This window comes from Canis lupus, chromosome 4 (genome assembly GCF_011100685.1).
Source record: "Canis lupus familiaris isolate Mischka breed German Shepherd chromosome 4, alternate assembly UU_Cfam_GSD_1.0, whole genome shotgun sequence".
In the NCBI taxonomy this organism is placed as follows: Eukaryota; Metazoa; Chordata; class Mammalia; order Carnivora; family Canidae; genus Canis; species Canis lupus.
The window spans coordinates 48,901,482-48,973,570 of NC_049225.1; the positions used below are offsets into that span (position 1 = coordinate 48,901,482).

The window sequence follows — 72,089 nt, forward strand, 5'->3', positions numbered from 1 at the left end:
ATAAACTATACTCATGCAGGCTGTCAGCCATGTAAAAATTATTTCAGGATATTTAGCTTAAAAATAATAGCAATTATTATCTGTATCAAAATTATATTTTGACTAATTCACATTTATTATCTAACTCTGCTAGATAATAATTTTAACTTTATGGATATTAACTTTGTTCTTTTTGAATGCCTTCCTCCACTTTCGAGAAACAAATCTTCACATAGCTCCTTACCTTTACATTCTTTAGCTTTTTCTTTTTTTTTCTTTTTTTAAAGATTTTATTTATTTATTCATGAGAGACACAGAGAGAGAGGCCAGAGACATAGGCAGAGGGAGGAGAAGCAGGCTCCCTGCAAGGAGACTGATGTGGGACTCTGTCCTGGACCCCGGGATCATGCCCTGAGCTGAAGGCAGATGCTCAACCGCTGGGCCACCCAGGCGTCCCTGCATTCTTCAGCTTTTTCACTAGTGAAGGTCTATTACTTTTTAACATTTCCCATTTGAAAAATCTTAGGGAAAATATTTAGTCATTCACATACTCACTCCTGTTTCCCCAAGGCTAAGAGAATGGGTACTATGGCTAGCAGATTTTATTAGAACATGTTTGGATAAAAGTACATACCCCAGCCCCTCCCAGGGGCCTATTATTCCCAGGAGATATGAAGGATGATGGAAAATTAAATTATAAATATTGACTAGAAGGAATGTATTCCAGGAAGGCATGTGAAATATGGCACAAATATTTAAAATATCACAAAAATTTGCAAGTTCAACTAGAGTGGTAGCATTCCCTCTGGGGTGTAAAAAGTACAGATTATAGAAATAGACAAGGGTCAGATTAGGAAGACTGTGTATGCTATGATAAGGGATTGGAATTTTATCCCGTATACCAGTGTATTGTGAATTCTGCATTGGCCTCATAGGATGAAGGGGGGATTTGTTAAAATGCAGGTTCACAAACTCAACATTAAATACAAAGAATCCAAATCACTGGAGGCCTCAGAGCCTGCATTTTAAAAAAGCACCTCAGGTGACGCTTATGTCCACTAAATACTGAAAATCTCTGCTAAGAAAAATAGAAAAATATGAAGAAATGAAATAGTACAAATGAAAACATCTGTTAATATGGCTCTGGGCCCCAGATTAAGTTGGTTTAGTTCCATCTGGCAATGTGTTAGCTTCAGGCATGTGAGGGCTGCACGTCCTGTGTATACGTTTCAGAGTGATTTTTTTCTAGCTAAGCATTTCAAGGAAAACTCCCTGATGGTGAAATAAATATCCCTACTTTAACTTATCCAAAGGAAGTTTTAAAACCCTAGAAAACTTGGGATCCCTATAAGCATGAAAAGTTCTCCTTCAAAGCAGAAGCAGAGATTCGTTTTTTTTTTTTTAAAGATTTTATTTATTTATTCATGAGAGATAGAGAGAGAGACAGAGAGAGAGAGAGAGAGAGAGAGAGGCAGAGACATAGGCAGAGGGAGAAGCAGGCTCCCTGTGGGGAACCTGATGTGTGACTTGATCCCAGGACCCCAGGACCATGACCTGAGCAGAAGGCAGACGCTCAACCACTGAGCTACCCAGTACCCCAGAAGCAGAGATTCTGAAAGACACATTAAGAAAAGAGACTGTAAGTAGAGATGACTAACTGGAGAGATGCTGATATTCAGTGTATGGTCCTTAATTAGGAAAATTCAAGTGCTAAATAAATGTCCAGTTTGCCTAGGTTTTTTCAGACTACCTTTACTAGTCAATTTTACTTATTAGCATCAGTGAGGAAAGGTTTCTGCTACAGTGGATTTTTCTTTGTTATACTGCCCTTTATATACAGCATTTGGGCTAAACAAGTGTCCTAAAGATTTTGGTTATGGGTTCCCAGTGTTTGACCCAGGATTTAGGCTGAGTAGGCTTAAGAGATTACATGAAAATCACTAGCTTTTTTCTTTTTTGAAAGCAAAAAAAGTCTGAAAATTGGGTTCATTTTTAGCTCAGAATAGTCAACCTTCCTGGCCTCAGCCCTAGTGTTGAAGAGTTGTGTGCTCTTGAGATACTATTTAATATTTTACAGTTTTGACTGTGAAACTGGGATAATAATGCCATCTTGTTCATCCCCACAAGACACTGAGAGTCAAATAAAATGATATAATGGAAAAACTCTATTGAAATATATACTCTTTTATAAAAGCAATGAATTATTATATAAAAGAAAGTACAGCCAGATATACAAAATTTATTGTAAAATATATCATTGCCTCTAGGAGTTCAAAATCTAAGACAACACATGGGCAGGAAGAAAAGAGCTCCCTGCAAATACTATTGTAACTGGGAAAAACTGTGAAATCTGGACATAAAATAAGTGTCAAGATTCTGGAAATCTGCCCGTTTATAGCAGAGTTGTTGACATCAAGTAGAATAATGATTCCATTTAAAATTCTGACAACTGCTATTACCTGTTTGTTTTGTTTTGTTTGGAGAATATTATTTCCTGGCCTTCTGCTCTTTCCTGCTAGGCAGATAGCAAGATTGAAAGAGGTGTGTACCTGTGTGAGTCCATAAATGAAATGAAGCCTTCAGAAAGAGATCTGTTCCTTCAAAGCCTTTCTTCGGGTTTTTCGATGTGACCTGATCTTAATGTTTAGAGTTCGGTCCCAACAAGCCACCTTTGGTTTACTGGCCTCTGTGGCACAGTCCTCACTCTGCTCTTTGGTCAGTTATCATGTTGCTCCACACTGCCATTACATCCATCTTGCTTGGCAGTTTCATTATTCTTACCCTTGAGGCTCACTGCTCCTTTGCATACAAGAAAATCTGGATAGAATTATCACTACTTTGGTACAGTGATTTGGTCTGCTTTTTCTCAAACCTAGTGAAAAATTAAACAAGAGTATCTGTGATGTAAGGATTTCTTTTCAGAAGATTACCAACAGCCTCTGTTTATAGCGTTGGCTAAGATGGACAGCTTGCAAGTATATTTATTGCTGTTTGTTATAATAGCATCTTATGCATTCATCTGTGACAGTCAAAGGGGCACTGTTTGTCTGGTGCCCAACATTTGAGCTCCTTTAAAATAGACTAAATATTTGTCAGGAAGGAAAAGCTGATTTTCTTAAGACCTAGACATATGGGACTGTTGTCAGCTTGATGGTGTCGTGTGTGTGTGTGTGTGTGTGTGTGTGTATCCATGCAAGAGACCCCTCAACAAAAAAATAAGAGACACCTGTGAATCTCTCCTCTCCAATATGTACACTTAGGTTCAGATCCTCCAATATAGCTGAGATTGACAGCAGACCTTTAGCAGGATTGGGCAATGCTTGGTAAAAACTCCAGATAATTTTTAAGTTTTTACTTCCTCTCCGAAGTATAGTTTTGGAATCAGACAAGTCTTAGGTTAAAAATGAGCACCATTTGCTACCGTGTTATCTCTCATATGTTACTTAAGCTTTCCGTAAAATGGGGACAGTCACTTTGCAGAAGTTTGTTGTAAGGTTTAAATGTACAGTATATAAAAGGCCCAAAATAACACCTGACATAGAGAAGGTACTCAGTAAATATTAGAGTTCTATCCTATTGTTAGTTATGTTTTTCCACCTTGTGTTCATGCATTGTGATGGCATGAGATGTATCTCTTTATATTTACCATTGGCGAATATTTTACTTTAGAGGATTTTGTAACCTCAATTCCTTGAAAGCCTGACATTTTTATGCATCTTAGGTATGCATCTTGGAGAGTCTCAAAACACCTCTGATTAGCAAACTTAATAAAAGCATAGCTAAATTAAGCCAACCAAACTCATTGTTCTGTTAATAAATCTCTTTCAATAAGACTCTTTGGATTATGGTAAGAGTTACCCGAGGATAAAATATTAATTTGTTTTTAATTCAGTGCACTGCAATGAAGTATGCTGATATTATTAAACTCAACTTTTCTCTGATTTGGAGGTGAAACTAAATCACCACCGAGTAGTAAGGCCACATACTATAGCAACACACCTGCTGAAGGGTTTTTACAAACACTGCAAATTTAGGATAAAGTTTAATCAGTTGGAGAAAAGCTATATATTGAATATAAATTAACACATCATAGATGAGTGATTTAAGTCGTTTACTTTGATTTGAATTATTTAAAGGCAGCACAATAGAGTAGTTTATCTTTTATGGCTTTCTACGGATGTGCTCTATGATTTAAAATTTTTTTTACAAAAGTAGAGAAAAAGGTGAATTTGATAGTAAGAAAGCTGAATTTCAGAGATCCACTTATATACTATTGAAAGTTGCATAGTCAACAGTGAGAGACTTTTAAACTATTAAAATGCTGTCTGGCATTAGTAGAATTTGTTTGGTCTCCATTATTTTTTTGTTCACAATATTGAACATATAACTATTGTGATCTTATATGTCTCCTGTGAAAACACTTTTGCTATTTTTCCATCACTGAGTGCAGGAGTAAAATACTCCTTTGCTTTCCAAGGTCTGGCAGGAAACAAAGTAAGTGTAATGGAGTGGGCCGGGTCTCATATGCCAAAGGCCACTGAACCTCATTCACCTTCATGATTATTGCTACACTTAAATTTTCAAGGAAAAACAAAAAATGGATTTTGATGTAAAAGTATCCCTTTGTGTAATCTATAGGAAATTAAACACATATCCTACTTTAGTGAGCAAATTTGAGCTGCATAGGTCCCTGGTTTGTCTGACCTTTACTCAGGCAAAGAATGCTATACCAATCTGGATTGATTGATTGGTTGATTGATTAAGAGTATTGAAAAGCTTATCTTAACTTTAAAAAAGCAGTAAAAGCATAAATAGTGGCTCCCTGAGTTCAGATTGTATAAGTAGGAAAACATGTTACATTAATATGAATTTTAACAAAAAGATCATACTTGTGAAAACTTATTATAATTCATTTGATATTTAGTATACATTTCTTAGCATATTCCCCTATGCCTTGCCCCAAAATGTCCTGCCCCCAGCTTTTCTTTAACTTTTTGACTTTCTTGTCTTATTGCTTTACTTCTACCTACCACTATCACCTCCTACCCCACATTTTATATATACAGAGCACTTGCCTCCTGTTATGTCAAATTGTTTATCTTTTCCAGAGTATATCAATTGTTTTTCTACCCCCCCTACTTTTGCATCAGCATGCATGCTCTCTTCCTAGTCCCCTTACCACACAAGGACTTAAGAAATCTCTGTATCCTTTCAAGTACCAGCATGAGACAAGTCTTCTAAGTTTTCTGTAAGCATCTGATTCCAGGACTGAGATGAATTCATTGTTCACTAATTGCACTTCCATACTTCATTGCATTATAATTACTTTCTTTGCATGTCTATTTTACTACTATCTTTCCATCTCTTTTTGTTCCAGTCTTGCAGGGAAGAAAAGCACTTTGGCCATAGACAAAGTATACATAGTCGGGTTTGGCAACCAGAGAGCCTTCCTGATTTGTTATCAGGTCACATTTACTACCATTCTTTCTTGAGATAAGGCCACCTCACGGAGATAGGAACTAGGCTTTCAGGCTGTCCACTCAGACTGCTTCACAGAGTGGATATTTAGAATTTCTCGATGGGGTAGATGGCCCATAGTTCTTTGTTTAATAAGGCTGATTTCATAATCTTAGTTCAGTCCAACCCTGGATAATCTTTTCTGCCTCATTCCAGTCTCCCAACCTTGGCATTCACATGGGGAAGCTTTATCAGAGAGGCAGGGAGGAGGAGACTCTTCATGATATAACTTTGATAAGTAACTTGAGCTATTGAGCATTTATTTTCCACGATCTCTACAAATAAATAATTCTCAGCCCCTATTGCTGCTTATCAGGGTTGCCCCAGAAGTCAGTTTTTAAAGCTTTTTTATTCTAACCAGACTGGGAGCTTTTCTTGGGGGCGGAAGCTGTATCTCATTAACCTTTGTATCCTCAATACCTAACAAACAAAAGGAGCTCAGACACTTGTGAAGTGAATGGTCTAGAGGGAAGAATGACTTAAAGGGATGTAAGATCTTATTTTTCATTTATGGCTAACATTTTGTGACCTGGGATGCCAGATGTACCATGGGCTTCTTGACCAATCTCACATTTACTAAACAAATAAAGTGAAGGCTAAGAGAACACCATGTTGGCACTTCCTTCACATTTTAGGCAGATGGAGCAAACATAATTTACTGTGGCTTTATTTTATTTTCTCTCAGCCTTTATTGAACTTGGAGTTTACCCAAGGTTTGTTCAGTCCAGTCAGAGACCTTGTCAAGATCAATGGCTGTTCTCACCACAGTTTCCTTGCCTCATACTTCCAAGTTACAGGCTTTAAAAGAAGATTTAATTTTAAGATTAATTTAAGATTAAAAATACTCATATTGAGTAAGTATGAAGCTATTCAAACATTGTGGTATGTCTTCTCCTTGTTTTGTCTAAAGACACAAAATAAGATAATATATCAAAATGATAATCAAGTTAGTAAAAATAGCAATCATTTATTGAACATTTAATATATGCCATGGTCTGTACCAAGCACTTCGGAAAAATGATATATTACTTTGCAACTTCCTTGTGAGTTATAGATGAGATCCTGCAACTCAAAAATGTTAAGTAAACCATCCAGGTGTGTAATTTAGTAAATGTTCATTTGGCTTTAAAGCCTGAACTCTTTCTTTGATACCAAAATCTGACAGTGCAGTTTACTTCCATTGTTTTCACCATTCAAAGTCCAAAGTAAACCATTTTAATAGTTCCACAGCTCTCTAAATTAGGAGCAGTTTGAGGATTACAACACCCTCAGAGATAAGAGGTTGCCTTAGACGTAAGGTAAGACGAAAGTCTTTTGGTAATTACATCTACTAATTCTGCTTCTCTTGGTGCTCATTAGAGTAAAATCAGCAATCAGGTGATCTCAGTTTACAATCAATACCTCACAAGCCCTGGAAACCTAGGATAAGAGTAGTGTTAGAAAGTTTGGGAGAGATTACCAATACAATGTTTACGTCAATACTGAATACAAGGGGAGAGAGGAGGTACTATCTGGCTTGCTTAAAAAGTTGGGATTTATTTATTTTTAATTTAAAAAAGAATTTTAAAGATTTTATTTACTCATGAAAGTCACAGAGAGAGGCAGAGACATAGGCAGAGGGAAAAGCAGACTCCCCACAGGGAGCCTGATGCGGGACTCAATCCTAGGATCCCTCCAGGATCACGACCTGAGCCAAAGGCAGATACTCAACCACCGAGCCACCCAGGCATCCCAAGAAGTTGGGATTTAATAACAAACAGAAATATAAAGCACCTTCCCAGGCATGAGAGCTCTAGTTATATGTGTGAAAACTAGGTGAATAAATATCAATTGTGCCTTGTGGATTGTATATTTTACATGGATTTTTCTTTTCTTTAAGTGTTTACATTTTTAATCTATACTTTTAATAGTATAAGATATTTACTTAAAGCTATTGTTTCAATTATGGCATCATAGCTTCCATTAGTTTCTAGGTAAGTATGAATACTTTTTTTACATATTTTGTGTATATTTAGCATGAATGGATGTTCAAATTTAATAGATTGCTTCGTTGCTTGAAGTCACTTGGATATCTTAGTACAGACTAATTTAAATTTGTTGAACATTAAAGCAAAAATTAAAATCTCCCTGAGATATTTCAAGTTTATTATACATTATTAATTGAATGTGTGGATTTATTTTGGACTTTAAGTTATTTGAAATGACTTAAAGAAAATAATCTACAAAAAAGACAGGATTTGAAATTTCTATCAGGATTATTTATAAGCTGAAATAGTGAAACATTTGACTAACAGTGACTTTAATAAATAGAGATTTATTTTCTTTTTTATGGTAAGAAATATGGAGGTAGATGGACTCCTGGAATTGGTTTAGTGATTTAGTAATCTTCTTGTTTTTTTCCCAATATGGTGATGGTGCCACAGCTCTGGTCATCAAATCCACATACAAAGTAGGAAGAAAGGAGAAGGAATCATTAATCAGGCCTCTATTTTAATCAGGAAAACAAAAGCTTTCCTAGAAATCCCTTAAGCCAACTTCTGCTTATATATCATTGGCCAGAACTTTGTTTCATGGCCATCTCTTACTACAAAGAACACTAGAAAAATGAATATTTTACTTTTTTAGTCACTACAGTGGAAGCTAGTATGGGAGAAGGGAGAGAGAAATGGCTCTTGGATCGGTTAGTTGAATTTTTTTTTTTATTGAATAAATTTTTTTTGAATTTTTAAATATTTTTTTGTTGAATCATACAGTTGTTGAAGCATGAAATAAAATAACTGGAAAGCACTTAGCAGAAAGTCTGACTTAGAGTAAGCAGACATAGTAGTTATTGTCATTACCAACAGCAAGGAAATAAGAAGTGCTTACATGGTAATCTCACCTCTCTTTGTTTATATCCTATAATCCTACAGCATGTTTTAAACCTACTGGAAATAAGGTATCCAACCTTTATTTTTAAACTTTAGAACTTACTGCTTTCTTACATTAAATTTCCATGCATATCTTTATTTGGGTTGATGACTTTAAAATAAAAACAAATCATTTCTGTTTTCTGATTCATAGTATTCTCTATTCTCACAGAAATATGGAGGAAAGAATAGTTATTTGAGGACAGGGTGTCATATTGCCCAAACCTTTCTCTAACAACATCATTTGATTTGTGGTAAAAGGAGAAACAAGATTCTGAGAAGTTGAGCAAATAGCAAGTAACTTCACCTCTCGAATGCCCTAGATTTCTTTTCTATATTAGAAAAATATATTGAAGATTTCCAATCTCTGAATGCAAAGACATGATAAGCATATTATACTAATGTTGATATTGTACTGTCCTTGGAAAAGGTATGGAAATGTTGTCAAGAAGTAGAGTGTCCCTTTAAAATGAGCTTTGACTTGTAGCAACAAGAAATAGATTGATTCTAGTTGTCATCAAACTGACTTTTATTGAAAACTCAAAAAAGATAAAATGTAGCACCAAGGAATTACATATACTCTAAGAAAACTCTTATTTGATATCCTAGAATAAATTTTATTTCTTTTTCATTGATTTGTTTGTTTCCCCAAAGCTTATGGGATATTTTATTTCTCAGATTAAGCCACATCTAATTTAGAAGTATCCCTTCAAGTCTTAAGACTACCTTTGGTAAAAGGTATATTGAATAACTACAAAGACTTGAATTGGAAGTTGACAGTAATTTTAGTTAACTGGTATGGCACACCTGAATGTAAGTAATAATAATAACAGATATTTAAATCAGTAATGAAACATTTAGTTTCAGTTTATTGGGGGGAAAAGAGACAAATGGAGACAATTGTGCTCAGCAAGTCAACATATTCAAGTAGAAAAAAAGTAGGTTAATAAGTTTTTAGTTTTTCAGAATATAAGGTGGCATGTCAGTGAGCTCTTAACATAATAATGCTGTGTAACAAATCACCCTAGAACAAACACACATTTATTATTTCTCAGGAGTCTATGGGCTGGCTGGGTGGTTATGTTGATATAGGCTGAATCGATATGAATTGGGCTAAATTGTGCATCTGTGGTCATCTGGCAGATTAGCAGAGAGCTGCTTTGACCAAGATGGCTTTAGCTTGGACAGTTTGGCTTTAGTCCATAAGTCTCTCACATTCCTTCATCATTAGCATATTCATTTGATGGTGGAAAGGGTCCAAGAATGAGTCAGCTCAGTCATGCAAGAGGGCAAGCAGAAACATACATGTTCTTTTCAAGCCTTTGCTTGTAGCACATTGGCTAGTGTCTCATTGCCTAAAATAAGTCAGATAGCAGAGTCCGTGTGGGAGAGAAGAACATGGTTAACGGCAAAGAACAGGGTGTAGGGAGATACAATTTGGGACCATTAATGTAACCAAGCTATACCATACCAGTCTTGTTTTTGTTTAGAGAGCATAGCAAGAACAAACCCTATTCTCTGAGTACTTTAGGTAACTTTGGTTGTATTGTTAGTTACTAATTGGCTGCAGAATTATCAAACTACTTTTCATGTAAACTAGTTTGCTTTTTTTTCAGATGGTAATTATGGTATTCTCAGACTTGATACCAATTTTCCTTTTATTTTTTTAAGAAGTTTTATGAATATTGCAGTTAATTGGCTATATCTCCACAATACAAGCCTTTATGTTTCTTCTCAAAAGATAGAGGCTTCTATTTCTCTCATATAGTCATTATTATCCTTGATTAAAAGGAAGCCCTATCCAAGAGAGAGAAAAAAAATTCAAATATTTCTAGAAATAAATTAGGCTAGATAAGAAGAGAAAAAGTATCTACTGTTTGGGATAAATTCTGTATTAGTGTAATGTGCTACATTTAACTATGACACTTGCTTAAAGATTCTTAGATGCAGGATGGTGTATGTGTTGCATAGAGACATTGAAAAACTTTGCCCTATAGCACCTCAGAGATGTGAGTTTATCATAATGACTTAAATTTTTGCAGTTATAAAATGTCACTGTCACTATTAGAAAAAATATGTTATTGCCTTCAAGTTTTTATAATTTTTTGAAAAATTGTCTTAAATAAGCAGATCATTCTCTGACAAAGAATCTCACATTTTGTAGTGGAAAAAATGCCTTGAGTTTCTGAGGCGTATGTTGAAACTTACATATGCCCCATATCCACACTAAATTGTTACTGATCTAAACTTGCTAGTATAAAGTGGAAAAGTCCAGACTAAAATTTTAACACAAAAATTTCAACTTAAATGCATAAGGGAATAAAAGTGAAGAACTACAGCAATTATTTTCCAAGATGGAAAGAAAATGCAAAAGAGCACTGTTTGTGAGCTTATGAAAGATATATGAAACAGGATAAAGCAGCCATCTGTTAAAATAATTCAAAAGCAAAAATTTGGTGAGTTATTGACTGGTCTTAATAAGCTCGAATATTGTTATTTCACCCTCAAAGAATTTCAATCTAAAATCAACTCTTCATTATTTTTGAATCAGCATTCCATGATCTGTGTCAGATCACTGTAGCTCAAGCACAGCAGCAGGTACACCAGATGCTGAACATTATATTAGCAAAATAACAAGGCAAAGTTCTCCTTACAAGCTCCGATTCCCTCCTTGCCTTCTTCCCACACACAGAAGTTGGAGACAAAAACACACACACACACACACACACACACACACACACACACACACAAACCCAAATCTAAAAAAACAAAAAAACACAGAGGACAGACTGCAATTATATGGCATTAGGTTCTTGTTTTTGCATTTAACCTTGTTTTGCTTATGTATTAGCTCCTGTTATAGCATGGAATGTGGTAAATAGCTGATAGTAGCTGTCTCTATTACTTCTCTAAAGGTTATTTATATTTTCTCAAGACTAGATTACTTTACAAATAAACTCAAATCATAACTTGGATCCTGGTGCTTCTATTTAAATGGGAATTTTCAGGTTCTCTTCTTTATTGCTTGCTTGCTTTTTCTTTCTTTCTTTTTCTTTTTCTTTTTTTTTTAGAGAGAGAAAGAGCATGTGCAACTGGTAGGGGGAGGGGCAAAGGGAGAGGGAGAGAGAATCTTAGACAGCCTCTACAATCAGCACAGAGCTTGAAGCAGGGATGCATCTCAGGACCCCGAGATCATAATCTGACCCGAAATCAAGAGTCAGAGCTCAACCAACTGAGCCACCCAGGCATCCCAAGCTTCTCTTTTTTTCTTTTCTGCCTTCTCCACAATATACATATATACATATATTTCTTTTCAAAATGGCCATTGGCCTAGCTACAGACATAATCAGGAAATAAAGTTGTTAATCTCCTTTGAATGGCAAATGGCTTATATGTACAGATATTGAGAAGTTGTGTTTTACTCCACTTTGGCCATTCTACCTCTAGAAGCTAATCAATCTGATCCTTATGTTAAATGGTTAAAGTTGAGCTGCATTCCCACTGTTAGTGAGTATGCCATGGAAAATAACAGAAAAGGGGCAGAAATATGCATGTTATGATTCTCAGATCAGCCATAGCTTGTCTGTGTGTATACCATGGAAATAACAAATAGCTTGTTCTAAAGAAAATAAGTTTTCTACATGTCCTATATCACTTAGCAGCAGAGGATTATTGAGTTATCTTAAATTTTATCTTGACTCTTAATAGACCTCACTAAAATTACAGGAATAAAAGCAAACTTTTCCCAAGAATGATAGTTGTGCATTTATACATTATATTACATTGCATTATTTATGATTTATGACAAATTATAAGAAAATAAAACATCATAGTTGTATTGTGATTACAATTAACATACATTTTATTGCTGCTTTTTAAGAAAAAGATTTTATTTATTTATTTATGAGAGACAGAGAGAGAGAGAGAGAGAGGCAGAGACACGGGTAGAGGGAGAAGCAGGCTCCCTGCTTGATGTGGGACTTGATCCTGGGACCCTAGGATCACGCCCGGGGCTGAAGGCGGCGCTAAACCACTGAGCCACCTGGGCTGCCCTTATTGCTGCTTTTTGAAACACAAAAACAAATATTTAAAACAGTAACAGTTGAATGTATGTTTTTATTATTACATTGTTAAATTATAGTATTGTTACTAAGAATGCATGACACTGTTTTGATTAAAATAAATTTGATTAGTATCATCAAAATGCAATAGACAGAGGCACTTTGGTGCTCAGTCGGTTAAATGTCTGACTCTTGATTTCTCCTCGAAACATGATCTCAGAGTCTGCTTGAGATTTTCTCTGCCTTCTCCCTCTGCCCCTTCCCCCACACTCTCTCTCTAAATTAAATAAGTAAATCTTAAAAAAAAATGCAATAGACATTGCTGCTATTAGTGGTCACAGAGGTCTGGGAAGGAAAACTGAGTTTATAGCACTCTTAAAAAATGCTATGGTTGTTTCTTATAATGCTGATGGTAAGATAGCAGGTGAAAATTTTAGAAAATGAAGATTTTCTGAAACAGAGAATATAAGACTACTTAAGAGGGGGAAATAAAATATTGACTCCCATGGAGAATTTTTTAAAAAGATTTTATTTATTTATTTGAGAGAGAGAGAGAGAGAGAGAGCAAGCAGTGTGGGGAGGGGTAGAGGGAAAGAATATCAAGCAGACTCCCTGCTAAACAAGGAGCCTGATGCAAATGTGGGGCTTGATCTCACCACCCTGAGTTCATGACCTGTGCTGAAACCAAGAGCCAGACACTCAACTGACTGAGTCACCCAGGCATCCATCTCATGGAGAATTTTTGAATAGCTAGCTGAAGACATGATCTGAAGACACTTGTATTTGGAGCATGTTTGTACCTACAATAAGTGTGCTAGGTTCTTGAGCACAGGGGTTCTGTGGGTTAGTATGAAGTCCCCTAACGCTGGAGCAAGAAAGAAAGCCTTAGCTGTTGGTTTGTACAGAAAGTGGGTGGATTTAGTTTCATGATTATAATGGAGAACTTTTTGCTATAGGAAAAAGAATATGACTGTAATTGGCAGGAGTGCTATTATAAGAACACTGCTTTTCCAAACAAAATTCTGAAAACCTTATTGAATGAATTTCTTGGAAGTTCGTGAGAGATTCGCAAAGACAGCTTTATGAGCTCCAAGTGTTCTGTGATGATGTTTTCATTCTCTAGAGTGGGGATCAGCAAACTGTAGCCCACAGGCAAAATCTGGCTTATTGCCTGTTTTTGTTTTGTTTTGCTTTGTTTTAAATTTTAAGTTTACAGAAAAATTGAACAGAGTTCCCATTATACTCTCATCCCTTCCCCAGTTTCCCTTGCTATTAACATCTTGCGTTGGTGTGGTACATTTGTTAAAATTGATGAGCCAGTGTTGATACATTAGTATTAACTAAAGTCTATCAGTTTAGATTAGTGTTCACTCTTCTTGTTGTAAATTCTATTGGTTTTGACAAATGCATAATGTCACGTATCCACCATTATATGTTATATGGAATAGAGTCACTGCCCTAAAAAATTCCCTTTGCTCCACACATTTGTCATCCCCCTCTCCATACTAGGTGACTACTGAGCTTTTTTTTTTTTTTCCATAGTTTTGTTTTTCCAGAATGTCATGTAGTTGGAATCATACGGTATGTATCCTGTTCAGAACTACTTCTTTCACTCAGCAATAGCATTTAAAGTTCTCCTCATTAGGAGAACTCATTAACCCATCTTTAATTTTTGCCCATTTTTAAAATTATTGAATAATACTTAAATTATAGATGTCCCACAGTTTGTCTAGTGATCCATCTAATGAAGGGCATCTTAGAGGCTTTGAGTTTTTGGCAGTTAGGAGTAAAGCTGCTATAAAAATCTATGTACAGGTTTTTGTGTAGACGTAAGTTTTCCACTTCTTTGAATAAATGCTGAGAAATGTAATTGCTAGAATGTATGGTAAGAGTACATTTACTTTTGTCAAGAAACTACCAAACTGCCAGCCAAAGTAGCTGCACTGCATTGTATTCCCACCAGCAAAGAATGGGAGCTCTTGTTGCTCCACATCTTTATCAGTCATTGGTGTTGCCTGCATTTTGGATTTTTTTTTCTTTTTTTTTTGCTTTTTTTTTTGGATTTTGACTATTCTAATATGGGTTATTAATTGTCTATTTTGGTAAATAAAATTGCATTGGGATATAGATATGCCCTTTCATTTACATATTGTCTGTGGTTGCTTTCATGCTACAATGGCAGAGTTGAGTAGCTGTGACAAACACCATATGGCTCACAGAACCTAAACCTAAACTATTTACTGTCTGGCTTTTTATGGATACTTTCTTTAGAATATTTTTTTCTAACACATTCCCTCATGACTTTTTAAGAATTAATACAAAATTCCTATGAAAAATTTGTTTTGTTCATTAGAATTATCATGAATCCATCTAGGCCTTTCACTGGAGAGTGGAGTAGCTCCATCACTAATGCAGTAATAGATCAGGTCCAGCCTGAAAAGAACTTGGCAAAATGAGACTTCTGTGTTCTTATCTTTGGAGGATATTAAAGAAATGGAGGTTGCTCAAAGCCAATAAAACATCATCACGAACTATATAACTACAAATAGAATAATCTTGAAATTGTACATGAACTTTATAGCATGCATATATGCATGTATATGTTATATGTACATGTGTGTGTAAATATTTACTAGTCAAAATTAATTTTTATGAAGGAAACATCCTACCCGTGATCAAGATTACTTTCTCCTCAATTTTTAAAAATTATATTCAGCAATAAAAAGGAACACATTACCAATACATATGATAACATGGATCATCTTAAAAGGTGCCAGACAAAAAAAAAGTATGTGGGTGGGGGAAAAATTTAAATAAAAAAAGGATATATGGTTTTCATAAATGCTTAGTATCAACATTAATAAAATTATCTTAAAAGAGAGAAATTAGTGCTTATGAAAGAATGTGGCTTGGAATATATTCAAGTATATAAGTCATTATAACATATAAAGATAATAACTAGGACAGCCCAGGTGGCCTCAGCGGTTTAGCGCTGCCTTCAGCCCAGGGCGTGATCCTGGAGACCCGGGATGGAGTCCCATGTCAGGCTCTGGATGGAGCTTGCTTCTCCCTCTGCCTCTCTCTCTCTCTCTCCCTCTCTCTGTGTCTCTCATGAATAGATAATAAAATCTTAAAAAAAAAAAAACAAAACTAATCTGTTCTCATGGATTCAATGTGAACTATCTATTGGTCACAGTTTCCCTTGGAACAGTGTTTTCTAAATCTAGTTGCCAAGATTTTTCAAGGCTAACTTCAGTATGCCTGATTTATAATCTGCATTATGGATCACCTAAGGTGATTCTGATAGAGTTGTTCCAAAGACCATCATTTTTGAACTGTACCACATATCTAAGAAATTCTTTGGAAATTGAGAACCAAAGTTCATTATGCCAGTGATGCTTGGGGAATTTAGTTTATGTTGATTTGTAATTTGTTCATTATCATTAAATGAAATTTCTCTAATGTCCAGTTTCTTTTGGAAATATTTTATTCTTTGAAATAGGAATGTAAAATTAGCAGATTATCCTAAACTTAATCTTGTTAATGAAGTAGCCAAAATATTGATTGACCTCTCATGCCATGCAGCCATATAGCCTTCTGTCTTAGCTTACTGATTTTGTGGCCATGGGCTAGACATGGAGACAATGCCTTCATAAACTGTCACAGCCACAAACAATGTCAACAGCTGTGTGAGATTGAACTGCTGAGTCACTAGAGCCATTTTTGTTTAGCAAAGCGCTGCATGCTTCATCTCATGCTGCTTTTATCTCTCAAATTGTGATACATAGTTCATCCTAAAACATTCTTTAATTCCTGACCAGAAACCTACATGTGCATGTACAGTTTATGTGCTGTGAAGAAAACAACAGATAGGTCCTCTGAGGCAGTAGAACTGTTTTCTGGCACTGACTGTTTCACTTCCTAGCATTAAATTTTAAAACAGGAAGCCACTGGGGCACCCTAATGGTTCAATTGGTTAAATGTCTGCCTTTGGCTCAGGTCATAATCCCAGGGTCCTGGGATCAAGTCCCACATCAGGCTTCCTGCTCAGTGAAAAGTTTGCTTCTCCCTCTGCCCCTGCTCGTGATCTCACTCTCTCTCTCTCTCTCTCTCTCTAAAAAAAAAAACAAAACAAAACAAAAAAAAACACTTAAAAAAAAAAAAGAGATAAAATAGGAGGCTATTACTGAAGTGGCTTTAATGCCACCATTGACTATGTAAGCAAGCCAAAATCTAAGCCTGTAAGTGCCTCAAGGTTCCAAAATCAAGATGCTAAGGACAACCAATCACAAATAGCCAACTAGTCTTTCCCTAAGTTATAGCCAATCAAATAATTTCCTTTCTTTGCTACCACACGTTATCTACATAAGCATTTCCTTTGGTTCTTGTCTGCTAAGCACTTCTAACTACTTATGATTTGGTGCTAATTACAATAGATTTTTCTCAAAAAACCTTAAAATTTTGAATATGCCTCAGTTTATCTTTTAACACTGGATATAGTAAAAAAAAAAAAAAGTCACAAATTTTCTCTCTTGGCTTCTTCCTTTTTAAAGCCTGAACAATGGAGCACCTAGGTAGCTCAGTTAGTTAAACATTGGACTCTTGATTTCAGCTCAGGTCATGATCTCAGAGTCCCAAGATGGAGCCTTTCCATGAGCCCCAGGTAGAGCCCTGTGCTGAACGTAGAACCTACTTAAGATTCTCACTCTCTGTCCTCCCTCTGCCACCATCCTCCACTTGTGTAGGCCATGTGTGCACTCTCTCTACTTAAAAACAAAACAACACCTGAATAATAATTCTTATTCTTGTGATGTCACATTACTGTGTATCAATCATGATCATGTCAGTAAAAGCACTGAATGGAGAGATACATCCATATTTTCTCAACCCACTGTTTTACCTCCCTGTTTGGCTTGGCTTCATTTGCCAAGGGTCCCATGAAAGCTTCCTTACTTCTCTCCCATTCTGCAGCCAAACCCTCTACAGTTCACTGTGGACTGCTGATTTGTGAATCTTCCTAAATCATGCACATAAAAGCATTTGTTCTCTACTTTTAAAACTTCCTAGTTTCTGACATGGTAATGCTTACTATCCTTTATTTAACATTTGAAACTCCTTACAACTAGGTCCAGTATGAACCTTCTTTAGTTGATCTGAATTTATGGCAGCTGCTCTGTGCACAGTAATTTTTGTTCTGTGTCTCTATATGTGCTATTTCATCTGCCTGGAATGCTTTTCTTACCCTCCATTTCCATTTGCCTGGGATGCATTTTTTACCCACCTTTTCCATTATAGGCTTTTTAGTTCTTTTTTTAAAGCCCAGCTGAAATGTTAACATTATCTATATTTTGCTAACCCTCTGACCCAGTATTAATACCTTTTTCCTTGTGCTCCTCTAATACCTAGCGATTTCAAAACCTATCTTTGATACTTATGCTTCCACTCAGTGTAGAGATTTATATACCTGATTTTATATATTAAGGTATTTGTTTCTTTCAAATTTTAATGTTTCTGAAATTGAGGTTTATCTTAAAAGTTCTCTCTATACTTAATGATTTTCCTTTTCCCATAAAATTATCATTCTAATTTAACTTAAATTGATGGTGTCTTATGTTGAATGAATGTAGTCTATGTCTCGTGTTTCTTTGCTGTAATGTAAGTTTCTTGGGTGGTGAGGATCATGTCTTACACAATTTTCTATTTTTCACAGCTCCTTGCACATAATAGGTAATCAATAAATGCTTTTAAAAGGAATGGAATATATAAAATGGTATAAAAATGAAAGATATGATATACTGCCCCTGAGCTGTGTGTGAAATGAGATCCTGCACTTTAAAAGTTCTCTGGGAGTTCAAATCATAAATCCTCCATTCTTTGTATCATTCATGCCTATTGTACACCTGTCATGATTTACTAGGCGAGATATGAGGTGTATTGTCTCTCATGATGTTTTGAGCATAATCTGTTTATTTTTTCTCTGATATCTGGCTACTGCATTAATTTTTATGCCAGACTGCTTAAGTAGGCAATAATACCTTTTGCCTTGCTTTATTTTATTTCAGCAATCTTGCTCAGCCAGCAGGGAGGCCTATTGGTAGCTTTCTTGGAATCTATTTACCACAAATCCTATTTACTGAGTATAACACTTTGCTGAAAGTCATCCAAACAATTTTGGATTCTTCTTCCTGGCCCTAAATTGGAAGAAACATCAATTCAAATAGTTTCAAATTGATTTCCAATTATTTCTGTGCTTAGAGCATTGAGAGATTTACCTGGAAGTTTAATATTCTTCTGTTTTGTACTTTAAGTTTTTTCCTCCTTTTTTTTTTTAAAGGACTTAAATGTTCCAGAAATTATCTTCACTTGATCTTTGAATCAAAGCATCTCTTTATTACTTCTCTTTCCCTCCTTGGATTATTCTGATTTTTGAAGGATAGAGACAAAATAAAAATATAAGCAGCACACCCTTGCAGTGACTTTCAGTTTTGATCATGCTTTCTAATTAATCTCTGACTAGTTAGCAAAAATAATTATGGCAGCTAATATTTTATGTTTAGCCTTTGTCATGTACTGTGGGAAACATATTATGTCAATTATCTTACTTAATCTTTACAGTAAACATATGAGCAAGAATTATTATTATTATTTCTGCCAGATGTAAGCCAGATAATATCACTTCTCAAGATCGTCTAATAACTTCTTCTTACTTTGAAGGTCCTTGCTATGAACTAAAGGGCTTTTATGGCCTGTTCCCCTACTGGGATCTCATTACTTCCCTGACTTCATCTTCTATCACTCTATTTTTCACCTCTCTGCTCTAGCTCCTCATTTCTTGTCAGGCATGGTCTTGCCTCAGGGCCTTTGCACTTGCCATCTGTGGAGCACTCCTTCCCTCCATGGATATCAACCTGACTTGTTTTCTTGCTTTCTTCAGGTTATTACCAAGGCCATCTTCTTGGTGGCATCTTATCTCGCTCTATCTAAAATATCTAATATGTACCTAATTCCTCTCTAATAGTTCATATCCCATTCTCTGCTTTATTTTATTTTTCTTTCTACATTTATCATGTTCTAATATGTTGTATATTTGTCCTTTTTATTGCTTCCTTTACTTGAAAGTATGAAGGCAGGGCCTGTAGCCTCTTCTGTTGGCTTCTATCTTGCATTCCCCAGCCCTAGAATGTTGCACACAATAAGTATCTGTTGAATGAATAAATGTATGAAGCAGAGATGTTAAGTAATTTAAGATCTTTCGCTAGTAGTTTGTGGAGCTAAGATTTAACACAGACCATTTTATTTTTTCACATTTAACTTTTGAATATATTTCAGGAATTTGTTATATAAAAAATGGAAGGTTGCCTGTAGCTTCTCTGTAAGTAATGCATCTACATTATATCGTTTGACAAAGTAGACCAAGACTTTTTGTTCACAGTTGATGTGGTAGATTCCTAAATGCTTTCTGGAAGCATTGTTAGATACATAATGCATATGAGTTGTCTTCTCCGAGATTATTTTTTAATTGAAATGTGTCCATAATCTTGTCATTTCTGAACTGCCAAATTATACTGCAGTCTGTTGATCAAGATTGATTCTGAGCATGTGGGACACATTTTAAACAAGAAAGAATCTTGTTTGTTGTTTGTAATGTGATGGCTAATGCACTGGAAACAGATTGCATGGGCATTAAACTTCTGTCCACACATCTATGTTCAACAAACCAAACAGTAAATATTTGCCTTGATGATTGCTTTTGCTGAAGGGGTGCAAACTGCCATGGCTCCAATTTTTTGGTATTCTTGTTCTTTTCTCTTTTTTTTTAGAACTTTGACTTGAATATAAACATTGGCAAAGAAATTATATTCTTTTACTACACATTTTGGGAGACTGGTATGGTGATATGCTTCTCAAACAGAAGCTAGAGTATAATCAGTCTGCTAATAGGAGCAGAAAGTAATTTCTTAAAATGATCCTACAGCCACCTTGCTAATGTTGAGGATGATTTGAGCTGACTGATTTGATTGCTGCTTCCTTCCTATAAGAGGTCTCAAAGAATGAAATAGCCTATATATGTAATTTAGGTTTCCATGATTTCCAGCAACCTAATGATGCACAGAAAGCTGAAATAAAATTCCCACTTTTTCCCAGATAGAATATACACATCTAAACACCTGTCTTATAGAGAAGAAGGATATTATAGTTGATGGGAAGATGATAGCTTAATGCCTGTTTGGTGGTTTGATTTTCTAATAGATTATTTGAAAATTGTCCAGCTTGTGCTGTAGGGACCTATTAATATCTTTGTAAATAGCTTCAGGATAGGAGCGGCATCTTAGCCTAGTTTTCCAGATAGTACTTCCTATACTATACTGATACTATACTATAATTTTATAGTTCCAGACAAATATTTGAGTGATTTATATTTGAAGCAAGTCTGTAATTCAATAACACTATAAAATATCCTTTCTTTTCTCAATTTTTCATATACCATAGTAGTCTCTGATTCTCTTTGATTCTCTCCCTTTACTTTTTGTCCTATGAAGCCCCAGACTGTGTTTTCTGAAGCTTCCCCTTTCGTCCAGTCAGAATTACTATACTTCCTCTCCAAACTTAGACTGATTAAAAGGTCTTGGGGACTAGGCTTACCAAGAAAACTCCCTTTGAAAGGGATCAGAGAAGAAGGAAGGGAAAAAGGATGAGCAAAAAAGACAAAATCTGTTTTAACTGGAGATTGTGTAAGAAGTCTAGGGTTAGTCAAATGTTAAATTTCTTATATCTCCATCAGAATAATTTTAACCTAGGGTCAGGCCTATTAATATTAGTGGCTCCATAATGGCCCAGCCAGATAGTGTGTGTTCATGAGTGATTCAGAGAGTGTGTGTTAATGAGTGATTCAGAGATACGAAAATAGACATTGGGAAGGTATAATTTTGACTTTCATACATGAAAGCCAATATATTACAACAGTCATTAATTTTCAGTCATTCTGAAGGTAAAATTTAAAGATTACCATTTGTGCGGACTCTATACTGAAATCATAATTGGGATGATGGGAGTTTCCCTTTCTTTCTTTTGGAGCATCTTCATCCTCCTTTCTATTGTTATCTCCGAGCTCCTGAAAGACTGTATACATGGAGTTTTTGAACAGGTGGGCTTCTTTACGAACTTGGTGCGTAGAGCTAGATGGCTTAGAAGAAACGCTGAAGTTTCTTTTTACTTTTCTTCCTAGAATCTTAAGCTAGTTATAGAAGGTTAACTTCTTTCTTAGCTTCTAAAACCTGCCTGATCCATCTTGGTTCTCACTATATATTTATAGATACATACTGAGCTTCTATTATGTTCCAACCACTGCACTAGGTTAAGGTTTTATCCATGATGTGTTTATACCAGAATTTCCCTTTTAGGGGATCCCTGGGTGGCTCAGTGGTTTGGGCCCTGGGGTCCCGGAATTGGGTCCCGTGTCGGGCTCGCTGCGTGGAGCCCGTTTCTCCCTCTGCCTGTAACTCTGCCTCTCTCTCTCTCTCTCTCTCTCTGTCATGAATGAATAAATAAAATCTTTAAAAAAAAAAGAATTTTGCTTTTAGACTCAGAACCAGTGTTCAGCAGAATGTACCCTTAACTCACAACTTTGATAAAATATGCTTGTCCAAGTCTTTATCTTTAAAATCCTCCTAAAAGTAGATAAATGGTAACTAAAGGGCTAATCTCTCCTCCCTGTCTCTCCAGCTTATAATATCTTCATTTGTGAAAAAGTGCCTGTAATGTTCTTTGTTTCTAGGGTATGTGTTAAATTTCCATATTTATTTTTGTTTTGTGAATGTGTATTGCTTTTATCATTCCAAATTTTTGCCCTCTTTTGGGGCAAAGAGCAGGAATGTGTATATAAGGAGTGGTGGTGGTGGTAAAGGACAAAATTATAACATGAAGATTTACTTGCACCATGAAATCAGTCTGTTTCTTGTAGTCTTAATTTGGGTACCCCCAGAAGCAGATCCTGAGACATGGATTCACATACAAATAAATACAAGTAGGGAAGTAGGGAAGAGACATGGGGAAGTGAGGTAGCCGATGTAGGAAGCACTATCAAGGCAACTACTGCTACTGGTGACCAGATATTAACACCTCTGGGAAATTCTGAAAAATTGTGTAAAGCACATACTTTGCCTGTGGGGTGAGCAAGCTGTGCATTTATATAGCAATTCCATTCAGTTGGTTTAGACTCCTCCCTGGGGTAGAGGCATTAGTTCCTTGGCACCTTGGGCCTGCTGGATATAGGCATGGCAGCCTTCCAAGGCTTCAGAGACTTGGCCAAGGGATATAGATACTGACAGTTGGTATTTGTGCAGGACCAACCTGAAGTAACAAGACCCAAGGGATATGGGCTGGGAACCAACAGCATCTGCTAAAGACTGATAGTCTACAATTTTCATGATTCCCAGTTCTTTGGCACATGGAAAGCATATTTCTTGGCCTATTTTCGGTACTCTAAAGTTTACTTCTTATTCTTTTCAGTAAATATAATTTCTGCATTGCAAAACAACTTTTGACATCTTCAAAAACAACTTTTTGAGATTCTTCCTTTCTGAAAGCATAATTTGTCATCAATGAAAAGATTATTTGAAAACTAGTCTTATCAAGGAGTGCTTCAGGGTGTCGTGTATTTGATCAAAACTATTTTAATAAAGTCTATTATAACCTTGGCTATTTGTGATTTTTTTACGTTTTTAATGCTTAGATAGACATATTTTAAGCAGCCTACAGGATTATAAAATAAACATACAGATTATGTAATCAGGCCCTTTGTCACCCAGTAGCTACTCAGCAGATGAGGAAACTAAGTTTTAGTGAGAACCACTTGCTTAAAGTTGTGAAAATAGTCTTTTCTTTTTATAACCCTAGAGAGAAACTCTGGGTCCATTGTAAAATGTCTTATTATTCTAGAACTGAGGATTATATTATAAGCTTCTGGAACTAATGTGAAGTTCTCTGCACCTAGAGTTATTGGCCATTATCTTGAAGTTAAACCACTTATTCCTAGCATTCCTTTTCTCCTTGAGGCAGAGGTACCATAATGATAGGGTTTCCTTATCCCGATGTTTCATACATATTGTTGAAATGATGCACATATTTTTTTCAACATAGGCTTTACTTTATCACCTGTATCCTCCTTGGAACCAGTCTGTTGGTCCCATTTTACATTGAACACCCTGCTTTGATGCTTGGGTTTTTATTAATTTTGCTTCCAGAAAAGTCTCTGTATTGACTTCAATTATAGAGATTTATTATTAAAACTGAAAGGAATAAAGTATAAAAGCAATTGGAAATACTTTAAATTCTTCCCCACTGATTCCTATTAAATATTTAAAAAGCATAGGAAAGCAACATAAATTGAATACCTAGACATTCAAATATGGATTTTTTTCTTTTAAGATTTTATTTAAATTCAAGTTAGTTATCATATAGCATAGTAGTTTCAGGGGTGGAATTTAGGGATTCCTCACTTGCATATAACACCCAGTGCTCATTACAATGCCCTCTTTAATGCCCACCACCCATTGACCCCATCCCTCACCCATCTCACCTCTAGCAACCCTTAGTTTGTTCCCTAGAGTTAGGAGTCTTTTATGGTTTGCCTCCCTTTCTGTTTTTATCTTATTTTCTTTTTCCTTCCCTTTCCCTATGTTCATATGTTTTGTTTCTTAAATTCCACATATGAGTGAAATCATATGGCATTTACCTTTCTCTGACTGACTTATTTTGCTTAGCATACTATACTCTAGTTCCATCCATGTCATTTTAAATAGGAAAATTTCATTCTTTTTTGATGGCTGAGTAATATTCCATTATATGTATATCAATCACATCTTCTTTATCCATTCATCAGTCAATTGACATTTGGGCTCTTTCTGTATTTTGGCTATTGTGGATAATGCTGCTATAAACACTGGGGTGCATGTGCCCCTTCAAACTGAAATACAAATAAAAATCACAGTGATGTACAACATCACACCAGTCAGAATGGCTAAAATTAACAGCTCAGGAAACAACAGATGTTGTCAGGGATGTGGGGAAAGGGGACCCCTCTTACATGGTTGGTGGAAATGTAAATTGGTGCAGCCACTTGGGAAAGCACTGGAAGTTCCTCAAAAAAAAAAAGTTAAAAATCTGACTTTTGATTTGCTGTTCCTTGCTTCTCAGCATTGAGGCTACAGAGCCTATGAAAATTTTCTTGGAAATTCTTAAAAGTCTGCCAGAATTATTATTATTATTATTATTATTTTAATTTTTTTTTAAATTTTTATTTATTTATGATAGTCACACACACACACAGAGAGAAGCAGAGACACAGGCAGAGGGAGAAGCAGGCTCCATGCACCAGGAGCCCAACGTGGGATTCGATCCTGGATCTCCAGGATCACGCCCTGGGCCAAAAGCAGGCGCTAAACTGCTGTGCCACCCAGGGATCCCTCTGCCAGAATTATTAATTAAAAATGTTTCCTTAGATGATTATGAATATTTTACTGTTAAGGCAAAATCTTTTTTTTTTGGAGGTGACTTTTTAAATTTGTAGTTACTAATAACTACAGTAATTTAAAATTGAAAGATGACCAAAAAGAATCTTGACAACATAGAAAGTAAGAAATGCATTCTCAGATTATTCTTGAAAGAGAAGGTAACAAACATTGCAAATTTTTTTATAAAGCAATGAAATGAAGTACATCATACCCAAACCTGCAGGTTATAGTAAGACTTATTGTCCTTATGCCTATAAAAGGATGCAAAAGTGAAACAAAAAGCCAAAATAACCAAAAAAAATAGGAAAAGGAAACTAGAGATATAAGATGTTATTTATAAATAAGAAAATAAAAATTAAAAAAATACTACAGAAGATAAATAAATGCTAATCTGTTTCTTTGGGGTTGTGGGTTCCCATTAAAACTGGTAAATCCTTTAAAGTCTATTAAGGAAAATGGTAGAGTAAAAATATGAAAATGACCAAGAGTAACACATACATGTTTGTTGAATCATGAATTGATAGAGTGCGAACTGTGTGCTGGGCATTGTACTAAGCACCTTATTTTATTTAATCTTCACAAAAGCCTTTTGAGATGGGCATTACTTTTATCCTCATTTTATATGTGAAGAATCTGAGGCTTAGAGAGATTAGAAGGAGTAACATGTGCAAGACTGCACAGCTAGAATCAAACCCAGGCATTTTGACTCTAGTGTCTTCATTCCTAACCAGTGATTGGAGATGGTTCATATTGTCTTTGTTGTAGATCTAATAGGAAACCCCAGTGTGGGTTCTATAAATCTCCCTTCTAAAAATTCTACTGTGGAATTTAAAGTACTTTTAAAGAAAATTTTCCGGGAAAATTTCTACTGGATGGCATCAAACTTTTAAAAAGTTTGTTGTAGATGTGTGGAAGTATTTCTTGGATAATCATCTGGAAATGTAGGGTATCTACTATTTGATGGGGATGGTGAACTTGAACACTTTCAGTCTCAATGTTTTGTGGTTCCTCTAGTTAACAGGAGGAATTTTGTAGAAAAGATTCTAAATTAAAAGGTATTCTCAAATGACTACAGTGATCCAAAAATCAGAAGATGACTAAAGAATTTTGACTACATGCAAAATCTGGCCATGATTCTGGAGGGATCTTAACCACTGGTGGGAATTTTAGGAACATGAATTCTTTAACATGGGATTTCTTCCTCTACTGAGCAGTCTTTTTAGGACTACAGAATAGACTAAGATTTAGTGAGAGAGAGAAAAAAAAAAAAAAATCCCACGGCCCTGGATGAGTTTCAGCTAGGAAGATTTTTTTCTAATATCACGTTATTTTTCTCTTCATACTTAATTTGCTCATTGCCTTGAACATGTACTGTTTCCAAGCCTATTCAACTGTTTGCTTTTTTTCTTGTTAATGCAGACCATGAATATGATATCTAAATCTAACTTAACAATTTGAACTTCTATTAACATCACAAATAAAGCTGGTAAACTCTCTCAGCACAACATATAAATCCTTTCAGGGGAAGGTAACGTGCTTTAAATTTAAATAGACATAAATTCCTAATATTTAAATAAGAATATTCTCCTTGGCTCCAGAACTTCAGAATATTTTTTGGTAAAATAAAGACTGTAATAATGTAGAAGCAAAGTAAAATAATTTTGAAAGGTACAAAGGATCAATTCCTTGGTCGGGTGTCTAGTGCCCAACTGGCCTCAATGAAGGGAAGTATCCAAAGGAACACTGTGGAGAGTGGTAAAACATTAAGACAAAGTAGTAAAATGAATTAATCAGTTACTAATAGGTAGGAAATATCATGGATATTAAGTCAGATATCTGAGTAAGTAATTGTTGAGTTAAAAAGAAATATTTAAGAAATTATTTTAGAGAGAGATCTTCACTGTAACATAAGCTACTTAGGTCAAATCCCTGTCTTGATTTTCCTTATGCACTTGAAGTGCTTAGGAAGAACTGGCACATAGTAGGTTCTCAAATATTTGCCTAAAGGAAGAAAAAAATACTTCTACTAGTGAGATATGTTAATGCAGAACAAACATGTCAGAGCTGAGGCAGAAAGGATTTTCTCTATTTGTTAGTATCTGCTGAGAACTAAAGTATATAATAAAATTAGTTGTTTTTTTCCTCAGGATTCTGAGTGGCTCTATGGAAAGACATAGATGTAATCGTGGGTTAGAAATTCTTTGCAACAGTAATGAAGCCAATGAAATTGGAAGATTAAAAGAGATTCACTCCTAAAGTAATATAGTCGACTTTGTTAATTAAATTATATAAATCTAATCTATTTTAAGTTTAGTGGCAAAAGCTTCTTTTTATGACATTGTCTTAGAAATCATTTAGACCACCATGACATATTAGGTTATGGAAGTGTTTTTTCAGGCCTGAGGAAATTTTAAATTTATGTTCTTTTTAGTGGAATATAGATTTTTTTTTAAGGGCAAGTAAATGTTCCTCTTAATATTCTTGCATTATGCAAAAATCAAGTCAACTGGGCATTAATCATTAGAGATTCACTTCAGTTATAACCCTAAAGTTGTGCCATGGAGAATGAATGGACGGGGCAGGGATTGGGGTAGGGGGCTAGGGTTTTAGAATCCTAAATGTCACATTGCAGATGATTATTAATTCAGAATATTTATAGCTGAGTTCTCCATAATCAGAGCTCATCAGACTATTGACTATTCAAGAGCTAAGTAATTAAAAGGAAGAAGTCAACATCACAAGTTAAATTTACCTAAAATCCATAATTATTTTGGCTCAAGTTATTAGCTTTTGTGACTTCCTGGGATATAATTTATGGATCCCACAATCATATATTTATTGACTTGCTAGACTTTTTCAAGTAAATGTATTTTCTAACAAATTTCAGATGTAGATAGGGTCAGTTTCAGATGATACTACTGGAATAATTTGTCCTTGGAAGGAAATCTTAGCCAAAAAATTAATAATTCAACATTTATCCATAAAAATGATATTTCAGTGAATGACTTTAAGGTGTTTTGTTTTGTTTTGTTTTTGACTTTAAGGTTTTTAGGAAAACATTGTTATACACATTTACAATTTACAATTTAAAGCACAATGGAAAGAATTGGGATAAAGTACCAGTAAACAAAATCCACATTTAATAAATTGCTTAAAGTTGTACTGTAGATGTTGGCATCTGCATAGTTTGATTTCAGTGACTATAATATTTTCAGAGAGTCCAATGGATAGATTTTAGCTTTAACTTTAATAAAGATGGTTTGCAGAAATTAATCCATAGGAATTGTGGTTTTTAGGTTTTTAGCCTCTTCATGAAAAATCCCAGAATCTTTGCTCTGAATCATCTACCTATTTAAAAGAGTTTGCTTAATGAAGGGCTATGCCAGCACCATGACTAGCTAGATCTGAAGGCCAGTTAAGGCTTGGTGAAAGGAAAATCTTTTTACCAAAATTGATATTCAGTTAGCTTGGAGTCTGTTTGATTTAGGTCAGGTAAGAAACAAGTTTCGTTGATAATTTTTTCTTTAGTTTATTATTTGAATGTCTTTTTTGAAATTAATTTAGTTATGTATGCTTACTGTGTCAATTAAAAAATGAAGTAGAGATGGATGAAAGGAGAGGTTATTTTTCCACTCTCCTCTTTTCCCACCTTAATCAATCTTTTTTTTAAATAAATTTATTTCTTATTGGTGTTCAATTTACCAACATACAGAATAACACCCAGTGCTCATCCCGTCAAGTGACCCCCTCAGTGCCCGTCACCCATTCACCCCCACCCCCTGCTCTCCTCCCCTTCCACCACCCCTAGTTCATTTCCCAGAGTTAGGAGTCTTCATGTTCTATATCCCTTTCTGATATTTCCCACACATTTCTTCTCCCTTCCCTTATATTCCCTTTCACTATTATTTATATTCCCCAAATGAATGAGAACATATAATGTTTGTCCTTCTCCGATTGACTTACTTCACTCAGCATAATACCCTCCAGTTCCCACCTTAATCAATCTTAATGGCAGCAGGTGTATCATTCTACAACTTCTGCCTTCTTATAAAAAAGTATGAGTACATGTCAAAAATGTGTACTTTATCAATGTTCCTTTCTATAAAAATGCATCACATTAAATATATTACCCTGAAATTTAAAATATTCATTTAACAACATGAATAGATTTCTCATGACAATCGATACAGATCTAACCATGTATCAGAACTGCCTGGATGACTTGGTAAGACATATTACTCCAAGGAGATTCCCATATGGTAGATCTGGGGGGGGGGGGGGCGGTTGCAAAGAATATGCTTTTCTAGCAAGTTCCTGGGTGATGATGAGGCTGCTGGTCAAAGGCCAGGCTTTGAGAGTCTTTGGTCTATTCTTTATAGAAGAATAGGTGTCCATAGGTATGGATTCTTGCAAAGAGTAGAAGTGTTGTATTTTATCTAACCATTTCCCCTGTTGATGACCCTTTATTTTTCCTTATTTTGCCACAATAAAATACTGTTCCAATAGACATCTTTGTTCATATAACACAAGGATTTTTATTTCTATAGGATAGATTCCAAAATTGAGATTAATGGGTTAAGGGTGGTAGGCATTTACAATTTTAATAGTTATTTTCCAAAATGGGTCATTACAATTCATTAATTATGACATATCAGAGATTATATCTCCATATCCTCATAAGCGATTCTTACTGTGTTATTCTATATGAGATGAGTGAAAAATGGCATCTCATTGTTTTTTCAGATTTTAATTTAAATTCTAGTTAGTTAACATATAGTGTAATATGGGTTTCAAGAATAGAATTTAGTGATTCATCACTTATGTATAACACCCAGTGCTCATAATAACAAGTGCTGTTGTTTTAATTTGCATTTTCCTAAGTTGTAAGGGATTAAGAGAATTCTTGTATATTTATTAACTACTAGAATTTCCACTTTGCCCATATTTCCTTTAGTTACTTTTCTTTTTCCTAATTATTTCTAGAGATCTTTTTATATAAGAAATATTAGCCCTTTTATGACATAAACATTGAAAATATTTCCCTCAGACTCCCATTTCACTTTGAACAGTTTATGACATATTCGGCATGAAAAATCCTTAATTTTTATGTAATGAAATATTACATAGGTCTTTAGGTCTTCTATCTTGCTTAAAAGAATCTTGTATAATGCAATGTTATACAAATATTCTTCTAATATTTCTTATAATGTTTTAACTATTTTGTATTTTGCATCTAAATCATTATTGCACCTGGAATTAACTTTAAAATATCATATGAAATTGGGGTACTGTGCCAGGCTTCTCCCCACTTCAGGGACTAGGGGCATTTTTCTCTTCTGTATAATTCTTTGTGGGCTTTCTGGGTCAGTAGGGCCACATGCAGCAAGTAAACAGGTGCAGTCTTTATGGAAGAGGAACCCAGGCACCTGCTCGCTGATTTCCCTCACAACCAAAAAACCTGGATCATCATCAGAGACTCCAAACATAGGTATGCCCTATCCTCTGGATGGAACCACTTAGCTTAGGACAGACACCAAAGAAAATAGTTTCTAATTGATACTTGGTCCCAAAAGACACCTTAGAAGTGTCCTATGTTCTGTTCACCATGCCTCCCATCCAAGTATGGTATTACTTAGAAAGGGTATTTGGAGTAAATCAGGAGTCTGTGTTCAAGCTGCCCTAACTCAGAATACAAACAATACACAATTAATACAAGTTTATACTCACTGAGGATGAAAAAGTAAATAGAAATTAGCAAAGAGAAGGTAGGAAAAATCACTTGTTTCAGTCCCCCAGAGACAAACACTTCTAGCCTCTTACTGAATATCTTTTCAGAGTATATAAATAAATATATAAAGAGAAGTAAATACATGAATTTAAAAATATTACTTTCTGTGCTGTTTTTAATCTTCTCCCCTACTTTTTGGACATTTGGGTTGCTTCCAATTCTTTGATGTCCTATATGCATTGAGATAAACATCACTTTCATCACATTTTTGTGAAGATTTACTATTATTTCTTTATTGTAAATTCCTAGAATGGTAGTGGCCTGATCAAGGTGTATATTCATATTTAAAATGTTTCCAAATTGCCTTCTAGGAAAATTCTGAAGTTTATACTTCTTCCAGCCACACATGAGAATGCCTGTCAGTTCATAACCCTCCAGGAAAAAAAAAAAAAAAGGTTGTATGACTAAGCACCAACTCAGTTTCTCTTTAAAGACCACTTATTCCTTCTATGGAAGATATTTTATTTTTATTATTTGGATGCTCAGGATTGATTTTTCTTTTTATGAGTAAAAAGGATTTTAGTTCTCCACTCCTTAGGAGTACGTTTCACATTGGAGCAAACTACTTCCATCTGCTCCAGGACTGGACTCTTGTGAACACATCAATACATATTATATTCTCATCCTCTAATGACTGAGCAAGCCAGGTTTGTATCAATTTTGGGAAGTTACTACAGTGAGAGAAAAGTTCTCTCTCTCAGTCTTCACTGGCTCTTCAATTGTCTGTCTTTCCCTAGGATTTTGAAAACAACAAAGAAAATGATGTCAGAGAAAAGGAGGGACAGATGAGAAAGACAAGGACAGGAGGGGCAGGATACATCTAGCTGAGCCTGAAGCAAGAACTATTGCTAGAATTTTTACTAACATGAGCCAATCACTTTTTTTGGTGAGTGTAACTAACTTTAACTCCTCTTAAAAGACACTGATCCAGCTATTTATTTTCTATTTTATAATCATTACTCAATTATTTAGAATATATTTTTAAGCTTTAAAATTAAAAATAATTCTGTTAGTTATTACAAATAATTTGAAAGCAAATAAACGTGTTTGTAATTTTCTTAGCATTTACTATTACAAAACATTTGCTATTACAAACAGGTTATTGCAGGTAAGTCATTCATCTCCTTGACAAAGTAGAGAAGAGAGGTAAGAGAAGACTGTTGTTTCCATTCCTTTTGAGAATGAGCTGTGGCTATTGTACTAGCAATCTAATGTTGACAAATGATTTGGGTTTCCTGGTCACCTCATTATCACATTAATGATGTCAGACACTGAAAAGAAAGTAGAGAAATCACTTGTCTTATCATCTAATGTCTTTTCATTAGGCATCCAGTCAAGGGATTTTAAAGACATTGGCATTGACAGCTAACAGGCAGTTGATATTAATTCTGCTGAAAGCAATTATGAAGCAGCCAGTTTCCAAACAACCTGGCAATAACCTGGTGGAACCTCAAATGGGAGGGTGCTGAATCTTTTAAAATTAAACTTACTTTTTGCTTGGTTGGAATTGCTTTAATTCAGGGGTAGTGAGAGCGGGCAGAGGTTGGGGAGGAGACAGATTGGGTTTCAATCATTTATCAATGTTTTAATTATTTTTCAGGGAAGTTCCTTAGCAGGTTGGAGGATAATATTATTGTTTGAAAAGGTAACCATTAACTCCGGGATGATATCTATTTACACAACCCATTCCTAGGCTTGGGACTCCCAAATTTATTATTGGAGCTAATATAAAAACGGGATCACAGCTATTGTAGGAATGACCAAGGGTTACATCCTGGGATAAGATTAATAGCTTAATGTTAAAGAGAAGTTGACAACCCTACTGCAACACAGAATATTTTCTCTGATGAATTCCAACAAGAAATTTGAACTTTGGGTCAGTGCAGCATGAGGCTGATAAGGTAAGACCTGGTTTAATTTGATTAGAGATGGATGAGTACAGAAATGCTAAAACATACCTCAGTGTAGCATTAAATGAAGTACTGAGAGCTAATTTTCAACAAAGGTATATAGCTCCCACTGAAACATGTAAAGTTTGTATTACATGTATCTTTGATTTTATTGACTTATGTGACTAGGAAGCAATAACAAATGAAAGACACTGGAGTTATTTTCTAATTATAGTTGACCCTTAAACAACAGGGGTTTGAATTACGCAGGTCCACTTACATGTGGATTTTTTTGATATGTATAGTACTATAAATGGATTTCCTTTTCCTTATGATTTTCTTAGTATTTTCTTTTTTTAGCTTACTTTTTTTTTATAAGATTATAGTATATAATACATATAACATACAAAATATTTGCTAATATGTTATTGGTAAAGCTTCCAGTCAACAATAGGCTATTAGTTAAGTTTTGGGGGAGTCAAAGCTGATATGTAGATTTTCAACTATGTGGGGTGGGGAGCACTGGCAGCCACAATCCCAGCATTGTTCAAGAGTCACCTGTATAGTGATCAGCATTTTGGTTAAATTGTTTTGTATCTTATTCTACGAGAAAGTGTTTATGATATGTCAAGTATTGTATTGGGCACATATCATTACTGAAGAAACAAAATCTTTAATTTTTCTTCCTTGGAAAACCATTGTAGTCTTAATTCATTCATTCCTTAACAAATATTCTAGACATGCTTATAGAAAATAAGAATCTAACAATAAACATGATATATAGAATCCTGTCCCCATAGAATGTACATTCTTGTAGGGATAAAAAGACAATAAGCAAATAAACTAGATTTTTAGATAGGAATAAGAAATGTGAAAAACAAAAAGAGTTACCAAGGGTATGAGGTTAGATTGTTCAGTTAAGAACATTTCTCTGAAAAGTTTAATATTTGGGCTGAAATAAGAAAGTAACTGTAAGAAGAAGTAACTCTGTTAAGAAGGAGTAACTGTGAAGACTGGGTGAAGGAAGAGTATTTCATGTAGAGGAAAGTGAGTGCAAGGTCAGAAGTGATTGAAATTTTGAGGCATGGTTGTAGGATAGGAGCCTTAAGAGAGAGATAGGTTAAGTCCAGTTTATGCAGTCTATGGCTAGGAGATTGCACTTGATACTTAGCATAATTTATCTACTTCGTGGTAGTCCTTTCCTTTCTTTAAAATAGAGATAACATTATGATAAAGAATTTAATATTGTTCTTATAAGGGTTGTGTCAGATTATATTTTCAACTGAGAAGTATAGGAATACCTACATGGGGATCCCTGGGTGGCGCAGCAGTTTGGTGCCTGCCTTTGGCCCAGGGCGCGATCCTGGAGACTCGGGATCGAATCCCACGTTGGGCTCCCGGTGAATGGGGCCTGCTTCTCCCTCTGCCTATGTCTCTGCCTCTCTCTCTCTCGTGACTATCATAAATAAATTAAAAAAAAATAAAAAAAGGAATACCTACATGTTTGACGTCACTGTCCTAGCTAATGTGAATAAATCTAGTTATATCTCATAGCATATTACAGAGATAATATGTCACGATAATATTGGTAGCACAACTTAATCACCAATGAACACTGACTTTTTTTTTTCTTTCAGACTTTTAACCATCTATCCAAAGTCACACAAGACTGCAATATGGAGGCCAACTCAAGGGATTTTGGGAGATCTTTCTGCTCCATTAAAATTTTGAGAAACATATTTTGGCTTCTGGAAATTTCTGAAAAATTCCTCAAAATTATGGTTTCCGTACTTTACCTCAGGGTTCTTTCCTAACTTTTTAAGATGGATTGAGAAATTAGAGGGGGAATCCTGAGATCATTTCCCAAGAATCTTCAAAAAAGTCACCTCAGGCACTTTTTTTTTGAATGCCGTATTTTCCAGCATCTAGTCTCAGCACAAATCTCTTGCATGTACAATAAGCGTAAATAACAAGTTCTAAAATCTTGTACTTCCCTTTAAAAGGATGGAATGCCCCTGGCGCACACAACCAATAAATACCCTTTGTAGCGATTCCTTAGGTGCTGAATTTTGGGAAGCCAAATCCTGATCATTGTCAACATGTTCTTTTGAAGTAATGATTTATATGGTATATTGTCAGGGTTTTAATGATCAAAGGTAACAATGTTTTATTTCTTTCGTACTCTTTGTTTGAAGAAATGTAAAAACCAGCTGGTGTTAGCTGCACAGCTTGAACCGCCCACCCCCTAGGAAGAATTTACACGTTTAAAGTATTGGATTGGTTGGTAGTACTTTTATTTATTTATTTATTTATTTATTTATTTATTTATTTTTTTATTTTTTTATTTATTTATTTTTTGGTTGGTAGTACTTTTAAAATATATGCAGTTGGCTCTGTCACTGCCACTATCTCAGAGAATAGCAGCTGCCTTTGAATGAAAAGTCTACTTCTTTTTTGGCTAATACTGTAACACCCCATGGAAATCCTTATTAGCCCCTTTGAGAGAGCCTTACATGACATTCAGTGTGCTCTGTTGTCCTATTTCCTAGGATAGAAAGGTGACCCCTCCTGCATCTGGGAGCCTGAGGCTGCCACACAAGTTTCCAAGTGCTCTTCAAGTGCTACGCAGATAACAGGAGGACAAAGGTGGAGCTAGAATTTAGAGAGTAGTAGGTGCTGACAATAGACAATGTACTTAAATATCCATTACTCCCCACGGACCATGACTAAATAGTGCCGGCAAGAGAAGAACCTAAAGGGATGAATGCAGGGAATTGCACCTTGATAATTCCCTTTTTAGGGAAACCTAATGTATGGGATTCCTTGCCACAGCCTTCGTCCAAGAAATGATGCCAGGCTGAGAGGAAAGCTAACTGGTAGAGGTATATAGTTTCCCTGTAGCCTAACCTAGAGGCTTGGGAAAACGAGGTTTAAGCCATTGACATTCCTAAACTCTTTAAGTAATATCTACATAATTTTACTTATGGTTAGAGGTGGAGAGACAGAAAAAGGGTAACATCTCCCCTTTCCCAGCCTCCATTTTGAACAATTGCCTCTAGGTCTGTGGCTAGTGATGTAAGGAATAATTCCTCAATTGGGATATCTGAGTTCTTGTTTAGGGAAAATCAAGAAGTAGAGTTATGTCTAGATAAATAATGGAAATATGTGCTTTCTTAATTTTCTTTTGTGTATCTTCGTTTTGCAATTTTTCTGAGTGTGGATCACATTTCAAATGAAAAAAAAAATGGTGTATTTAAAATTAAGTTCTGCATTTTCTAGCAACAATTTTCAGCTCCTGTCTTTTACTGTACTTCTTTCCCAAAGGCTTGCAAATGCAAGGATTTCAATACCTTGTCTACTTGTTTAAAAACATTCTTGAGATCCATCACAAGTAGCAGCTGTTGTAAGAACTTTCTACTCCCTTAAACACCTAATCCCCTATGACACATTCCATTTATCCTCCTTTTGTGGAGACTATAGCTTTAGCTGCCCCATGTGGTGAGACTTGCTGATTTTATTTCATTGCTCTGGATTGCTGCTCTCAGATTGCTGAAAAATGAACTTACTCCATATAGCACTAAGTTTGTTGCGTTGCTCCTTTCTGATGCTACTGTTCTGTAGTATTCCCAGTGTCTAAGGTAATGCTTTGTCTACTCAGGATAGTTCTGTTTTACTTTGTACCTGCCAACCATTTTATATTGGTAATTTGTGCAGGTCTATGCTAAAAACTCCTTTGAAGAGCAAGTAAATTACGACTGCTTTGAACTCCTCTAATCACAACTTGCTGTTTGAAATTCTGCCTGTGATTTCACTTCTGATTAAGTGTGTATCTTTGGCATAGTTATCTTTATTCTTTCTAGCTAATGAACATTTGGGTTAAAGAAGTGATCTTTTTATTTTCCATTAAAAAAATTCATTTGTTTGTGGTGCCAGGGTGGCTCAGTAGGTTAAATGTTTGTGTGCCTTAGGCTCAGGTCATGATCGCTGAGTCCTGGGATGGAGCCCTGCATCAGGCTCCCTGCTCAGTGGGGGTCTGGTTGTCCCTGTGTGTTGCCCCCTCCACTCACTCATGCTCTCTCTCTCTCTCAAATCAATAAATAACATCTTTTAATAAATTGCATTTGTTTAACTGGCCAAATTATTACCGAGTTGTAGAATATCAGATTTGGAAGGGACCTCAGAGACCATTTGTTCAAACCCTTTCATTTGTCAGATAGAGAAAAACAAGCCTCAAACCTCAGACATTTGGGGGGACCAAACTAAAACTAGAATCCAGATTGCTGGTCTTCATCTTACCATATCTGGTCTACTTTACTCTCAGTGGAAATTGTAATTCCATTTCCTAATATTTAAAGAAATGTAAGGAATACAACCCTTCATTCATCAGAGGGACTTTGGTTGCAAACAACAGGAAACTGATTCTGGCCAACTTGGGGAAAATGGAATTTGCTGAAAGGTCATGAGAGGCTCAGTTAATTCCTTAGCACGGGTTTCCAAAAGGAGGTATGATTTGGAGAGCTCAGAAGGAGAAAGAGCATGCTCATTCATCAAGATGCCTTTAGTGTTCCGCCCAGCTTGATGAAATATCAGACAGGTTTCTTCCTAACTATGGGCCCTTAAATCCCTTTTCTTCTAGTATTTGTTTTAGAAAAGTTGCAACTAGAAATTCTGTCTCCCAGGCTCCTCCAGTTTTGCAACCCTAAGGTGTCTTTCTTAAAAACCTAGGAGCCATCCTTTTGAAATGAAACCATAAAAAAAAAAAAAAAAAAAAAATAGAGCCTTTGTGTCCTGGTTTCTGTGAGAGGGTAGGAGCCTAGCTTCCATAAGAGTCAATAAATAGACCCAGATGGTCATCAAGATTTGTTCAGTGTCTGAGTAATGTCAAGAAGCCAGGCACTTTCTGTCTTTTGGTCTTTGCTTCTTGATCTGTTTGCTTGTCATCCAAAACTTACTAACAACCACACAAGGGCTGCCAAATGTCCATGTATCAATCACATTCTGTTCAAAAGCAGGAAGCAGGGCAGTGGCTACAGCAGCCAGTAGAACTACTACTTTCCTTTCATCTATGAAAGATAGATTGCTATTCTGGAGGCCCCTAGCATATTTTCTATAATGTTTTATTCACTAGACATGGTTCACATGGCCCTAATTAGTGGCAAAGACCATGGAATTAGAAAAAAATAATGATTTAATCTCTTAGCAATGGATTAGAAAAATATTCATCCCCCTCCTCCAGCTTTAGAAGAGGATGGGGTAACTGGGTGATGGGCATTAAGGTGATGACATAAGGAGCACTGAGTGTTACATAACAATGACGAGGGCAGCCCCGGTGGCTTAGCAGTTTAGCACGTCTTCAGCCCAGGGCGTGATCCTGGAGACCCAGTATCGAGTCCCACATCAGGCTCTCTGCATGGAACCTGCTTCTCCCTCTGCCTGTGTCTCCGCCGCCCCACCCCCCATGTCTCTAATAAATAAATAAAATCTTAAAAAAAATTAAAAAAACAGTGATGAATCACTGACCTCTACCTCTGAAACCAATAATACAGTATATGTATTATTACACATATTACATAATTATATGTTAATTAATTGAATTTAAATTAAAAAAAAAAAAAAAAGAGAAGCTGACTTTCCTCAAGTGCATTGTTGGCAATCTGATACCTAAACAGAAGTGTGTCACTGTTAGCCAGGGAGAATGCTGAGAAAGGCAATTATGTAGAGAATCAACATACATGCTACAACACACCTTTGTGTAGACTTACATGGTTTAGATCTGGATGAAGAAAAAGAACTCTGGGACAAGGACACTTCCCTAGAGATAGAAACTGCAGTGGACACAAAAAAATCTTATAAAATTAGTGATAAAGAGGGATGGAGAGTTCTCAAAAAAGCCTTAGGAAGCTCAAAAATATTTCTCTGGGCACTTATTGAAAGGGCAATTGGAGTAAGTTTTTGGAGAGAGCTATGGAAATCTATGTTAAATGCATTAAATTTTTATATATGTTTTGATTAGTTCAGAAATTTTACTTTTAAGAGAATTTTTTATTTTTTACACTAGGGAAACAAGCAACTATTCATGCAAAGATTTACATACTAGCATGTTTATCACAGCATAAATTATAATTATGTAAGCCTGGAAAGAGGTAAAATGTGCAGTGACAGGGAGTTGTATGAATAAATGAAAAGTTTCTGTTTTTGATTTGTTTTTGATATTTAATGATTTGAAGGATGTTAAATGCTTCTGTGGGAGAAAGGAGGTTTCCAAAATGATATTTGAAGGGTAAAAACATGCCACATATGAGGGATTGTCTTTTTTAAAAATTTTTAAAAAATTTTTATTTATTTATGATAGTCACACACAGAGAGAGAGAGAGAGAGGCAGAGACACAGGCAGAGGGAGAAGCAGGCTCCGTGCAGGGAGCCCGACGTGGGATTCGATCCCGGGTCTCCAGGATCACACCCTGGGCCAAAGCAGGCACTAAACTGGGGCACCACCCAGGAATCCTGGGATTGTCATTTTTGCATGTTACAAGTGCTATAGATTTCTCGTATTTTTAATACTTTGATGCTTTTTCTAAAATGTATACAATATTTATGAAATAAATTCTATGAAAGATATCCCTTAAGTTTTGCCTAGGGTAGAACCAGAACCCAATGACAATTTCCGATGTGGACTCTGTGGTCAGTCCCATGCTTGTTTAACTTTCAATGTAGAATTTATTATTTATTTATTTATTTATTTATTTTTATTTAAAATATATTTGTGTACTTGACAGAGAAAGAGAGAATAAGCTGGGGGAGCTACAGAGGGAGAGGGAGAGGCAGGCTCCCCACTGTGCAGGGAGCCCCATACCATATTCCATCCTAGGACCAGGAGATCATGACCTGACTGGAATGCAGACGCTTAACCACCTAAGCAACTCAGGTGCCCCTCAACGTAGAATTTAAATTATGTGTCGTAGGAGCTCACTTACAGGTCTGGACATGAAAACTGTGGCTAGCGAGGTCAAGTCACTTTTCAGTTTACACTTGGAAGACAGCAGAAGCTCAGCCCCCCTGTTCAGACTGCCCCACCCACTGTTAGTTTCTCATCCAGCAGTTCCACTGAACTCTTGAAAATCTAAGTCCACTGATGACACACACACACTTACCCAAGCCCGTTAGAAGCTTCTCAGCTCGCTCAGTGACACCCATGCCCCTCATCATACACCTTTCTTGCTCTCCTGCCCACCTCATCACATGGCTAATTCAGGCCTAGTCACCGTGGCTTTCTCCTGCTCCTTAAACCTGCCATGCTTATCCCTCTTTAGGACATTTGTGTTTGCTGTGTTGTCTTCCTGGGAATACTGTTCTGTTAGATTCAGGTAGCTTCCTTCCTTATTTTCATTCAGTTCTGTTCAAAGGCTTTCTCCCTGAAGATGCCTTTCCTGACTGCTTTGTAACTAGTCCCATCTCCCTCTTTCTCACCCCTCACTTGTTTATTATGGATCCACATCATTTTTCTTTTAGAGCAGTGAATGATGTATTCCGTATTCATTTGTTTCCTTGTTTTCCTTACTGGAATGTAAGCTCTGTAAGGGTAAATAAAGACTTTGCCTTGCTTTCTGCTGTATGTCTGGTGCCTAGAAGAATGACTGGCACATACAATCTGCTCACTAAAATCTGTCAAGGAAATATATCAGTGGCAGAACCCGCATCTTCTCGCCCTGACTCACATGCTTCTCCCCTACACCTTAATCAGAAGATTTGTATGGTTATAGATTATTTTAGACGTGTCAATTATTAATTAAAACATGTTTTTCATAATTATTCATTAGTGAGAACACCAAACTTAGTATTTTAAAAAACAGCTGTACATCTGGAAAGAAGAAAGTAAAGATTCATATACATATATCTTCTGATAAGTCTATTTTCTGAACTTACTTTAAGAGGAGGGAATGTTTCTAAACTTCTGATGAAACTCAGATTAACTTGTCTATGAAGATTTATCACAATTTATTTTTGCCTACTGCTTAAGCCCTGCTATGAATTAAAATAGGTAATTAGGTAATAAACTATTTATAATGTATTATAGCTATTAGTAAGCTATAAGTATTCAAAGCATCATTAGTATCAAAGTGCTTAGAGATGGAAAAGTTTAGGGTGGCACTTATAGTAAATTATGCAACCCTTTAAAGCAAAACAAATATTTCAGTAATATGTTAATGATTCCTCGGTATAATGTCAAGTGACTGAAGTGATGGTAGGTGGGCAATGAGAAATGAGTTTGAAGCTGATGAGTTCTTAATGATATTATCTCTTTATCTTTTGCCCTTCTCTTGCTCTTCATATTCAAAATTCAATTTGAGTTGCCTCCTTTGATAACTGATAAACTTCATCTCCTTTCTCAGTGATACATATTCTGTTTTCATAATTTTAAGCTTTAGTTCCTAGACTTAATAATAACAAAACAATGGTACCTACTATTTAAACAGCTTTTATAATGTGACAGATATTATGCTAAATTCTTTGTACCATTAACACATATAAAATTCTCTCAGCAAGCTTTTTTTTCCCTTCTGTTTTTTCTTTAGACTTTTAATTTTGAAATAGTTTAAGGCTCATTGGAAGTTGTAAAATAGTATAGAGCTTTTGTGTACACATCACTCACTTTCCCCAGTAAGATATTTTATATAACCACATACATTGTCAAAACCAGGAAACTGACATTAGCAAGACATTAATTTGAAGTCAGGCCATATTCAGATTATGTCAGTTTTACATGCATTTCTTTTTTATGTGTGTAATCTATGAAATTTTTCCATATGCATCTATTCATGTAACCATCATCACATTTAAGGTACAGAGCTGTTCTATCATCACAAAGAAATCTTTTCATGTTATCCCCTACTAGGCACACATCCCAGCCTTACAACCTAATGACCACAGAGCTCTTTGCAAATGCTGTAATTTTATTAGTTTGGGCATGTTATATAAATGGAATCATGAGCAACCTGTTAAAGCAGATACTATTATTTTCTCCATTTTAACCTAGGACACTGAGACAGCAAGATCCTGGGAGGATGTCTTTCTGAAGGTCAGCCGGCTAGTAAGAGAGGGGCTGGGATTGGAACATAGGGTTTTTTTTACTCCAACGCTCACACTCCTATCTATGCTGCTAATTTTTCTTTTCCTATTTTATAAGCAATAAAGGCCTAGGTCCTAATGGTATTAAAATGATTATTTCCAGGACCTATGCAAGTTTCCCTTTGAAATATTCTGGTATTTCTGATATTGAAATGGTCTTTAATGAGTTATTTTGGAAATTTCTATTTGAGTAGAATAGGACATGATAGAATGCATGACAGTAAATGGATCTCTTCAGTGGAATAAGGCTCATCTTGGAGGACATCATCTACATTAGTCCCATTATCTGGACCTTTCTTCTTTATGCAAAGAAAATTTTGACTATTCTGATGTTATTTATGCCTTCCAGTTAAAAGACTGGCCAAATTGGAGGATTCACAGAGGACCAAAAGGAAAAGTAAATCAAAGACAGTAACAAATGCAAAATATTAGGACGAGACGCTAGTGCATAATTTTGAAAGACAGAATAGAAAAATAGCCACATTAGGCAGTTTAAATCAAATTGCAAACTAGTGAATTATGTAATGAATCTGACCTACAGGTATTTTTATTTGGTCTGTGCAGTGTTTGAAAAACATGGTTTTGAAATAATTACAAATATCTAAAAATGGAGAGCTTTAATACAAACTCAAGGTTTCTGGGTTCTTTTGAAAAATAAAGTAATCTGGAATATTGATTCTCTATTACGGCTGAAGCTAAATCATTACTTTGTCCTCTATGTTGGATATGTGCTTTCCTGTGTGCCATAGTCTCCACCTAGCCCAACAAAACCATTTCTGTTATCAGGCAGATATATTCATTTGAGTTTGTGACATCTAGTCAAGAGGCTGAGTGACATGATCTTCTGAGATTACTTCTGGTTCTACAATTTAAAAATTATGGTATTAGTATTTAATCACTCTCTCTAGGAAATAATTTTCTATATACTTCGTTCTGTAGAACAATGCTTCTACAAAATTATAACAGATAATAAGGACTTCCAGCATCAAATAAAATTGGAAATGCCAAGTACTTTCATCCCACTTTGGAAAATCATATCCACATATTAGAAAAGGCTCTGAGAAGATCAACAATTATTAGGCCTATTTAACCTTGCTTAACTCAGTACTTCCTATATATATATTTGACTATATATGTATACATATAGGTATATATTTATATATGTATATAGGTATGTGTGTATGTCTTTTTGTTTAACACTCTTCTTGGAACAACTCCTTAGAAAAGTTTTTTGGTAAATGCTGATTGAGAAAGATTAGAAAATGAGCCTTCAGTTTCTCATCACATTCAAAATAATTGACTTTCTGGATATAAAAGTCTGAAATTTTCATTTCACTCCTCTGAAATCAACATGGCATACCCATTGATGCTGACCAAAACAAACACTCATTTTAAACTGGGAACAAGGTTAAAAATAAAAGCCAAGATCTAAGAAGGATTGTGAAATTTAAGACATCAGTGGAACATTCTATGGTTAGCATATTTCAAAGGAGAAAGAAAAGTCATCTTTTTCTGCAAAAACTGCCAGATTGTGGTTTTGGTTTTTGCTTTTTAAGTCATGGTGGGTTCTGAATTCAGTAGATTATCAGTATTGGTTGCAACCTAACCCCTGTACACCCAGGGCAAGGAGAGACCAGAGAAAGAAGCAGACCCCTTCAGATTGGCAAGTGACAGTTTTAATAAGCAAGGGAATTTACATATGAGGCTTGTCTTGCCAAGCTGCAAAATAAGAAGATCTCTGCATCTGCCTGCCAGAATTTAAAAAATTATACAGACTTACTGGGGTTCAGTTGTTTGTACCACCCAGATGATCTCAAAAACATATTGCTCACTCAACATTGTGTCCTTGAAAATGACTTTGGCTGTGGGGTTTGTGGGCAGGAGTTACATTCCAAGGGTAGGGCAGGGGATGAGGAGCCTCTGATTGCCTGGGTTTAGCTCAAGGGTCAATCAGAGGTCATGTCCTTTCCAACAATCAGCCAGGCTGACATTTGAAGATGCATGCCATGGGGATGCCTGGGTGGCTCAGCAATTAAGCATCTGCCTTCCGGCTCAGGGTGTGATCCTGGAGTCCTGGGATCAAGTCCCACATCGGGCTCCCTGCGTGGAGCCTGCCTCTCCCCCTGCCTATGTCTCTGCTTCTCTCTCTGTGTCTCTCATGAATAAATAAATAAAATCTAAAAAAAAAGAGAGAGAGAGAAACAACTTAAAAAAAAAATGAAGATGTATGCCATGATTCTCCAAGGAGCAGCATTTATCATTTCACTGCATCGTACATTCATTCAGCAAATACATGCTTAGTACTTACAATGTGCTAAAGGCTGGGTATAAGTTAGTGAATAAAACAAAGTCCAGTCCTCACAAAACTCACAATCTTGTAGGGAAAGCAAGGCCTAGGAAGTAAACAAGCAAACATCTAATTACCTGTTGCTGTGCTATGAAGAAAGTAACTACCAGGCTGAAGAGTGGAGAATAAGAGTGAGGGGAGGGGATGTTTCTCTTCAAATTGGGTAACTCTGAAAGGACTCTTCAATAAGATGACATTTATGGTAAGTTCAGAAATATTTAAAGGAACAATCAAAGACAACCAGAAAGAAGAAAATTCAGACAAAATGGATAGCATGTGCAGAAATCCCAAAGTGGGAAAGACCTCCGTGCATCTGCTCAGCTTCTGACTTGGCTCTGTGGCTGGGTGGCAGTGACTACAGTGGTGAGTGGGGGTAGGGGAAAGGTGGGTGAGGTAGGCAAAGCTCAGTCTTGTAGGATTTCACCTTCGACCATGAAAAGTGGTTTATTTTGTTGTTGTTTTTTTTCCCCACAGTTCATCTGGATGCTAATGAAGGCTTTTTAAAGCAGGGAGAGGATATGATCAGGTTTATGTTTTTCTAATATCACTACAGCAACTATTAATTTGTTTAGGGAGTGAGTTTAGAAGCAGTGAGATTAGGCAGGGGGCTAATACAGTTATACAGAAGAGGATTGATTATGGTTTTGGCAGCGCTGTGTTACCAGAGGTGGAGACTAGCATATGGATCCCATTCATATTTTGGATGTGATAACAATAAGATTTGCTGATAAATTTAATGTGGAATGTGAAGGAGTAGGATGACTCTCATGTTTATGACTTAAGCCACTGGGTGGCTTGAACACAGTGTCATGTCATAGGGAAAGCTAAGGGTTGGACAGATTTGGAGGGAGAAAGTAGCAATACATTATGAAGTTTTAGAGATTTCTGTGACATAACTAGTAGAGAAATCAATATGGAGTCGGTATGGGTCTACAAGTTAGAGGACAGCTAGAGGCCACAGCTTCATCTGAGGACACCTCTACATTTGCTTAATGTTGTGAAAATGTAATAAACAGAATATAATCACAGATGGGAACTATTTTCTACTAAGTTTGGTTTCCTAAAGGCAAGACCATTTGTATATCTTTATTTACTTTTTTGTTAGATTTTTAAAGAGCATTTTCCTCATTTATGTCCAATAGTATTTCCAAAATCTAAAATTATGTGAGTCTGATTCTCACTCTCATTTCATATCTATAGTCCCAGAAGCAGGGTGAAGAGCCGGTTACATAGTATTCACAGCTGGGTGATTTGCCACCTAGTCTTGGTTGAAGTCAAATCAGTTCTGAGTAACTAAAAGCTGAAATGATTGACCTTTGGTTACAACTCTATAAGACCACTCTTTTTAGTTTCCTTTTTCAGTTCATTGATCAGAGGTGGTGATGACTCGGTAAAATTCAAATATGAGCTTCATATTTCCTTTCTGTTGCATGTTCAGAACACTGACCTTGGAGTTAATCTACATGATAGAGCAGGGACTCATTTTAATAGAGGAACTCACAAAGCAGTAAAAATGAAAAAGCATGGTTTAGTGAAGACAGTCCTTAATCCAAATTCAAGATCTGCAGTTTATTAGCTCTTCATGATTTGGTGGATATTACCTACCCTCATTTAGATTTACTCTCTCCCCTGTAGTGTGAGGGCTTAAGTAAGGCAAATCTAAACTCAAGTGAGTTTTAAAATAAGTAGAATTTCCTAAAGTTCCTTTTTTTTTTGGCTTTATTTCCAATGCTTTAAATGTCATTTAACTATTGGTTTTCTGTTTTTGGCATATAGTTACAGAATCCCGGAGATCAAGTTCTTTTCTGAATATGTACAGTATTGCTAGATAGAAGATAGAAACTATTCATTTAATGCGTATATTCTTTTCTGTTATGAAAAAAATCACCTTTAGAGAGAGGTTGTTTTTTTTTTTTTTTTTTTTTTTTTTTTTTTCCTGTATCGACGTATGAGCAAGCAGTTGTTTTGTTTCTGGGATTTTATTGACAACTCTGTGCCTTCTTTCCATTTAATTTTATTTGCCATTATGGCCCACTAAGTAATTAACTCTGCATTTTGAAAATTTAGAGGCAAGAGAGAGCTATTTGAGAACACTGTTGAATAGTTTTCTTATTTATAATATTTCAAGCTGTGTTAAACTTTATCACAGACTTTTAAAATGTGAGACCCACTTGTGTATTTGTGTCTGGATGGAAATTATGTCTGAGAGAAAAACAAAATTATCTGTAAGAGATTGAGAAATCAAGACAATGTAAAAAAACAAAACAACCAAGCAAAGAAGCAATGCCAAAAGAGACTGTCTTTCCATTTTATTTCTATCAAAAAAACATGAATATTTACATAAATTTTCAAAAGAGAAATTGATTTGCAGTTATATGTTAGGTTTAATTTGTGGAAAATCAAGTTCCTCAAGAGACTTTTCTCAAACTGAATTCTCTTTCTTGGCAACCTCTGAGGCCAGAGTCTCAGTTGTCAAATATATGTCACTTTCCCAGAGTTCTCTCTCCAGACCAGACCAGAAAGATACTGACTGTCTATTAGAACTACTTTCTCAGTATCTCCACTTTGTGCCTTCAGAGGTATCAAAGGCACATATAAGGTGAAATAACCCTCCCTTACCTAAATTTCTCCTTCCCTGATATTTATCCAAAATTTGTTCCAAATATAACTATAGAACTATAACTATATATAACATGGAAATTATCTATGTCTATATCTATATATAACATGTTCAGTGTCCAGGCACACTATATTAGTCATTGAAGTATAGCAATAAACAAGACAATGTGCCTCCCTTTATGGGGCCCCAATGAGCAAAAGCCAGAAGTGGAAGTAGAAGTATCTTCATAGATATTCCTTCTATCTTATTCATCAGCAAGTCCTACCAATCTTATATCAGTTCATCTACTTTTTAATTCTATGACTGTCCAGTCCAAGGTATCCTTTTTGCTCTACTGTGTTACTTGTGCCTCAAGGGTTCTTCTCACACCTACTCTTCACTTTTCTGAACCAATCTCTGCGAGATAGGTGTAGTAGTCTTTTCAAAATACTATTATTTTTGTTTTTGTTTTGTTTTGTTTTTTTTCCACACACATATCCCCTTCTTAAAATCTTTTAATGGAATTTCATTGCTCTTATTTTAAGGACTAAAGGTTTTAACATGGCCCTTAAGGTCTTGAATGATCTGGCCCCCACTGACCTTTTTTGCCTTTCCTCTCGATATTCTTTTTTTAAAAAATCTGGGCACTCCACCCGTATTTCCCTTTTATAATTTATTTATTTCTTAGTTCACTCTTACTTTTGTTCCTTATCTCAAACCTCATTTTTTCTTTTTTTCTTTTTGTTAAGATTGTATTTATTTATTCATGAGAGACACACACACAGAGAGAGGCAAGACACAGGCATAGGGAAACTGAGGTGGGACTTGATCCGGGGTCTCCAGGATTATGCCCTGGGCCGAAGGTGGCACTAAACTGCTGAGTCACCTGGGCTGCCCAAACCTCATTTTTTCTATGAAGCTTTCTTTAATCTCTTACATAAGACCAAATCATCATTATAAAATTACTACTTCCTGAACTTCATAAAACATGCTCCATATATTTGTGCATTTTAGTTAATATCTTTTCCACTGGTTTACAAGTTTCATAATGACAGAGATTTTAACTTGTTATTTTTAACTTTGTGTCTTTTACAACTAGAACAATGCCTAACACAGAGCAGATGCATTGTAGATAAATATTGACACTTGGGCAGTGTGTCATGCATACGTATCAGAATCTGTAGTAGATTTTGTAGGTCATATCCCCTCAACCTACTCTAAGACAGCTACACACCTTTTCATCTTATGCCTGCAGCTTTCTTTGTCCAAGGACATTCTCTGGGTACAGGAGTATGGCAACCAAGGGGAAGGTCAGAAATGCTATTTGAGTTATTGTTCCTGGGTTGACTTTTGATCAGTGAGGGATGGGAATCTTTGTGTATGTTCCACAAAGACTCTCAGAGGGATCTCAATATCCAATTGTCTATAGCAGTAACTTGCCCATTTATGTACCCTATAGTAGCTTTTCCTCTCTCACTCTTCTACTCCTTTATAGTACTAACTGGTATCACCTCCGAAATAAGCTACTTACACTCATACTACTATATATGGAGAAACTCAAACTAAGACAGGGCCAGGGCACTGCAAAACTCTTGGGGCACTATTACAATGGCACTGCTCCTATTGACTACTGTTCTTCAACAGGTGCCATTTACATGAGAATATATAAATGGCAACTATGGAACAAATATTTAAAGAAAAGACTGATAATATTAGGGGCCTCCTGCATGCTATATGCAAATATTATTTGTGAATGAAGCAGCAAAGAATGATACATATTGTGTGTGTGTTTTCTGTGGACATGTGTACTCTAAGGTCTCATTAGACTTCATTTACAAGACACAAATTCAGAGAGAAAATTATTAGCATTTTGAAACAGGGATTGCAGAGCATTAAACCAAGTGTGATGCCCTTCCAAATGCAAGACCCTGTACCTCTGCACAGCTCACACAACCCTGAAGATGGCACTGCAAAAGGGGACATGAATACTCTATCTTCATCTCAGCCACTTGATCACCACTGGAGTTGTTAGTCATAATCAGAACATACTGACTCAGACTGCAAAAGAGGGTGATTCTTTAAGAGAAGGGGAGAATGGACTTTGGGAAGACAAATACGACAGCTGTTTACTACAGGAATAGAAGACCAGAGGGAATTGGCTATACTGTCTCCTTCATCCACAAAATCCAAAAGGATTGTCCAGCCCAAGGATAAGTGGGAAGTTTTTTCTGCAAAATACCATTTTGTTCCTTGTTTTGCTTTATCCAAAATTCATTTCTACTAGGAAAGAAAGAATATAATCTATTTACATCTTTTTCAGAACCTATGCTATCCAGTATTTGTGAATAATGTTAAATAGGTTATCTGATGATTATCTGTAAATGGAGATTGCTGTGAATGTAATGTGAGACTGAAAAGGAAATTGTTTTCAGAACATGTTCCTGATGGTGCTGGGTAGTATGGAATGTTGATTTCATGAGCATTAGTTGTTTTACCACAGGATTATGTGAATGTGTTCCTGCTATCTCTCCAAGACAAGGATGCTAGAAAATGCAGTCTGCTTACTTGTATTCCTCACAATAATACAAAGAATAATAGATGAGGGACGACTGGGTGGCTCAGTGGTTGAGTGTCTGCCTTCAGCTCAGGTGTGATCCCGGGGCCTGGGATCGAGTCCCACATCGGGCTCCCCACAGGGAGACTGCTTCTCCTTCTGTCTATGTCTCTGTGTCTCTGTGTCTCTCACGACTAAATAAATAAAATCTTTTTAAAAACCCACAAAGAATAATAGATGAGACATATTGCATGCTAACTAAATATTTGCTGACTAATGAATAAGTGCATTATTGCATGATTTCTATTCCATAGGTGTTATATTTTCCAGATTTCAGAGGCTGTGATGTGACATTCATTCGGACATGTTTCTTTTTCCATTGCTTTCTGTTGTTTTGAGTATTACCAAGTCTTCACTGGCCAGAGCTCAATTTGCTACAGTGTATCTGAAGATATAACTGACTTTTGGAAGGAGGTCATTTTGAGAAGATCAAAATATCCCATGACTCACTGTATTTGATGAAAAAGAGTTTAGACTGAAAAAAGATTGGCCATGCAGGCCTTCTTGTACTTGCTCACCCAAGCATCTTTGCTTTGTTCTTCCCTGTGCATGGAATTCTCTTTCTCCAGGTATGCAAATGGCTTATAACTCACTCTTTGAGATCTTTACTCAAATGTTATCTGGTGAGGCTTTCTCTGACTGCAGCATTTAAATTGAAACTCTCTTCCTACTGTGGCACTCCTATGCCTCTTCACTATTTATTTTTCCCTAAAGCACTTATTGTCATCCAGCACAGAATATATATTATTATTTTTGATGTGTTTGTCTCTGGACACTAGATTCTAAGTCCATAAGAGCAAGAATATCTTCTATCTAATTTACCACTGTATCCTCAGCATCTAGAATAATCTCTGGTAGATTTTATGCAAAATAAATATTTGTTAATGATTATGTTGAATTTGAATAAAAAGTGTGGCAGCCCATGTTGGATCATGAACCACACTTTGAGAATAACTGCTTGATAACACACCAATTTATTAGTACATTAAAAATATCTTTCTGAGGCCCCTTGGAATTTATCATTTTTCTTCTTTAGATTTTGCAAGATCTGTCATTGAAGGTAATCTGATTAATTACTCTCATGTGGGACTGCCAGTACACATGTTGCCCTTTTCTGTGTCACAGTCCATTTTTATAGTGAAATTAGGACTGAATGGGTCAGAATCTGTTGAAAGCAAAAGCAAATTAAATGATTGTTGCGACAGAATAGAGTATTCCTAGTCTCTAAAAAAAAAAAAAAAAATCCTACTTCTCCTTTATAATTCAACCTTAGTTTTAACTTAAGTTCAATTGACTTTCTGATGTTTTATTCTTCCAGCATGCCTTCACATGTCTAAGGTGATATAGGTTGAAATCAACTTAATCCTACAGAGCTGGGTTTAGGATGATAAAGTTGCTGCGCAAACACTACTGGGTTAGCCAAGGATAGCTCATTAAGTGAAACAGTAGTTGGAGGAGTGATTTCTACCAATAATTAACATGCATTGAGCATTAACTCTATACTAAATATGTTGATAAGTATGATTTGTGTATAGACATGTATTTGCCAGTTAACCCACAGAACAATCTATGATATTATTGTTATTCTCATTTTACTAATGAGAAATTGAGGTTCATGGAGGTTAAATTACTTATAGTTAAGCAGTTAGTAATAACTCATTCTGCCATTCAACTTCATGTCTGCTCAGACTTAAAGCTCATGCTGTAACCACTATCTGTTGGACTTGGGGGAATTAAAATTTTCTAGCCACCTAAAGAAATGGAATTCATTAATTGGTCAATTCTCCAGTTAGGTCATCTCAGCCATCTGTATTTATAGTTGTTTAGTGCTTTGCACTTTTCAAAATGTTTCTACATCTTATCTTTTTCTCTCCATCTCCCAGTCTTTCTCTCTATGTCTCTGTCTTTGTCTCTGTGTCTGTCTTTCTGCATCTATTTTTTTTTTCTAGAAGCAAATGTTTGTTTGGTTTTGATGATTGAAAAGACCAGCCATAATTGATCTCTGAGATAGCGTTGGAACGAATGGATGAGTGGATATTTTTCAGGTCTCTTTTTTCTTGACTGTAAATTGGTTGAAATGAGACAGGATTACTTTATTAATAAAAATTTGGTGGTAATTGGGGCAGGTGCTAGCCTATGTTAAAATGAAAAAAAAAAACCTTTTGATATGCAAATGCTCTTTTCTTAGGAAAATTAATCCCATACATTTGCTTTCAGGAGAATATTAAAATGATGTTAGGCAGTGTTCAAAGACCTTGAAGGTCTTCGCATACTTAGTTCTAAAAGTGTAACATTAAATAACTGAATAGGCCCTCAACGAGCAGTTGGTTTGAATATTTCAGTTTACAGATCTGAAAACTGAAGCACAGAAAGCTGATTTGTACAAAATCAGAGTAAAAAGTGGCTGATTAAGATTTGAACCCAGATCTGCTGCTTTCTTGTCTAGAGATCATTCCTCCAAATCACACAGATATAAGATAAAATACTTGCAAATCCATATACAGTTGGCCCTTGAACAATGCAAATACAGTTCAAACTGTATGGGTCCACTTATATGCATATTTTTTCAATACAGTACTGTAAATGTATTTTCTCTTAGGATTTTCCTGATAACATTTTCTTTCCTGTAGCTTACTTTTTAATAAGCATTTTTATATACATATAACATGCAACGTTTGTGTTATTGACTATTTGTTATCATTAAGGCTTCCAGTAGGTTATTAGTAGTTAAGGTTTTAAGGAGTCAGAAGTTAATGTGGATTTTCGACTGTGTGTGGGGGTCAGCACCCTTAATCCTTAAATTGTTCTATAAGTAGCATAACGGCTGAATTGAATTATTGTATCTAATTCTAAAAAACAATATCCTATTTCTCTTATGATTTGTATAATACAGAACTTTGCCTAATTTGCATGATACTTCACCCTTGCTTTGCTTGAAAATGTGGGGATTTAGTTTACAGCTTCTACTGCCTTTGTTACAATGCTGCCCTATGGCTATTACTACTATTAAAAATTACCTTTATTGAGTGCCTGCTGTGTCCTAGACACGGTGATGAATATTTGATATGTTCATTAGTCAGGTCAGTTGGGAAAACATACCATTCTAAAGATTTTGAGAGGAAAGGAATTTAATACAAGGGATTAGGTGCTTACAAAATCATTGAATGGTCTCAAAGAGTGAAGGTCAAGAAAAACTGTCACTGACTTTATATTTGCTATAAAATTTTAGAGGATCAGGGAGTTGATGCTTTTGCCATGTTAGGAAAACACAGAAAACTTATAGTGTAAGGTAGGTAACTCAGGGTAAAATACCCAGAGGCCATTGCAAAACTTCATGTCTGCCAAAGGTCACATGATTGCCCTTTGCTGCTAGAGAAAGAGTAATAACCTTTTGGCTGTCTTCTGTCTTCCAAAACTTGCCCAAATTGGTAAAACTTAAACTATATCTAGAATCATGTTGGCAAAAGAGTCTGAGAAATGTAGTTCCCAAGCTTCTAGTCTCTGCCATATGGGGGGAAGTCAAGAAGGGAATGAAAAGGCTGCTGACTCTCTACAGCCAACAAACAGCAGGACATTTACTGTCTTTTTAATTCTATAAGAACTACACAGGAGGAAACCTGAAACTCAGACATTTTAAGGAACTTGTGTAAGTGGCCTCTGGATTACATAATAGGCTGGCTGATACATGTTTAGTAAAGCACAAATGCCCTCTAAAAGATAAAAAATAATAAAATTATTAATTATTTGACATTTCAAAAAGATGTATTTAATCAGTACTTATGGGACACACCCCAGAGACTTTAATATACATATTATATGTATATATATTTATATATTTAATATATACATATTTTTCCTTCTGAACTATAAAAATGGTGAGATGAGCATGAGAAGCACAAGAGGGGCTTTAATATATATATATTATATAATTATGTGTATATTATATATTTAGTTATATATATTAAACATTTTTAAATTTCTTTTTTTAAGATTTTTATTTATTTGAGAGAGAGAGAGATGAGTAAAGGAGGAGGAGCAGAGGGAGAAGGAGAAGCAGACTCCCTGCTCAGCAGGAAGCCAGATACTCCCTGCTGAGCAGGAAGCTGGACGCCAGGCTCTATCCCAGGATCCCAACCAAGATCATGACCTGAGCTGAAGGTAACGCTTAACTGACTGAGCCACCCAGGCGGCCCTCTTCTTTTTTTAAACTAAGAATGTGGTGAGGATGTATTGAGAGGAGCATTATGCCTAAAGTCACATAGCTAATCAGTGGGAGAAGCAAGATTTAAAGTTTATAAGTCTGACTCCAGTGCCTGCCTCTTAACCATTAAATCAATTGTGTTGAGTCATTGAAGGGAGCGCCATTTACTGATTATTCTTTAATTATTATCCATTTTCATAGCTACTCTTTTGCTTATCTTGGATCTGAAAAATACATTTTATTTACTGTCACCTTATTTTGGGAGGAAGAGTAAAGGTTGTATTATATTTTAGACCTATTGCTTTAAGCTGGAAGGCAAACAGCTGGAAGGCTGGAAGTCTTGTGCTCTATGAGGAAATAAAGATCCCAGAGTAAATAGTCTTGACTTTTAGGGTAAAGTGGAATGGAGAAAACACAGATGAGGATAAAAGAATACAAGTTTCATATTATTTAAGTAATAGCAAACACCTGGCCTGAGGAGTAGTAGAGAAGGCTCCATGTTTTTATGGGAAAGGGGTGGTGGGCATTGAGAGCATAGGCGGCACCATCCAAATCTAATGTCAACTACCCCATTCCTCCTGGGAAAGGGATCCATTTATGGGGGTATGTTGAACAAATGTGAATTACACAATGTGATTTAGGTGTGTGCAGAGATCTTCCTGCTCCGAAATTCAGCTTTCGAGGTTTGCAAAGCCATTACCATAATACAAAGTTTACTCTTGCATGCCATCAACTGCTGACATTTTCCTCTGCCTTTGAGGTTTTGAAAGTTTAATAAGTTTGAAATTCATGGTCGAATGATGCAATTTGGGGGTAACTAATTTCAGCACAGATTTTTCACATTTCTAATTATATTTTAGTCAGGGAGAATCTTCATTTTTAAACATTTCTGTATCTGTTGCTTGTATTTTTAGTCCCAGGAGACAACTCTCAAGTTATTTAAAGGAAAAGATTTTTACAGATAATTGCTAAATTTGCAAGTTTATTGGATGCATATCAGCCTCAGACCAAAGAAAATTAATTAAAATCCAAGCTGGAAAAATAGCTGTGTGTGCTCATTATCTGATTATTTTCAAGTTCAAAGCAGCACTTTCCTTTAAATTGAAATGCTTTTGTGTTTTTCTCCATTTTAGTTTTAAAATTGATAGGATAGAAAACCTAACTATTTTAACCAGCTCCTATTGAAGTGATTAATTCGAGGTATAACTTTACTCTCATAGAAATTAAATTAATATACTGGAAGAAATGGGTCACTTTTTGTTGATTACTTTTAATTGGTTCCAGTTTAATAAGCAAATATTACTTTAATGAAGTTTCTGAGTTTATTATGGTGTGAAGTTGAACATTCCAGTTCCAGTATTGTCACCTTATGGCAGAGCTGCTTTATACTAGTACAACTTGTTGTCTTTCAGGGATGGAACTGTAAATTTACTCCTATGTGCCTAGTCTTACCTTGCCTAGGGGGATGCGTGGGGTACTAAGTAGATGGCTATTTTAACCTCTATCTGCTCACTGAGCACCTGTAGTGAGAAGCGCTGTCAGGAGAGGGAGGAAACCAGAGACAGTTTAGGGAAAGGAATGGCTGTAAGAAGTAACAAGCAGCAGCTGTTCACTGTTACTGGTGTTGCACATTGGAGGGAGCATGGCCCTGGAGGTTCTAGAGTCAACTGAGCCACTAGTTAAACATGTTTAACAGGATAAGACCCCTTGTTTCCCAGGCTCTCCTCTTCCTCATGTCAGAAATGAGGGGTCAACCTTGGAGTTTTCACCAGCTCTGAGATTTCATGATCCTATTTTGTTTGATTGCCGTGAAAATTGATCATTGTCCATTCAGTCCGTGGTAGTTCATTACAGGCCCATCTTTTTTAATGTTTTGGTAAGAGAATGAAGAAAGAGCCTTCCTAGGAATTGAAGGAGAGTCCCTCAGAGAGGCGATCTTATTCTTTGATAATACCAATTCCATCTACTTCAGGAAGGTCAGATTAGTTTGCCCTAAAACGCTGCTCGAATCATTTCTTTTTTTTCAGAAGTTCTACCTTTTAGAATTTGCTAAAAAGTTGCTCTATTCTTATAATATTCTAATATATTGAGAATTAGTATTTATCCTTCCCATGCTCAAATTTTTAAGTTAATTAAAAATTAATATATGGAGGTATTTATTCAGGGGATGCTATTTTTCTTAAAAGTTCATAAGTGTCAAAATACTTATTTTTCTTTCCTACATTCCTCAAATTCTTTTTGTTTCTTGTGATACTTGTTTTTAGGAAACTTGTGATACTAGTTTTGTAGAATAGTTTTAGATTTACACAAAAGTTGCGAAGATACTACAGTTCCCACATACCCCACACCTAGTTTCCTTTGTTATTAATAACTCATGGTAATAGGACACATTAGCCCAATTGGTAAACCAACATTAATATATTATTTTTTAAAGATTTTATTTATTTATTTGAGATAGAGAGAAAATGAGAGAGAAAGCATGCATGGAGGGCAGAGGCAGAGGCAGACTCCTTACTGAGCAGGGAGCATGATGTGGGGCTCCATCCCAGGACCTGAGCCAAAGGCAGGTGTTTAATCGACTGAGCCACCCAGGTGCCCCTCATATATTTTTAACTGAAGCCCAAATTTTACTCAGACTTCCTTAGTTTTTTGCCTAATCTCTTCTTTCTGTTCTGGGATCTCATCAGAATACCACATTACATTTAATTGTCTTGTTTTCCTTAGGCTCCTCTTGGCTGTGAGAGCTTCTCAGATTTAACTTGTTTTTGATGACCTTGGCAGTCTTTTTAATTTTAATTTTATTTTACTTATTTTGAGTGTAGTTGGCATACAATGTTACATTAGTTTCATTTATACAACTTAGTGATATGACAAGTTTATATATTATGCTATGCTCATTACAAGTATAGCTATCATCTGTTCCCATATGTTGCTATTACAATATCATTGACTATATTCCTTATGCACTGATTTTTATTCCCATGATATACTCATTCCATAACTAGAGGCCTGTATCTACCTCTCCCCTGTTCCCATTTTACCCAACATCTCTTCTACCTCTCCTCTGGCAACCATCAGTTCTCTGTATTTATAGCTCTGATTCTGCTTTTTGTTAATTCACTTTCTTTTAGATTCCATTTATGGATGAATCATATGGTATTTGTCTTTCTCCTTCTGACCTACTTCACTGAGCCTAATATCTTTTAGGTCCATCCATGTTGTCCATCCTTTTTAGTTAATATTCCAGTGTGTGTGTGTGTGTGTGTGTGTGTGTGTATGCATCACATTTTCTTTGTCCATTCTTCTATTGATGGACACATAAGTTGCATCTATATCTTGGCTATTGTAAATAATGTTGCAATAAACATAGGGGCGCATATTTCTTTTTCAATTAGTATTTTAACTTTCCCTGTTTTCTCTTTCCACTAAATACCCAATAGTGGAATTATTGCATTATATGGTATTTCAATTCTTGATTTTTTTTTCTTTCGAGGCACCTCCATACTGTCCCACCAATAATGCATAAGTGTTCTCTTTTTTTGCATTATAATTATTTTAATTTTTTAAAAAATTTAAGTTCAATTTGTCAACATATAGTATAACACTCAGTGCTCATCCCATCAAGTGCCCTCCTCAGTGCCCGTCACCCAGTTATCCCAACCATCTGCCCACCTCCCCTTCTGCAACCCTTTGTTTGTTTCCCAGAGTTAGGAGTCACTCATGGTTTGTCTCCCTCTCTAATTTTCCCCACTCATTTCCCTCCTTTCCCTTATAATTCCTTTCATTATTTCTTATATTTCCCATATGAGTGAAACCATATGATGATTGTCCTTCTCCAATTGAGGTCAGAGGTCAGAGACCAGAAAATAAAAGAAAAAGAAGAACAGAACAAAATAAAACAAAGGAACCACTAAAATGAAAAACAAATTTTAAAACAAAGTAATAAAAATAAAAAGCCAAAAGCCAAAAACAAAAAAGAAGAAAAAAGAAAAAGTGGAGGAAAGAGGATAAAGCAAAAAAAGAAGAAAAGGGGGGATGTTGGTGGTGAGGAAGTGGTAGTGGAGAGAGAATATAGTCTACTTGAGGGGTCCTAGAGGGTGATCCTCTTGGTTCTGAGTGTATTTTGTTATATATGTTAGAAGATGCTCAATCCCAAATTTATATAAACCAGCAATACCTAGAGAAAGCCCCAACATTGACCACAAAAACATAAACAAGATAAAAGAGGGGTGACAGAATGAGAAGGAAGAGAGAATATAATCTCACAGAATAAACCAACACAGTATTCCACTTGGTTCTGGATGTATGTTGGTTGTGTTTTAGAAGGTACTAACTTCCACCATGGAAAACTAAACGAGGCAGAAAAAACAAAAAACAAATACCCATATCTTGTATATCTCCCATAATTTATTTTTTTATTTATGATAGTCACACAGAGAGAGAGAGAGGCAGAGACACAGGCAGAGGGAGAAGCAGGCTCCATGCACCGGGAGCCCGACGTGGGATTCGATCCCGAGTCTCCAGGATCAGGCTCTGGGCCAAAGGCAGGCGCCAAAGCGCTGCACCACCCAGGGATCCCCAATCTCCCATAATTAAATTGAATACATTGAAGGAAATCCAGAAGTGAAAAATATATCTAAGACATGTAATTGTAGAAATATGAAAGTCAGAAAGGAAAAAACTTAAAAATCAAGAGCTGGTCAAATATTGTAGTTAAGATGAGAAAAGAGAAAACATATTGGAGATTTTTAGTCTTCTAAGGGCAGTCGGCAGGCACCACCTTTCTTTTTTTTTTTTTTAAATATATTTTTAATTTTTATTTATTTATGATAGTCACAGAGAGAGAGAGAGAGAGAGAGGGGCAGAGAGAGAAGCAGGCTCCATGCACCGGGAGCCCGATGTGGGATTCGATCCCGGGTCTCCAGGATCGCGCCCTGGGCCAAAGGCAGGCGCCAAACCGCTGCGCCACCCAGGGATCCCGGCACCACCTTTCTGCTCCCTTTCCCTGGAGGCAGAGAGCTCATTTTCAGAGAAGCTGCTGCTAAGCACCTTCTAGACTACTCACAGGGCCTTAACTTCATGTTGCCTTCTTTTCTACCCTTCCTGGCCCTGGGAGAAGGAAGCCATTGGACACGCCGGTCTGGCCTGCTCCCTTTCCTTGCATCCCCCTTCTCTTGAGCCGAGAGCCTTCTCCAGCTGTACCCATAGCTGCCAGATGGCAGGACGTGATCTGGGCCCCAGCTGTTGGCTGAGTGAGTATTTTTAGGGCAAGGAAAGGCACTCAGAGGGGAAGCGAAGGTCGCAGACAGACCGGCCCTGATCGGGCCACGTGGACCGTGGGTGTCAGCCCTCGGAGGAAGCTTCTCCTAGGAAGGACTGTTCTGCAGAGAGAGCGGGGTGGAGTCAAACGGGTAGTTTTGCACATCACACACCAAACGGCCCAGTGCAGGACCGTCCAGAGCCCACGGCCGCCTGAAGGAGCCTGTGTTGGGACTAACGGACCTTGACTTTGGGGACACTCCTTGGAGGTCTCCAGCGCAGTGGGACGGTTTTCCAGAAAAGGCGAGTGGCCCGCCCCTCCCGGCTGCGCCCGCAGGGAGGGGTCCTCCGTCGTGCTGACCCTGTCTTCCAGGAGGGGCCCCTGTGCGGCGGGGTTGCCGGGCCAGACTTTCTCTTCAGCCACATCATGTGTATGCAAGGAAGCCGGGAACACTGGTTTTCTTGATGATTTGGGTTTTAATTTTGTTTTTATCGTGCCGGACAAAATACAGTTATCTGATGGTTCCTCAATTATGTTATTTTAATAAAATAAATTAGATGTAGGTTTTTAAAAAAAAGCCGTATGGAAAAAAAAAAAAAAAAAAGACCTTCTAGTTCTATATACTTCAGTCCTGGAGCTCTCCAGTCTGCTTGGCCAATAAACTTGCTCTTCCCTTGTTCTTCCAGCTGGTCTTCTGGGGGAGGGGTCTGCTGTGCTGATCCTCAGGTGTGTGCGCCTGGGGGAGCTGTCCTGCCCCCTGCCAGGTGCTGGGCTCAGTGGGAGCTGTGTATCCTGTGAGGCCTTTATCCCTAGAGGCCCCACCTCTCCCAGGCACAAGGTGAAAGAAACAAAGAGGAAAAACAAAATTTATGGTGGCCAGATTTCCAGCTCTGGAGTCGAGCTCCCTGCGAGTAACTAACCGCAGTCTCCCAGTGCACACAGGCCTAGATGGTCCTGGGAGCAGGTCGGGGTGCACTGATCTGCACAGCTTGCAGAGCACCCAGCGGCAGGAGAGGTCCCACTGTCCTGTGCCCTCCCGGCTTCCACCTGTCCCAGGAGGCACAGAGGATCGCTGGCTTTGTCTGCTTGGGCTCCCTGGGATCCAGGGCCCTGCACCACTGGACCTGCACTCCTGGGGTCCACCTCTCCCAAAGGGAACAGGGCACAGCCACCTCCTTTCAGTGCTGGGATCTGAGGTAAGGGCCACTCCAGAGCTGGCATACCTGACAAATGCCCCAAGGTCTGTGGGTCTCCAGCCCTTTACTGACATTGGACCACGGTTTGCGGGGTGCTTTCCTGCGGGCATCCCTTCTCTTATAGTGAGTCTAGGAATCTTGGGGCTTCACTGCCCCTCCTGTGGTTTTGCCCTATTTCCCTGCTAAGCACTTTTCGGTTCAGGGAAAACTGGTGTGGATTTAAAGTTCGTGCTTCTCCAGGGCTGGGCTTTCCTGCCCCAGAGTCTCTCGCCACTCCGCTTTAGCCCTGCTTGTCCTGGTTCCCCTCCCTCACTTTATTCTTTTTTATTTTTTTTATTTTTGTCTTCCTACCTTGTTAGAAGCAAAAACTTTTCTTTCTGTAGCATTCCAGCTATTCTCTCTTTAAATCTCAGGTCAAGGGATCCCTGGATGGCTCAGCGGTTTAGTGCCTACCTGCAGCCCAGGGTGTGATCCTGGAGACCCGGGATCGAATCACACGTCGGGCTCCCTGCATGGAGCCTGCTTCTCCCTCTGCCTGTGTCTCTGCCTCTCTCTCTCTGTGTCTCTCATGAATAAATAAATAAAATCTTTAAATCTCAGGTCAAATTCATAGGTGTTTCAGGATGTTTTGAAAGTTATCTAGGTAAGTTTGTGGGGCCAGGTGACTTGGGGACCCTACTCCTCTGCCATCTTTCACCTCCCTTGAGAATTCCCTTTTTCTCCACATCTTTGTCAACACTTGTTGTTTCTTGTGTTCTTTATTTTAGCCAATCTAATAGTTCATTGTGGTTTTGATTTGCATTTCCCTAAGATGATTGGTGATGTTGAGCATCTTTTCAAATGTCTGTTGGCCATCTACGTGTCTTTGGAAAAATGACTCTTCAGGTCTTCTGCCTATTTTGTAATCAGATTGTTTGTTTTTTTCCTGTTGAATTGCTTGAGTTCTTTACATATTGCTTGATTACAAGCAATAATCAAGAGGCCTCTAGGGATAAAGGCCTCACAGAATTACAATTGCTTGTAATTCTTTACATATTACATATTCTCCTTCTCGAATATATCATCTGTAAATATCTTCTCCCATTCAGTAGGTTGTCTTTTTGCTTTCTTGATGGTTTCCTTTGCTGTGCAAAACCTTTTTATTTTGATATAATCCCAATAGTTTATTTTTGCTTTTGTTTTTCTTGCCTTAGGAGACATACCTAGAAAAATATTGCCTGTGGCTGATGTCAGGGAAATTACTGCCTTCTCTTTCAGGATTTTTATGATTTCAGGTCTCACAGTTAGGTGTTTAATCCATTTGGAGTTTATTTTCATGTATGATGTTAGAAAGTAGTCCAATTTCATTCTTTTACATGTAGTTGTCCAGTTTTCCCAGCACTATTTATTGAAAAGACTTTCCTTTTTCCAATTGTATATTCTTGTCTCCTTTGTCATAGGTTAATTGACTATATAAATGTAGATTTATTTCTGGGGTCTCTATTCTGATTCATTGAACTATGTATCTATTTTTGCAAGTACCATACTGTTTTGATTAGTACAGCTTTGTAGTATATCTTGAAATCTAAAATTGTGATATCTCTAGCATTGTTCTTTCTATGGATTGCTTTGGCCATGTGGGGTCTTTTGTAGTTCCTTACAAATTTTAGTATTTTTTGTTCTAGCTTTGTGAAAAGTGCTGTTAGTATTTTGTTAGGGATTAAATAGAATCTGAAGATTATATTGGATAATATGGACATTTTGGCAATATTATTCTAATCCATGAGCATGAAATATCCTTCCATTTGTGTCATCTTCAATTTTTTATCAGTGTTTTATGGTTTTCAGAGTATAGGTTTTCATCTGCTTAAGTTTATTCCTAGGTATTTCATTCTTTTTGTACAATTATAAATTTTTGATTGTTCTTTTGTTTATCTTTCTGTGACTTCATTGTTAGTCTATAAAAACACTACTGATTTCTGGGTATTAATTTTGTATCCTGCCACCTTACTGAATTAATTTATTACTTTTCATAGTTGTTTTTTTTTTTTTGGTGGAATCTTTAGCATTTTCTATGTATATTATCATGTAATCTGTGACAGTTTACCTCTTTATGCCTCTTATTTCTTTTATTTGTTTGATTGCTCCAGTACTATATTGAATAAAAGTGTGAGTGGACATCCTTGTTTTGTTCCTGTATTTAAAGGGAAAGCTCTCAGTTTTTCACCATGTTACCTTTGGGTTTTTTCTTATATATGGCAGTTGAGGTATGCTCCCTCTAACCCCATTTTGTTAAGAATGTTTATCATGAATGGATGCTGAATCTTTTCAAATGCTTTTTATGCATCTATTGAAATGATCATATAAATTGTATCTTTTGTTCTGTTGATGTGTATGAAGTTGATTGATTTGAAAATATCATACCACCCTTCCATCCCAGGAATAACTCCCGCCTGATTATGGTGAATGTTCTTTTCAATGTATTATATGTGGTTTGCTAATATATTGCTGAGGATTTTTGTATTTATGTTTGATGTCCTTGATAGTTTTGAGGGGTACTGTTCATGAATTTGGTAGAATGTTTTCCAGATTGGACTTTTATTGTGATTTTATCATGATTAGACTACTTTGTTTTAAAATTTGTTTTTTACTTTAGTGGTCCCTTTGTTTTATTTTGTTTTGTTCTTCTTTTTCCTTTATTTTCTGGTCTCTGACCTCTGACCTCAATTGGAAAAGGACGATCCTCATATCATATCATGAGTACATACTATCAACATGAGTTCTCACTGTTGATGTTAATCTTGATTGCCTGCCTCAGATAGGATTTGTCAGGTTTCTCCACTATAAAGTTATCCTCCACCACTTTCCATACTTTACCTTTTGGAAAGAAGTCACTATGCATAATCTGTACTTTGGGCATAGGCAATTGTGTTTAACATCCTTGAAGGGTAGTATCTTTCTAAATTATTTGGAATTCTCCTACATCAATGATTTTTCTATTTCCTCTCATCTATTTATTTATTTAATCAGTTGTTTATATTTATATGGATTTATGGATATTTTATACTTTGGTTATAATCTAATACAACTTTATTATTTGTTGCTTAAATTCTTCCAGCTTTGGCCTTTGGGAGCTCTTGCTGTTGGCTCCTGGCCATTTGACATACCCTCACTAATTTGAGTTTATTTAAAAAAAATTTGTGTATAAGATACTCCCATACTCATCTTGTATACTTACTGCCATAATCCTAGATTCAGACATTTCTTCAAGGAGTTTGGGTTCCTTTTACTGAGAATGGTATGAGAAATCAAGATCTGGACTTAAGGTGTGCTGCCTACTACTGGTGAGTTGTTCCTTTTAGGCCTTCACAGCTGACAGAACAAGGGAATCTTGTGTGTATACTAACTTGTGCATATATACTTGTCTATAAATATTTCTATACATTTCCACCTATGTCAATATTAAGCTAAACATGAATTTATGCTGATATCTCTGACTCTAATTTGTTGCCACATTGATCATTCTACTCTTATTTCCCTCCTTGTGTGTTACATTCCACTCCAATATTTAGAAACATACTCCCACCATCTACTATCCATTTACTTTATTTAATTTCAAGACGCATGTATAGACGTTTAGAATTCTTAATCTAAACTCCAGGGAAAGCAAATTTATCAGAGTACACTGCTTAAAATTCCTTTTGCCATTTTTTTCTTTTTTTTTTTTTTTTGGTCACAGTCTGTGTTTTATATTTGAATTTTTTAAAGAAAGGTATAATTAACATTTAACACTATATTAGTTTCAGGTATATAACAATTATTTGATATTTGTATATATTGTTAGATAGTCACCACAATAAGTCTAGTTAGCATCTGTCACCATACATAATTACAAAATTTATTTTTCTTGTGATGAGGACTTCTAATATCTACTCTTTTAGCAACTTTCATATATGCAATACAGTATCATTAATTGTGTTCACTATGCTGCATACTATATCCTCATGACTTATTCTTTTTATTACCAGAATTTTTTTTATCTTTTGACCTCCTTCATATATTTTGCCACGTATGTCACCTGCTTCTGGTTATCAGTCTGTTCTCTGGGTTATCTGTGAGCTTGGTTCTATTTGTTTTGTTTTATTTTTTAATTATACATATTAATGAGATTGTATGGTATCTATCCTTTCATGTCTGGCTTATTTCACCTTACTTAATGCCTTCAAGGTCCATCTATGCTCTTGCAAATGGCAAGATTTCAATTTTTTTATGGTGAATAGTATTCCATTGTATACATATGCAACACTTCTTAATCCATTCATTCATCAATGAACACGTGAGTTGTTTTCATATCTTGGCTATTGTAAATAATGCTGATATGAACATACATACATATATCTTGTCAAATTAGTTTTGTTATTGTTATTTTTTTCTTCAAATAAAGACCCAGTAATGGGGTTACTGGATCATATGGTAGTTCAACTTTAATTTTTTGAGGAAACTCTATACTATTTTCCATAGAGAATACAATTTATATTCTTGCCAAGAGTGTACAAAGGTCCCTTTTCCTCCACATCCTTGCTAGCATTTGTAACCTCATCTTTTTAATAATCATGATTCTAATGAGTGTGAGGAATTACCTCCTTGTGGTTTTGTTTTACACTTCCCTGTTGATTAGTAATGTTGAACACCTTTTCATTTATCTATTGAGTATTTGTTCTCTCCCCATTTTTTAACCAGATCTTTTTTCTTTCCTTACTTTTTTTTTTCTGTTGAATTGTGAGTTTCTTATATATTTGGATATTAATCCCTTATCAAAATAGATGATTTGCGAATGTTTTCCCATTCCATTTTGCCTTTTCATTTTGTTGATGGTTCCTTTTTCTAAGCAGAAGCTTTTTAATTTGATTTTTGCTTTATTGCTTGTGCTTGTGTTTGTTTTAATTAAGTAGGCTCTGTGCCAACATGGAGCCCAAAGTGGGGCCTGAACTCATAACCCTGAGACTGAAACATGGCCTGAGATCAAGAGTTAGATGCTTAACCAACTGAGCCACCCAGGCACTCTGTGTGCTTTTGGAGTTATAGCCAAAAAAATCATTGCCAAGACCGATGTCAAGGAGTTTTCTTCCTTAATATGTTTTTCTAGGAGTTTTATGGGTTCAGATCTTACCTTTAAGTCTTAATTCATTTCATTTTGTGAGTGATCTATGATAGAGGTCTGATTTAATTCTCTTGCATGTGACTATTCAGTTGTATTTTCCTAACATCTTTTATTGAAGAGACTATCCTTTCTTTATTAAGTATTCTTGCCCCCCCTTGTGAAATATTAGTTGATCTTAGATGCAAGACTTTATTTCTGAACTCTTGATTCTGTTCTTTTGGTTTGTGTTTCTATTTTTATGCCAGTATCATACTGTTATTATGACTTTGTAATATAGTTTGAAATCAGAAAGTTTGCCTCCAGCTTTGTTTTTTCTTAAGATTAATTTGGCTATTTGGAGTCTTGTATTTTACACACAAATTTTAGGATTTTTTTTTATATATGTAAAAAATGCTATTGGAATTTTGAAAGGTATTGTGTTGAATCTGTAGATGGCTTTGGGTAGTGTGGACATTTTAATAATATTAGCATTTCTGATCCATGAACATAGGATAACTTTCCATTTATTTCTGGCTTCTTCAATTTCTTCCATCAGTGTCTTATAGTTTTCAGCATTTATATCTTTCACTTTCTTGGTTAAATTTATTCCCAAGCATTTTATTGTTTTTGATTTTATTGTAAAGGAGATCTTTAAATTTTTCTTTTCTTATAGTTCATTGTTAGTACCAGTGTTAGAAATGCAATTGATTTTTATATATTGATTTTTGTGTGCTAAAACTTTACTGAATTTATTAGATCTAACATTTTTTGTGTGGATTCTTTAGGATTTTTCTATGTACAAGATCATGTCATCAGCAAACTGAGACAATTTTACTTTTTCCTTTCTGATTGAAATGTCTTTTAATCCTTCCTTCCTTCCTTTGTTTGTTTATTATTATTTCTTCTTCTTCTTCTTTGGACTAATTGCTGTGACTGTGAATCTTGAGAGTGGGCACTCTTGTCTTATTCCTAATCTTAAAGGTAAATCGTTCAACTTTTTTTTTTTTTTTTTATTTATGATAGTCACACAGAGAGAGAGAGAGAGGCAGAGACATAGGCAGAGGGAGAAGCAGGCTCCATGCCGGGAGCCTGATGTGGGACTCGATCCCGGGTCTCCAGGATCGCGCCCTGGTCCAAAGGCAGGCGCTAAACTGCTGTGCCACCCAGGGATCCCAATCGTTCAACTTTTCTTTGTTAAGTATGATGTTAGCTATGGGCCTGTTGTATATGGCTCTTGTTGGTTGAAGTATATTCATTCCATACTCAATTTATTGAGAGTTTCTATCATGAAGGAATGTTTTATATTGTCAGATGCTTTTTCTGCATTTATTGGGTTGATCACATGATTTTTATCTTCTATTTTATTAATGTGGTATATCGTATTTATTGATTTGCATATCTTGATCCATTCAGCCATAAATCTCACTTTGATCATGGTGTAAGATTGTTACACTGTGATGTTGAATTCAGTTACCTAAGTTTTGTTAAATTTTTGCATCTATATTGATCAGGGGTATTGGCCATTATTTTCCAATTTTTATAGTATTGTTGTCTGGCTTTGATTTCAAGTAATATTAGCCTCATAGAAAGAGTAGAGGAGTGTTCCCTCATCTTCATTTTTTGGGAAGAGCTTGAAAGACTTGGCTATCTTCCTTTGTGAATTGATTTCCTGTAGAGGTATACTTTGATTTTTTTCTTTTTCTTGTATTTCCTAGAATTTTTGTTTTATGGTTACCCTGAGGCTTACTTCAAATATAGATATAACTGTCTATATTATACTAATAACAACTAAACTTCCATTATATATAGAAATCTTGGATTTTTATTTCCCCTCCACAATTCATGTTTTTAATGTAATATTTTATATCTCTTTGCATATTATATTAACTACCAAATTATTGTGGCTACAGCTATTTTTATTTTGCCCTTCAACCTTTATATTAGAGTTAGTGGTGAATACAATACCATATTACATTATTAGAGTATTCCGAATTTGACTATATACTTGGCTTTGCCAGTGGGTTGTTCATATTCATATGTTTTTATGTTACTAGTTAGCATCTTTTCACTTCAGCTTAAAGAATTTCTTTCAGCATTTCTTGTAAGGCAGGTCTCTTGGTGATGACTCCTGCTTTTGTTGTTTGGGAAAATAAGTATTTTTCCCACCTTTGGTTTGAACAACTAGGAAATTGATCTGAGGGTTAAGAGAACAATCTATGTAATTAGAAGGAGAGAACATGTGGCTCTGAGATTCAGAGACATGAATAGGGGAGAGAAAAGCTGCAGGGCCAAGGAGAGAGTGGGAGAAATTTTTGCAAAGAGAGGACAGGGAAAGAGGGAGGTGCATTGAGTTCATGTAAGAAAGGACCAATGATTGGGGAATTGAGAGGAACTGACTGTGGCAAAACCGAGGTTTTAAAATTCCATGCCATTTGCTGAAGTCAAGCTGGATGGGCAGCAGTGCTCCTGAGGAAAAGGAGGTTGGAGATCTGGGAGCCAATGGTAGACAGCGTGGTGTGGGTATCCCCTGGCTCACACTGGGAGAGAATATTCTCCTTCTTAGAGTACATTTAGAAGAGTGTATATTGCCTCTCCAAGGATGAGGGATCCATGGGCACCATTGATTGACCATTCTACATCTAGAGACAGAGGCACATGTAGAGGACAGATAACCTGGTTGCAGCTTTTTGCTGTGCTTTACTATAGACTCAAGGCACCTGAATGGCCATGGGACTGCCCTTCTGGGACAGAGCTACACTGGGCACAACACTGCAAGACTTTCTCTGTGGGGAGGGGAGTGGGTCTGCTAGGTCCTTTAAGATTTGGAGTTTTGAATCCCTCCTGTGCATGAGAAATATAAAGCATAAGAAAACTCTGGTGCAGGGTAGGCCAATGGCCTGGGCACAGACAGGTTGAGGGCAGGGATCTGACAGAGGCCTGGGCCACAGTAAGGGAAATTATTTGCTTTTCTCTGAGGGCTTCCTAAGCAGCAGTGGCCACATATTCCCCTCCCCAGGGAGAAGAGGATGGGGTGATACCATCTTCTACCTCCCACCCACTAGTGTAGTTGGACTTCAATGAGCCACACAGCACCCCCAGTGGAGGCTAGAGCTGCTTACTCCAATTGCTGCTTCCCTGTATCCTACAGGGGCATCTTTACTAGGCCAGTTCTGACTGACCCGGTATAAGCCCCCTGCATGAACCAAGTCTACTGATCATAATGCTCCAAAGTATCAGCTTCAGTTCTTGGGGAAATAGGATCAGGCTTCTCCTCCCATTTTTTAGTTTTTTTCTTTGAAATTGGGCTTATACTTTTTGTTCATTCGTTTATTCACTTCTCTCTCTCTCTTTGTTTTGGATTGGGAGTCTTTTCTTTTCTTTTCTTTTTTTTCTTTTCTTTTCTCTTTCGAATCAGGCTTATAGTTTTTTGTTTGTCTGTTTGCTTTTTAAATCCTTTTCCTTTTCTCTTCTTTTGGATCAGAATTGTTTTCTTCCTGTCAGGTTTATGTTAAACAAATCAAAGTGCACCTAGTTAAAGGGTCAAACACTCCCCACTGCAAGCAAAGAGAAACTCTGTGGATGACTTGCCTGTGGGAAAGAGCTGACAAAACACAACAGCAGAGTGCACACAGCATAAACCAGAAACACCTCCTTAAGCACCAGACCCTGGACAGTGTGTGACACCTTTTAAATTTAGCATTACTCTCAGGAGCAGGAAAGATGACAAGTCTTCATAATATGCAAAAGGCAGTAACTTAGTCAAAATGATAAGATGGAGGATTTCTCTCCAAAAGAAAGATCAGACAAAAATCATAGCCATAGCCTTGCTCAAAACAGATAAAAGCAATATATCTGAACAAGAATTTAGAATAACAGTCATAAGATTACTAGCTGGACTTGAGAAAAAGCATAGATGACACCAGAGAAACCCTGGCCTCAGAGATAAAAGACCTAAAAACTAGTCAGGCCAAAATAAAAAATGCTATAACTGAGATGCAAAACTGACTGGATGTAATATCAAAGAAGATGCAAGAAATGAATAGGTGATATACAAGATAAAATTATATAAAATATTGAAGCTGGAAATAAGGGGAAATAAAACTATTAGATCACAAATATGGACTTCAGGAACTCAGGGATCCTATAAAATGCCATAATATCCCTATCATAGGTGTCGAAGAAGAAGAGTGGAGGAAAAAAGGGCAGAAGGTTTATTTGAACAAATTATAGCTGAGCACTTCCCTAATCTGGGGAGGGAAACAGACATTCAAGTCCAAGAGGCCAGAGAACTTTCCTCCAAATCAACAAAAACAGGTCAACACCAAGACACATCATAGTGAAACTTGCAAAATTCAAAAATAAGAGAATTCTGAAAGCAGCTCTGGAGAAAGGACCCTTTAATTATTTTTTTAAGATTTTATTTATTTATTTATTTATTTATTTATTTATTTATTTATTTAAGACACAGAGAGAGAGAGAGAGAGGCAGGGACAGAAGCAGAGGGAGAAGCAGGCTCCATGCAGGAAGTCTGATGTGGGACTTGATCCTGGGACTGCAGGATCATGCCCTGGGCCAAAGGCAGATGCTTAACTGCTGAGCTACCCAGGTGTCCCTGGAGAAAAGATCCTTAACAAGGGTGGACACATAAGGCTGACAGCAGACCTATCCACAGAAACTTGATAGGCCAGATAGGCCAAAAAGGAGTGGCATGATATATTCAATGTGCTAAATGGGAAAAATATGCAGCCAAGAATACTTCATCCAGCAAGGCTGTGATTCAGAATAGAAGGAGAGATAGAGTTTCTGAGACAGGCAAAAACTATAGGTTCAGTGTTTGTGAACTGTGTTTGTGTTGTGTTCACAAACACTAAACCAGCTCTAGAAATACTAAAAGAGGGCCTTTGAGCAGGAAAAAGAGACCAAAAGCAACAAAGACTAGAAAGGAACAGAGACAGTCTGCAGGAACAATGATTTTACAGGTATTACAATGGCACTAAATTCATACCTCAATAATTACTCTGAATGTAAATGGACACAATGTTCTAATCAAAAGATATAGGGTATCAGAATGAATAAAAAACCAAGACCCATCAATATGCTGCTTATAAGAGACTCATTTTAGACCTCAAAGCATCTACAGATTGAAAGTGAAGGTGTGGAACCATTCATCATGCCAATGGACAACAAAAGAAAGCTGGAATAGTCATACTTGTATCAGACAAACTAGATTTTTTAAAAACGATTTCATTTATTTATTCATGAAAGACACACAGAGAGAGGCAGAGACACAGGCAGAGGGAGAATCAGGCTCCATGGAGGAAGCCTGATGTGGGACTTGATCCCAGGAATCCGGGATCACTCCCTGAGCCAAAGGCAGACACTCAACCTCTGAACCACCTGGATGTTCTAAGACAAACTAGATTTTAAACCAAAGACTAATAAAAAATGAAGAAGGGAATTACCTGATAATAAACATGATCTAAAAATTACAGATATTTATGACCCCAAAGTGGAAGCACCCCAATATATAAATGAATTAATAATAAACTTAAACCCATTGATAATAATACAATAATAGTAGGTGACTTTAATATCCCACTCACAGCAATAGACAGGTAATTTAAGCAGAAGATCAACAAGGAAAACATAGCTTTGAATGACACAATGGACCAGATGGACCTGACAGACATATTCAGAGCATTTCATCCTAAGCAGCAAAATACATACTTTCAAGTGTACTTGAAACATTCTCCAGAATAGAGCTCATACTGGGTCACAAATCAGGCTTCTACTGGCACAAAAAGATTGAGATCATACCATGCATATTTTCAGACTACAACTGTATGAAACTTGAAGTCAACCACAAGCAAAAATTTGCAAGGACCACAAATATATGGAAGTTAAAGAACATCTCACTAGGGAATGAATGCGTTAACCAGGAAAATAAAGAAGAAATACAAAAATACATTAAGCAAATGAAAATGAAAACATGACAGTCCAAAACCTTTGGGATGCAGCAAAAGTGATTATGAGAGGGAAGTATGTAGCATTATAGGCCTTTCTCAAGGTGCAAGAAAAATTTTAAACACAAAACGTAACCTTACACCTAAAGGAGCTGGAAAAAGAACAACAAATAAGGCCTAAGGCCAGCAGAAGAGAAATAATAAAGATTAGTGCAGAAATCAATGATATAGAAATAAAAAAACCACAATAGAACAGATCAACAAAACTAGGAGCTGGTCCTTTGAGAGAATTGACAAAATTGTTACCCCTAGGCAGACTTATTTAAAAAAAAGAGAGAAAGGACCCAAATAAATAAAGTCACGAATGAAAGAGGAGAGATCATAACCAACACTGCAGAAATAAAATTATAATAGAATATTATGAACAGTTATATGCCAAAAAATTGGACAGTCTATAAGAAATTGATAAATTCCTAGAAACATATATATACTACCAAAACTGAAACAGGAAGACACAGAAAATTTGAGCAGATCCATAACTAGCTAAAAAATTGAAATCAGTAATAAAAAAAAAATCTCCCAATAAATAAGAGTCCAGGGCTAGATTGCTTCCCAGGGGAATTCTACCAAACATTTAAAGAACTAATGCCTGTTCTGAAACTGTTCCAAAAAAAAAAAAAAAAAAAAAAAGGAAGGAAAACTTCCAAATTAATTTTATGAGGCCAGCATTGCCTTGATTCCAAAACTAGGCAACAACCCCACTAAAATGGAAAATGACAGAATGACAGACAAATATACCTGATGAACTTGGATGCAAAAATTCTCACCAAGATACTAGCTAATCAAATCCAACAGTACATTAGAAGGATTATTCACCACAATTAAGCGGGATTTATTCCTGGGCTGCAGGGGTGGTTCACTCTGCAAATCAATCAACATGATATGTCACAGTAATAAAGAAAGGATAAGAACCATATGATCTTAATAGATGCAAAAAAAGCATTTGACA

The 72,089-nt window shown here is 36.2% G+C and overlaps 1 long non-coding RNA gene across 1 annotated transcript; it reads left to right on the forward strand.

Moving 5' to 3' along the window:
- Window positions 1-30,176: 30,176 nt before the first annotated feature.
- LOC102155509 lies at window positions 30,177-34,930 on the forward strand. The gene is made up of 3 exons (XR_005357618.1): window positions 30,177-31,413; window positions 31,504-31,652; window positions 34,293-34,930. It is a non-coding gene; the product is annotated as an uncharacterized LOC102155509 (long non-coding RNA).
- The last annotated feature ends 37,159 nt before the right edge of the window (window positions 34,931-72,089 follow it).